Here is a 53,992-nt window from a genome sequence, read left to right as displayed (position 1 = left end):
ATATATATATATATATATATATTTCATTTAGTTCTGCCCTTCGGAAGCTACAGAAGATACTTACATGTTTCTCAGAAGACAAAATAAGTTAAATTTACCCTGATCCTCAAATTCAAAAGGTTTTCACCTCTCGGCTCTTAATTTATTGTGTTTCCTTCTGGAGCATCAGTGAGCGTTTGAACCTTCTGTAATAGTTGCATATGAGTCCCTCAGTTGTCCTCAGTGTGAAAAGATTGATCTCAAAATCAAACAGTCATGGTTGGAAAGGTTCAAATAAACAAAAAATGCTGAAAAAACAAAGAATCTGTGGGACCAGAAGAATTTTTCTGAAGAACAGCAGGCAGTTGAACTGTTCAGGACAAACAAGGGACTCATGAACAACTATCACTAAACAAAAAAAAAAAAACACAACTGTGGATCATTCAGGTAACAACACAGTATTAAGAATCAAGTGTATGTAAACTTTTGAACAGGCTCGGTTTATAAATTCAACTATTATTTTCTCTTGTTTACTATATGTAAACATCTTTATGTGAAATATCCTATTCAGATCAGTACTAAATAAAAAAAAACACATGCATTTTGTATGATCCCTCTTATTCTGGTAAAATAATTAACATTTTGCAGATTCTGCAAGGTGTATGTAAACTTTTGACTTAAACTGTAAATTATATACTCAACTGAACAGTCCAGATGCAACTTTCCAGTAGGCAGGCAGTACTTTTATCACAGTGACAGATAATGTATGTACACAGTTACCAAATGCACAAAGGTCCTTTATTTACAACCTGCTTTACTGGAGCTGCCATTCTTTTTCCTTTTTTCTTCAACAGCCCACACTCAAAAATAACTTTTAACATCCATGAAACATTTCCAGTCCACAATAGGTTATTCATAGTTGAAAACATTTTTTCCCATCACACACCACAAGTAAAAATGATCATTTAAGGAACTTTTCGCTGAAAGGTTCTTTGGGAATTGTTCTTTTGTGGCATTAATGTTAAAACTCTCTTTTTAATAGAGGCCAAACGGGTCAAAGGAATGGAATTTATGTTAATAGTGTCATACAGGATATGTAGGTCAATAAAATCACCAAATGAAATGCAAATATCCTCACTACTAATTGTACAGTTAAGTCTATAATGTATTTCCTTCCCGCATCAGAATAATTTACTGTACTTAGGCCTATATTAATTTCTGTTGAGATGATGACTTGAGTAAAGTGGAGTAAGGTATAGGATTGTATGGTCTTAATGAAGTGTTTGAAGAATGTAAACTTTTTTAACTTAAAGCAACTGAGCTGGAATTTTTAACCAGGTCCTTCCGGCTGAACTTTTTTCATAATGAATATCACCCTAGTGTCACTCTCATGGTAATGTCTACCATTAGTCATTACACTTTGCGTGGCAAAACTCAGAAAACTTGTTTAACAGTTTCTTTATGAATGGATGTGATCATCAGAAATGCCTGACCTGTTAACTGTCAGTCCCACCTTTTGAGCACTGACCTGAAGAAAAAAAAAAAAAAAAGAATGCTTTGTTTTGTTTTTACAGCTGAAGTCAAAAGTTTACATACACCTTGCAGAATCTGCAAAATGTTAGTTATTTTACCTAAATAAGAGGGATCATACAAAATGCATGTGAATGTTATCTGAATAAGATATTTCACATAAAAGGTGAATGATTTTGAGATCCATCTTTTTACACTAAGGACAGCTGAGGGACTCATATGCAATTATTACATAAGGTTCAAATGCTTATTGATGCTTCAGAAGGAAAAAAAGCTTTCAGAGCTGGGAGGTGAAAACTTAAAATTGACTTATTTTGTCTTCTAGGAAACATGTATGTTTCTTCTGTAGTTTATGAATGGCAGTGCTAAATGAAAAAATATGATACTTAAGCAAGATAAGAAAGATATGCACATTTTCATTCTGTTCAAAAGTTTTCACCCTCCGACTCAATTTACTTTAAAAGCATCAGTGAGCATCTTAACCTTCTGTAATAGTTGCATATGAGTCTCTCAGTTGTCCTCAGTGTGAAGAGATGGATCTCAAAATCATATAGTTATTGTTGGAAAGGATTCAAATAGACAAAAATGCTAAAAAACCAAAACAGTTGGGACGTGAAGGATTTTTCTGAAGAACAGCGTACAGTTTAACTGTTCAGGACAAACAAGGGACTCATGAACCACTATCACTAAACAAACAAACCAAAAAAAAAAAAACACTGTTGTGGATCATTCGGGTAAACTATTTTAAGCATTTATTTTAATCTGTAGTTATATGAACCAACTCATGCTCTATTCTTTTTCATCCTGCAGTAGGCGACAAAGAGTACCTTGTACAACCAGTCCTCCAGTAACCTTGCAAACATATAATTAGTTTATTCATGAACCACAACGCCCTACTCCAGATTTCATATGGTTCGTATAGCGATTTAAAAGATAATGTGATCTTGTGATTTCAAACAAAACATTTCTTTTTACAAAAAAGGGTTAGTGTTCTTTTGAGCCATTTTCTTTTTAACTATTGTGCCATACCCTTATTGTTAAGAGACCGAAACCATGCTGTTTGCATTCATTCAGCTTCCTTTGCTATTACATTACAGTACAACTTTTTAAATATCAAGCTTTCTAAAGACATTCCTACAATCTAAAGGAATTAAAAGATTTGTTCACACCATAGAATTTAGGGCACCGAATGTAATAGGCTAGGCATAACAAACAGCCCTGTGTGTGGGAGCATAAAAGATTTCAGGTGTGTCCCAGACAGAACGGCATGAACACACAATGTTTAAATTTCTTTTGTCTTTCAAATAATGGAGACATATGTGAAACATAAACATAAGTACTTTCTCAATAAAGCCATTTGTCATTCACACATTATGCTGGTGTGTATGATGTTTCAGCTAAACTCCCTGCTGAAAAAACCAGCATATGCTGGTTAGGTATGTTTTGGTGCTGGGATGCTGGTTTTAGCTGGTTAATGCTGGTCCTTTGCTGGTTTATGCTGGTCCCTTGCTGGTTTATGCTGGTCATGTTGCTGGTCAAGGACCAGCATTAACCAGCAACATGACCAGCATAAACCAGCAAGGGACCAGCATAAACCAGCAAAGGACCAGCTAAAACCAGCATCCCAGCACCAAAACATACCTAACCAGCATATGCTGGTTTTTTCAGCAGATATGACGGAACAAATGAAGAATATGAGCCCTGTGATTAATAGGTACAAGTATGATTTAAGGCTTACCACAGATACGCTTTACTAATTTCTGTCATTGAAATCAGAGATGTTGTCTCTCAAGTTACCACCAAAGCTGTTTGAAATGAGTTGGAAAATGGCTGATTTAAATAGGCTATTTGACTAGTGATAAATATTTATGTAATAAATATGTATTAAATTAAATTTCAGCTGCTACATCTAAGCCATGTAATATGTGTACACTGTTTATTGGCACCTATGGTTAAATAAATAACCTTTAACATGCATGCAACCTAAATATTACACAAAAGGTTCTTTATAGTGAGAAGTTGACACAATAAGAGTGGAGAGTAGTGTAAAAATCAGGAAAATAGAGTTTCGAACTAAGTCAAGTTGTAATATAATAGAGAAGTAGAGAAGATTGCCAAAGCCATTTTTACCTTCTCGATTTTTGTCAAAGTTTTTTAAAAGCTTCTTCTCTAAACATTTTATAAGAACAGGATTCACTTTATTAGAAAACCTTTGACCATAGTTTAGTGCTATCTGAGTTTGGGTTTCAACCCATTTCCGCTTTCACTTCGCAAAGAAACGGTTGACAAGCTTTAAGTGCAGGGCTATAGGAATTTTTTAATACATTGCTTTGGTTGATGTGACAGGTATTTGTGGTTTGCGCTTGTTTTGCACTCAGGTCTATGCTGGACTGACATCAAAACATTTTTGGAATATGAGTTATTGTTTTGATCAAAAGACACTTTTCAGGACTTTGGGCTGTGGATTGGGACAATTTAGTAAATAAAGTAGCTTCAACTCTGTTAAACTTAACTAATCTAGTTAAAGGGATAGTTCTCCTAAAAATTCTGTCCTTGTATACTCACTTTCATGTCGTTCCAAACCCGTAAGACCTTCGTTCATCTTCGAAACACAAATTAAGATTTTTTGGATGAAATCCGAGAGCTTTCTGACCCTGCATAGACAGTAATGCAACTGAAACATTGCGTCAAGGACCAGACATTGTTAAAATAGTCCATGTGATATCTTATGAAGCTACGAGAATACTTTTCTGCATCAGCAGCACTACACACATGCATCATGCAAGTTTACATACACCTTGCAAAATCTGCAAAATGTTAATTATTTTACCTAAATAAGTGGGATCATACAAAATGCATGCTATTTTTTATTTAGTACTGACCTGAATAAGATATTTCACATAAAAGGTGTATGATATGAGATCCATCTTTTCACACTGAGGACAGCTGAGGGACTCATTTGCAACTGTTACATAAGGTTCAAACGCTTAATGATGCTCCAGAAGGAAACAAGGCTTTCAGAGTTGGGAGATGAAAACTTAAATTTGACTTATTTTGTCTTCTAGGAAACATGTATGTGTCTTCTGTAGCTTACGAATGGCACTATTAAATGAAAAATCTGATATTCAAGCAAGATAAGAAAAATGTACACATTTTCATTCTGTTCGAAATTTTTCACCCTCCGGCTCAATTTACTTCTGGAGCATCAGTGAGCATTTGAACCTTCTATAATAGTTGCATATGAGTCTCTCAGTTGTCCTCAGTGTGAAGAGATGGATCTCAAAATCATATAGTCATTGTTGGAAAGAATTCAAATACACAAAAATGCTGAAAAACCAAAACATTTGTGAGACCTAAAGGATTTTTCATTGTGGGTCTCTTATGAACGTGCGTCAGAGACTGTCATGCAAGAGAAGAAATTTAATAAAGTAATTATTTTTGTTTTCTTTGTGCACAAAAATTATCCTCGACGCTTTATGAAATTACGGTTGAAGCACTGATGTCACATGAAGTTGCTGTCTATGCAGGGTCAGAAAGCTCTCGGATTTCATCAAAAAATATCTTAACTTGTGTTCCGAAGATGAACAAAGGTGTTATAGGTTTGGAACGACATGAAGGTGAGTACACAAGGACAGAATTTTAATTTTTGGGTGGACTTTAACTAGATTAGTAAACTAGATTAGGCTAATAAATTCAATAAACATAACACAATACCCAAAATCAAAACAAATATTAAGGTATAGTTACATAAATATATATATATATACAGCATCATAGTTTGTGGCAGATTTGGCTATTCATTGGGATGTACCCACTGGCACTCCTTTGTAGTCATGTCTGCTTTTATTATATTTGAAGGGATGGTGGAATCATTCTTATCTTGTAGTCATACTTATGGAATGTGGCCATTCCCACCTCTTTATTTTTTTTTACTTGAGTTAGATCTGTTTGATCAGATAGAAGAGAGGTGCGGCATAACATGTTGAACGGCATAAAACATGAGAAACTTGTTTAACAGCAACTTTCTGAATAAATGTTTCTGTGTAGGTAAATCCTGACTTGCTGATTTATTTGTGAGGAATTGTAGAATGTCTTGATTGGCTGATTTACTTTGAGGCAGGAAAAGAAACAAGTTTGATGGCCACTGTGTTGTTCTTGAAAAGCTTGAAAAGTCACTAAATGTCAAAAGATGATGTTAAACGCTATTTGTAAAAAAGTAGCTAAAGAAGTTCCATGGTACATCTTTTAAAAGGATATTTTCAAAGGGCTCAGTAGCGCACACCACTTCAGCTACAGTCACCAAAACTCATGCACACATAGATCTCATCAGGCTGAACAACTTTCACAGGAAGTCAACTATTCAGGGTTTTGGGTTTTGTTGCATTACATTTTGCTGTGGAATGTAATGCATTCCCTTCTAGGGTTTTCACTCGTTGGTAACAAACTCAGTAAACATGATCTCAAGACATTCAGGATGCAAAATTACAATGATTTCTGAACGGTTTGGCTGTGGCGAGGCGATAAACTTGTGAAAAATGAGAAACAGGAAGTGTGTGATAACTTTTGCATGCAGTGACTGATTTTAATCAAACTTCAGTGGTTTGTTTGATGAAGGAGTCTGATCACATAGAAGTCGCTATTACGAGTCAAAGTTGCTGGCAGCAGGAAGTGTGTCATTTTAAAATGATTTAAAATCCCCCTTTTATGTTTACTCAATTTGCTTCATACTTCATCTGAATAATCAAGACATGGGTAAAGTAAAACTGCGAAAAGATTCTTGATATCTTAAAGGGATAGTTCACCCAAAAATGAAAATTTGATATACAGCAATGTCCAACAACTGTCCCGAGTGCGTGCTCATCATCCGGCGCGTTACATGTGTACATGCTCTGGCGTAGTATACGCAAACGTCGGAAGCGATGTGTCGCGTGTGTACGACACTCATTGTTTACACAGTGCACAGAGATTAAGGGTATAGCGGCTATTCAAAATGGTAATTACTTGCGCTTATCCTGATTGTTCAAACCGATTTAAAGCTAAAAGATTACGTTTACTTGCGCGAACTGATCCGGGACTGTTGACTTTTCACCGTTTTCCCCTTCTGCCGTTTGCGTATACTACGCAAGAGCGTGTACACAGGTTCGAGCTGAGTTGGACATTGGTGTATATCAAAGGTAAAAAATGATATAAATACTGTTCAGTTTCTTGCACAAACCGATCGTTTCGTGTCTTAGGACATCAGTGTATTGTCACGAGCCACAGGGTGTAATTTGGATTTGTCTGTGCATGTTTTTCTTTACTTTCAAAGGTTTGGTGCCCATCCACTGCCATTAGATCACTAACAGACTGCAGCGGTTTGAGTTAAAAATCTTGGCCTGGGGGTAAGCAGATAAACATCAAATTTTCATTTTTGGGTGAACTATCCCTTTAAATAGTGTTGCCATAACAATGTGTTCAATTTTAAGATTCTTTTTAGGTGTTTTGAGGCACTTAACATGCTTTGAATTTCGACACACATCAGTATTAATGATGACACTGGCAAAAGCTCCCAAATGGGTGTGGAGGAGGGGCTCTAAAGTACCATTTTTTGACAAAAGTTGGGGGGTTAGTTTTAGCTACAGTCACCAAACTCGGGACATATATTCTTCTCATGAAGCCAGACAACTTTCTAATTTACAGTCATTAGCTACAACCAACAGGAAGTCTGCTATTTTGGTTTGATTTTTTGAAAAATTGCATTCTCCTCCTTAGGGATTCATGCAATTCACCAAATTTTGTCAATGTAATTTTAAGACACTGAGAATGCTAAATTGCAAACGGATGTTGGATATGCCATGGCAAATTGTTAAAGTAACAAAGAACAAGTCATTCTGAGGAAACATGCTTAATTTCATGCATTTCTGATGCTTTTAGCTGACAGATAAAGACTGTAATACTAATTATAAGTTTAAGTCTGTCCACTATAACATATCATAAGAAATCTATTAAGACTAATACTTTACTACTCAGTTTTCATCAGTTAGCATGACAAATAAATAGGTAGGATCAGTTAATACGCACCATATATAGGTTTATATAATTATTTCACAATTTCTTAAAGATCATTAAACGTTTTGGTAAGAATTTACAATATGATCTCCTTATACATCAGTTAATGCATTAATTAACATGAACTAACAATCAACTATATTATTTACAGTATTTATTAATCTTTATTAACGTTACACATTACATTAACTAATATTAACACAAACAACTTTAAATTTGAACGTGTTAGTAAATTTGAAACTTAATATTAACTAACAATAATAAATGCTATATAAACACTCTTATAAATAATGTTAACAAATTAAACTGTAATGTTACCAAAGTGTGTTTCCTTTGTGTGTGTGTGTATCTGTTTTACACTCTTCATGTTCTTGAAAAACTCTTTCATTGATGTTACCGTAAACCAGACTACCAGAGGGTTAAATGCATGAGCCATCTGTGCACTGTTTTCCTGAAGCAGCAATAGAAAGAACAATAAAGGAGAAGTACGAAAAAGGAACTGAAGCCTCAGCAAGTCTCAAGTGCTATTCCCAAACTTGAAACACAATAAATACATTTGATTTAGACACAGACTACACATGACTGGGTGCTTTATGTGCATGGTTTAACAAGTGGGTCACAACCTCAAAAATGAGTTGCATGTAGGTTCCTGGACATCCGGTAAAAACAATCCTAACTGCAAATAATACAAATAAGAAATGGCACTGCATTGCTTGTGTTGATATTGCTAAAGATTTTGCATCTGATAATGCACTTCATTTTGGTACACATTCAAGTAAGCAAATGCCTACACGGACAAGTTGACTCACATGGTAAAAGAAGAATAATGTTCATTTGTATATGTTGGTCATAAATGTGGAATCACTCTGGAATCCTATTGCTCTAAATATTCTGTGTAATCACACCATATCTTCCCTCTTTAATCTTGAGTCTTATTAGGATCTAGAATACGGGTGTAACAGGTTTAACAGTTAAACAATACATATATTTATTCAGTGCATGTCTTTTCTCCAAAGCCAGACTAAAGAACTAAACAGCTACTGCATTTCAGTTACTACTCAAAAACACACATTGCATGTAACAAACAAAGCATGACATATGACAAAAAATGTAATAATGGTTAATGCACGGTGAAAAGTGATTACCATTAAATTAAAAAAAGACAGTATGAAATATGGAATTAAATTAATACATCAATAAACCACAGATGATTATTAAATGGATTAAAAATAATAAAAACTTGTGAACTGTAAACCCACGCTTCACTTTGTGTGCAAAAATTAGGTATAAAATGTATAAAAATACACATTTTAGGAAGCAAAGTGAGAATAAAGAATACATTATTTTACTCTACGAGAGGAAATTCTTCAGTATTTACATTCTGATACAATCATCATAAACCGTTTCACACTCAGGGGCAAGTTCCCAAGAGTTTGCATATGGTTTTACAGGTTTTTCAACAAAACCTGGAACTTACTCACTAACCCCAGTAGAGTAAATCATGGGACGTCGTCTGCATTCTTACAATCCTTCAAAACTGGCCTGCAAGATGAGAAACTGCAACATGCAAATAGTGTCTAGCTCCTTTTGGGGTTGTGTTTACTTGATTTGCATGTTTCCTTTTGTGAATCTGGACCAGTGGCAACCACATGTAAATTAATTCTCAGTAAATTATTACGTTTCTCTGAGTCATTGCTCTGAGCCAATATAAAGTCTTCTTCATTTGAGAAGAACATGAGGCTTAAAAAATATACAGATTTTTCCCCCTGCCATTCTAGAATATTTTTAAAAGGAAATGTTCACGTAAAAATTAACTTTTGCTGAAAATTTGTCGCTTCATCAGAACAAATTACCAAAGAATCCTCTGTGGTGAATGGGTGCCATCAGAATAAGAATTCAAATAGCTGATCAAAATCTATCCATCATTAAGACGTTTTTAACTTCAAACTGTTGTTTCCAGTTAAAATTTCTCCACTTTTCAGTTAAAATAAAAAGTCCCCTATCCAAAATATTGCTTTCTCCAGTAAAAAAGCAATCTCATCTGAATCAAAAGAGAAATATACACAAATCAAGCAAGTGAAAATGTATAACAGAAAAATATAACAGTGGTTTTTAATGTGGGAAGACAACATTGGACAAACTTTTTCACTGGAGGAAATGTTATTATGGATAATAGAAGCAATGGTTTCAAGTTAAAATGCCTTAATGATGGATTTGTTTCTCAAAAACACTTAGCTTTTCATTTCTTTATGTGAATTATATGTGGATTATTGTGATGTTTTTATCAGCTGTTTGGAGGGCACCCATTCACTGAAGTGGATCCACTGAAGTGATGTAATGCTCTTTTTTTTCCAAATCTGTTCAGAGTAAAAATCAAGCTCATCTACATCTTGGATGGCCTAAGGGTGAGTACAAATGTACTATTCCTTCAAAACTTTTGCTTAGAGAGATAAAAAAAATAGTTTTTTAGTCACGTTATTCTTATAAACCGGGCAAATATATTTGTGATTCTTCACTTTGCTCTAATAAAATTCACATTTTGTCTCACATTATGTTACTGCATGTCTCATAAACAATAGAAACAAGTGTTCACTTACGAGATTTAGAAGACTGGCATGTCAGCTATAAAAACTATTAAAACTATTGCCAAAGGATTTAACTTCATTCTAGATCACATACATTTAAAAAAAAAGTGCATTTTCAAAGTATAAAATTTTTACTAGAAACCCCAAATAAATTACTTAATATTGATTTCCCTTTTAAAAACAGCACAGTATTTTTTAAAACACCTTTACACTACAGTTTTGGCCTCAGTTGTTTTTCTGAAAGTATCTCTTCTAAACACTCCATAAGAATAGGATCCACTTTTGGATCCACTTTATTAGCAAACCAGTGGCCGTAGTTTAGGAGCCATCTGAGCTCAGCAGCACCATAAATACACACAGCTCGTATACTGACTCCAGTGCATGGTGGGTAAAGATACCCTTCTAAATATGACCACTTCACCAGGTGGGTTTTACTTTTTAGCTCTGTGATCTCAGGATCAGATCTTGGCACTTCCCCTGGCACTCCAGGCACACGAACCAGAGTCGCCCAGAAATGTTCATCAGGTGAGTATGTATCCTCGGACCAAGCCAGGAAATCTCTGGCTAGGGAACTTTGGTTAACAAAAACCACAAATTCTCTTGAGAGTGTAAAGTATGCGCTGCCCACAAACATTTCTATGTCATGAGGAGGTGGAGATTTCACCTCAGAAGTGCTTACAGGAGCCTCATAGTAAACTGAATTACTATCTTTGAGTAAATGCTGATAAGTCCAGCGTTCATTCTTTCCTCCAGGCCACTTGCTCTCCACCATGTTCCCGCCTTTCAGATCTTTTAGTTCCGAAACCAGCTCAGCGTTTGTCCTCAGTGGAAAGTCCTGACCACACAGGTTGATAACATACTTCCATTTGACCTCAGAATCTAGGAGGTCAGACAGGCAATTGAGATCCGCTTTAAGTCGTGAGATGCCTGCGTACTGCACCCTCTCCAGTTTTGAGGCAATGAAGACGTTGGGGATGCAGCGGGCCAGACCTTTCATTGCTGAAATAAATTCATCCGAGGACTTCAGATCATAATGTATGCAGTATATGTTGTGCGGCATATAAACGGCCCTTAGCATCCTCTCCACAAGAGCCGCATCCTGGTGAACAACTAAAGAATAAGCAAGGGGAAATTCACGCTCAAACTCAGAGCCTTGTATCGCAGCATAACCTTGTGACACAAATTGCTCACAATCAGAGGTGGCATTCACAACAGCCTCATCGGTTGGCCCTACGTAGGTTTTTTCCTTGCGAATGACTAAAGTTTTGCCCAGTTCCACTGGTTCCATTTCATATATTGCTTTGCAATTAATGCCATATCTCTCTGTCAGCCGCGGACTCTCAGAGAGTCCTATTTCATTTACTATTAAAAGTGTGATCAGGAAGCAACATGCCAGAAGGACCAGTGCTAAAAAGAGAAATATCACATTTCTTAGTTTGAGGTGGAGCCGCAAGCGTTTCATTCTGTAAAGAGAAATGATAGCTCATGTTAGTATTTCATGCAACTGCGATGTATCTAAAAATTTGATGGTGAATGCGCCATACAGAAAGTGCAGCCATACCTTCACAATGCTTTGAGGTATTAAGATGAACCTTTTTCAGCAGCATAGACATTATCCTCTGAACAAACATGAGTTTGTCAGCTATCTGCATAAAAAATAGACAAAAATGTTAATACTTTGGTCAATATTCAAGTTTTCAAATATTCCAAAATGCATAATGAATATTGTTTTGTTCTGTGTAAAAATATACGAAGTGAACCTGCATATTTTTGTGTAATCAGATTCAACACAAACATTGAAACTAATATTTAGACACTGTTGTTTTCCTCAAAAGGAAGTGAATGCGTTAAGAACAAAAACAAGAGATTAACAATCGCAATTTATTCTTATAAACTACAAGAACCCTAATTTAGGCTTTTATAACAAGTATTTTATGATTTAATCTTAATGTAAGTCTTTTTAAATGTTAGTCACAAGACATCCTTTTATTATTGAGTCACTAGTTAAGTGAATGCGTTAAAAACAAAAACAAGAGATTAACAATCGGAATTTACTATTGTAAACTATTAGCGCCCTAATTTATCATAACAAGTATTTTATGATTAAAAAATGTAAGTTACCACACATTCTTTTGCCACTGAGTCAGAGTCTGTGAGAATCCATGCAGTTTATGCGAATCCGGTTTTATAATTTGACAGTATATAATCCAGATTGATTTGGCTTGGTCATGTTGCATAGTTCGTTCGGAAATGAAACTTCTGTCGTCGTTCTTCAAACCCCGTCTGACTTTCCTTCTTCCATCATTCATTCATATCGTATGTAAAACAGGTAAAGCTTCTCTCAGAACGGCTGTCATTCCTTAAAATCCTGCCTTTTGTCTCGGAGAACGAAAGTCGTACGGGCAGGGAACCACACGAGGGTGTGAACATGCTGACAAGATTTCTCGTTCATGGTTAATTATTTCTGTAATGTTCGTGCATAACTATTGAGAAAACGTTTTACAGCTCGCACACCCACATCAGAAGTTCACACTAATCATAAGTGACTCAGTTATCTCTATTGCCTAATTTAACAGTTTCATGTGGTTTTAATTTCATCATTGACGTAATATCGATCTGTTCTCCCATGACAACCCCAATGCTCCTTTAGGAAAAGTGCTTCATTAAAAAGAAACCGGAAACTCTATATCAGTATATAGGCTACATTTGATCGAATTCGCACACTTAAAATGTAGTCGGAGGAAAAGTATGAAAACTTTTACTTGACTTTAGTGTCACAATCACACATTTCTTTACATGAAACGTTATTACTAGCGTACTTCTAGTTTCAAACGTGTAAACAAATGGATATATAACTAAACTACAGTACTTACCTAGTTATGCTGTTACATGGATGTCATCCGCGAGGAAGATAAATCTGGAGATTTGATGCTGATGAAAGAAAGGATTGACATAAATCCCAAAAAAACACAGTGCAGCCCAAGAAAAAGCTATTCAAGTGGACCTAGTCTACTCGGTGAGCTGACATCTCACACAAGGCTTCCCCTTTCCAAATCTATTTAAAACACAACGCTAAATGCAGACACAAATTCCCCAACGATGCCACGAACTTAGTTCAGAATGGCTTTGCTATTATGGAAAATTATCGCTGTAAAACATCAGCAATTATTTTAGTTTCATTTAGACACTATGTTTGTGATCTATAACCAAGTTTCAGCAAGCTGGAAGAAAATCTCTGGCCTTGCAACTCACCTCTTTGGCAAAAGCTATAGCAAGAACGCAAGCTAAATGACAACTGTTCAACATCTGTTTGATGGTGTAATAGCATGTAGAACAATAAATGAGAGGTTAGTTCTTCTGTCATTGCTTTTTGGTCCCTCCCACTTATTCCACTTGATTAACCACATGTGGTGTTTGACATAAGTCTTACACACAAGAATAGTATCTAGCTAAACAGCTTTAGCTTGACTGTTTTGATTGTTCTGGTAGCTATGGGTAAATGTATTTGGATTTGATAAACCTGGAGGATGAATTAAACCATACAAATTTGAGTTATGGTTCAGGAGGTGAAGCTTATATAAATAAATGTGACCCTGGACCACAAAACCAGTCATAAGGGTGAGTTTTGAAAATTGAGAATTTTACATTATCTGAAAACTGAATAAGCTTTCCATTGATGCAGGACAATATTTGGCTGAAATATAACTATTTGAAAATCTAAAATCTGAGGGTGCCAACAAAATCTAAATTATTGAGAAAATCGGCTTTAAAGTTATCCAAATGAACTTAGCGATGCATCTTACTAATCAAAAATTAAGTTTTGATAAATTTACATTAGGAAATTTACTAAATATCTTCATGGAACACGATTTTTACTTAATATTCTAATGTTTTTTGTCAAAAATCGATCATTTTGTTGGCTATTTCTACTATGCTACTTACGACTGGTTTTGAGGTCCAGCGTCACAAATAAAAAAGAAATACTATGACTTAGGATGTTTAACGAAATAGTTAAACCAAAAATGAAAATTTGCTAAAAAATTTACTCACACTCAGGCTATCCAAGATGTAGATTAGTTTGTTTCTTCATCAGAACAGATTTGGAGAAATTTTGCACTATCACTTGCTCACCAGTAAGTGAGAATGAGAGTCTGAACAGCTGATAAAAACAGCCATAAGTAATACGTTTTTTAAACTTCAAACCATTAAATCTTTAATTGTGAAATAGTTAAACCCCAAATCCCTAAATATAATATGTTATGACACACCAATTTGCAAAATGAAAATAGCTGGAGGCAGATGTGATCGAAAGCCACACCCGAACATTAACAGACAGCTGCACCCATTTTTTTTGAGAAAAAATGTATATATATATATACACACACACACACACACACACACACACACACACACACACATACAACACAAGAAAAAATAGAAACATCATATGTGTTACTGCAATAATAATTCTAGTTACCAGCAGTGAACAAAACGCTCTTTCATTTTTCAAGGTCTGTGCCTGCAGCCAGCAGAAATGAAAGCTGAGTGCTTGCCACGTCTAAAGTGACTAATTCCTGCTTATTTCATTTTTCATTCTGTCATACAGAGTTACACTTGTATTACAAAAATAATGACTGATTGTACAGTTATTAGATGAATAAGAAAATATGCACATTTTGTCTTGTGCTGCATGATCTTTATTCCTTTAGGGAATGTCATCAGTTGCTTGAATCATTGATTGGAGAACCGCCTAAACAGACAAAAACATTTATGTAAACTTAATATGCCTTTGTCCAAGTTGTGTTCAGTGCTGTTTTCTAGATTAGAAGAGAACATACATTATATTCTATGTGAATGTGGGCCCTGTAGGCCGTCACAAATTACTGTGTGTATGTGTGCTCAAGAGAGAGAGAGAGAGAACATGATGGCGAATAACAGCTTCATTGTGCTTTCACGCTCAGAATAACTTGAGGAATTGACTGAGGTCTCAGCCGTCTCTTTCTCTGAGAGGAACTTGTCTGGATTAGTGGATATTTTTTCCTCCAAACCATTACACGACATCCTTGATCTCCTAATAGCAACATCCTCAGTACCAGGGTCATTTGAGAATTAAGGCTGAGGCTGTAAAGGTGCTTCAACTATGTACTGAGTTAAGGGTATGAATACTTATGCAATGTACTTATTTCAGTGTTTTATTTTTAATAAATTTGTAAAATTTTTATTATGGTGTATGGAGTGTGAATTGATGTGGGGAAAAACTAATTTAAAGCAGTTTAACATAATGCTGCAACAAAAATGAAGGGGTATGAATACTTTTGCAAGGCACTGTATAGGCTATATTTGTAGCAATAACCAAAAATACATTGCATGGGTCAACATTATCGATTTTTCTTTTACGCCAAAAATTATTAGGATATTAAGATCATGTTCCATGAAAATATTTTGTAAATCTCCTACCATAAATACATTAAAACTACATTTTTGATTAGTAATATGCATTGCCAAGAACTTAATTTGGACAACTTTAAAGGCGATTTTCTCGATATTATGATTTCTTTGCACCCACAAATTCCAGATTTTCAAATAGTTGTGTATCAGGCAAATATTGTCCTATCTAACAAACCATACATCGATGGAAAGCTTATTTATTCTCGGTTTCAAAGTGACCCGACTGGTTTTGTGGTCCAAGTTCACATTTGCTTCAGCGTTAAAAACGTATGTCTTGCACTCTTTAGTTTTTACAATACTGTTACAATACAATTAACTTTCCTCCTGGGCTTAATGAATTTTGATAAGCATATACATTTGCGCCATCTCGTGGCTAAATAAAAATACGGCCGAATCGAACAAAAAGTTTAATTTTTAATGTGTAAACGTAGTTTAGAAACAGTTTCTCCCTTGTCTTATGCGAAACGAATGAATATACCTATAACTAATTAAAAAAGACACTGAACAATTAAAACAAAATACTAAAATAAAGCCTTTATTGTATGAACTGCTGCAAATGGTTACATAGTGTTGGCAGTACAGTCACAATGAGTATGAGAACAGAACAAAATCCAGAACATTTAAAAAAAAAAAATCACAGAATAACAAAAATAGATATAATTTGGAAGGATATGCAGGCCTAATGTGTTTGCTGGAAAGGATGTTTCTTTGGACACAGGCTGTTGTTGCGTCATCTTGGTGTCACTTTCTCTTCTGGAAATCCCGTATGATGGCATCCAGCTGTTGAAGCCATTAAGTTAGTTAAGTAAGTCAAGTTTCAGAGAAATATTCACAATATATCGTCATGACTAGCTTATGTAACGACTGACGGGAAAATCGAGCCAAAACAACACCTGTACTCACCAGTATTGTCTTCAGAATGTTTCTCCCCTGCGGTCTCAGGTAACTGCATTTTCCTGCCTCACAAAGTTTAATTTCCTCTGAAACCTGATTTTAAAGTAAAATAGAAAGTAACATGATGGCTTGAAGCACATAAAAATAGACCTTTTCGTAAACAAATGCTAATAAACACGTAAAGACAGTACGGTGCTTATACGCAAACACAATAATAAACGAAACACGACGCTAAAATAAAGCAATTCACATTTGTGACCCTGGACCACAAACCAGTTATAAGGTTTTTTTTTTAAATTGAGGTTTATACATACTGAAAGCTGAATAAATAAGCTTGCCATTGATGTATGGTTTGTTAGGATAGGACAATATATTGGCCGAGATAGGCTACGACTGTTTGAAAATCTGGAATCTGAGGGTGCTAAAAAAAACTAAATATTGATAATCGCCTTTAAAGTTGTCCAAATGAAGGTCTTAGCAATGCATATTACTAATCAAAAAATAAGTTTTGATATATTTACGATAGGAAATTTACAAAATATCTTATTGGAACATGATTTTTATTTAATGTCCATATGATTTTTGGCCTAAAAGAAAAATTGATCATTTTGACCCATACAATGTATTGTTGGCTAATCTATTGCTACAAATATAACGTTACCCGTGCTACTTACGACTGGTTTTGTTGTCAAGGGTCAAATTTAAACAGCATAACCTAAGCGACCATAAATACATTTATAATGTTGCATACACTTTTTACTTCAAATAAATGCTGTTGTTTCTTTTTTCTTAAATCCATTGTGCATCACATTGCAAAAAGACAGTTCTTCACTGGGAGTATTGTTCTTTCTGACAGACTTATTTTTTTTAGTAGCTAATATTCACACACCTCTGAGGTATCGTAAACGTCTATTTCTCTCTTTCCTCCAGGGTACCAGCCATGAGACCAGTGCTGAGAGCTGGCAAAGTGGGCACTTAGACACAGCAACATCCCCATCACCACAAACAGCCTGCAGATGTGCACCATAACTGAGGGAACAGGACAAAGACTGATAAGACAAACAAAGAGCAAGTAGGTACATTGACACGTCTAAAAGTCAGTCAGGTCTTAGGTTTACCAGCCTAACGATTTCAGGACAGATGTCTGACTGAAAAGCATGATGGCGATGACGTTTAGGAGACAATCAAGCACAATGGACACCATGAAGTTTAAAGAGTTATCTCAGAATTATCGATACAAAACTAAACAAATCAAAGCTTTATTTTTACCTTGTATCAACTGGCACGTCTTTTCTCGAAGGATCTTCTGAAGTAGTTCCTCTACTGTGAAGTCTTGCTCTCGTTAATCCTGATATGGTCTCCTTTCCCTCAAGTGAATGGTTCAGTGAGCTTCTGTGATACGTCTGCCACTCATTCTCTGAAATCTTCCTCCTCCTCTTCCTCACAATTTATGTCTCACACCAGATCTCCCCTCCCTGCCTAAATACACACGCACACACTGACCTCCCCAGTTCTCAAACACTTCGCCTGGTCATTGCGGTTCCACTGGGAGCAGAGCATGTAGAAGATGTGCTCAATTCCAATTATCATCTCCAAACACTGTTGACCCCCACGAGATAATGTCCTTTTTTCCAAAAAAACATGTAGATGTACACATCACAGGTTACACCCAGACACATTTGGCAACTACGTCACATGTGCGTAAATTTGACGCTATTCGGATTTTCAGCTTCAAAACAATGGACAAACATGTGCCGAAGTGCTAATTAAAAAAAGAGATGAAAATAAGCACCAAATATGTGATATTATTTATTTATTTTACAAAAAGCTATTTATATATGTGACCCTGGACCACAAAACCAGTCATAAGGTAAAATTTTACAAAACTGAGATTTATACATCATATGAAAGCTCAATAAATAAGCTTTCTATTGATGCATAGTTTGTTATGATAGAACAATATTTGACCGAGATACATCTATTTGAAAATCAGGAATCTGAGGGTGCAAAAAAATCAAAATGCTGAGAAAATCACCTTTAAAGTTGTCCAAATTAGGTTCTTAACAATGCATTTTACAAATCAAAAATTACATTTTGATATATTTACAGTAGGAATTTTACAAAAAATCTTCATGGAACATGATCTTTACTTAATTTCCTAATGATTTTTGGCATAAAAGAAAAATCTAAAATTTTGACCCATGCAATGTATTTTTGGCTATTGCTACAAATATACCCCAGCGACTTAAGACTGGTTTTGTGGTCCAGGGTCACATATCATGTTTAACCACTATAGAAACATTAGAGCCAGCTGTAAATTACAGAAGATCTGGCCGAGGTGAGGCTGATATAGGCAGGTTCATGAGTGCTGAACGGCAGCTTGAGCTCACATCTCAGAAAACATTGAAGCAAATTCTCAAATTTGCGTTATTTTTATTAACAAACCACATATTTAAAGTGTAAACAAGTACATTCTCAACCAAAAACCTACATGTCGTGACACAAAAACAGTATTATTTATAAAATTATAATGGATTTGGGCATCTCCCATGACGCTCGCTGTGAGAGTGATACAAACTGTGAAACGGTTCTGATATCACTAGCATATCACACTCCTCTCATTCAATCAGATTCGAGGACCAGAAAGAACTGCTGTAAATACTAAAATAATGTATATCTATTTGTATTTTCAAGGAATAATACATTTTTCTACATCTAAATTGGATCATTGTCGATATTTATTGAACATGTATATAATTCTGTAATTTTTCTTTTTTTTTTGCAAACATGTCAACTCCAGTGACCCCAATATCTCCTATTCTTGATGAGCATGTTTTATTAAAAAAGCAAATGTCTAGCTCATTTCCTCTAAGCTGTAAAAAGTGGCCAGCGTGACCTCACATTTGTTGTTTGTGACCCCCTGACCCACACAAAATGCACGCTGCCCCAGAGAGGAAAGCACTGTGCAAACACTCCAGCCTGACTGTGGTCTTAATTACAAAGAAGTTCTCCCTCGGGGTGATCGGAGCAGAGAATGTGACGGACGACGTACGACTGACTCATCGCAGAGTTTCAAGTTCTGATTGAGTTCCTGTCAAATGGTGTTTAAACACGCACAGGGGTCTCCGGCGATAATCCATCCACATCTCAGGTCTGACACCGGGTCTAAAGGGCCAGGAAGGATGGGAGACAAGGTGACACATTGTGACGCGAGTCTCTCCCTGAATGTCTTACCAAGACAGAAGTCTTACTAAATTTGCATTTGTTTAAAATGCAGTCAAAATAGTAATATTGTAAAACATCATTACAGTTTAAAATTACTGTTTACTGTTTTAATATATTTTAAAATGTAATTTATTACTGTAATGAATTTTCAGTCTTTAGTGTCACATAATCCTTCAGAAATCATTCGGGTATGCTGATAAAAAGCAATGCATTAAAAGCCGGGGGGTGAAAACTTTTCGAATTTGAAAATCGGGGTAAATGTAACTTATTTTGTCTTCTGGGGAACATGTAAGTATCTTCTGTAGCTTCTGAAGGGCAGTATTAAATGAAAAAATATATATTTAGGCAAAATATGTAAAATGTACATATCCTCATTTCCATTCAAAGGTTTACGCTTACTCTTAATGCATAGTTTTTCCTTCTGAAGCATAAGTGAGTGTTTGAACCTACTGCAATAGTTGCATATGAGACCCTAAGTTGTCCTCAGTGTGAAAAGATGGATCTCAAAATCATACAGTCATTGTTGGAAAGGGTTCAGATACACAAAAATGCTGAAAAACTAAAGAATCTGTGGGACCTGAAGGATTTTTCTGAAGAACAGCGGGCAATTAAATCATTCAGGACAAACATGGGACTCATTAAACAACCATCATTAAAAAAAATTGAGAATCAAGTGTATGTAAACTTTTGAACAGGGTAATTTTTATAAATTTAACCAAAATTTTCTCTTGTGGACTATATGTAAACATCTTTTATGTCAAATATCTTGTTCAGGTCAGTACTAAATAAAAAAAAATAACATGCATTTTGTATGATCCCTCTAATTATGGTAAAATACTTAACACTTTGCAGATTCTGCAAGGTGTATGTAAACTTTTGACTTCAACTGTAACAAGTAAATAACCATAGATAAAATCTTAAGCACTTTTATTAGGTTTGAACAGTATCTTGTTTAGAAAGGCCGTTTGGCATTATATAATTATATATAATTTGCATCATATATATAATTATATATACATATATACTCAAATTTGAATAACAAAACACTAGAAAAAACAAAAAACAGATGTAAATTAAAAAATAAGATTTTAAGACAATAATACCGAATTAAAAACAGAAAAAAAATCTAATACATTTCAAAATGGTCCCAGTACAGTTTAATATACAAGTATTAAAAAAAGCGAGAGAAGGATGAAAATAAAATATAAGCAAGGCAACAGATAGGAATGAAATATAAATAACCTTACATTATGTACAGAAGGGTGCATAAACAGAAGAAAAATCAGAAAGGGGAACATTTTTTGGATTTATAGAGCAGAAAACAAGATGGTCTGAAATTTAGAAACAATTTAGGGTTTTTTGGAGAGCAGAGTCTTTACTTTTCAGTCTTTGTCCTTTCGACATTCAACAGAAGAATGAAGTGAGCCTCCAGACATGTGGCTTTCCTTCCTGACCAGAAGAACTAGACTGCTCTCCGTACATTAAGAGCTTGGGTTTTGAGGGTCTTGACCTGAAGTCTGGTGCTTCCTCCAGTATGCTTTTATATGGTATGTGAGCAAAAAAAAAAAAAAAAACAGCTTAAAAACACACCAAAAAAAGAAGAGCAACCAACCAGTAACCATTTGGGTTCCGTTATAGATTATCATACGCCATACAGGCCACAACATCCCATTGACTTGGAGAACATGGGCTACAAAAGAGCAGGCGGGAATATGCTTGAAGCTACAGGAACGTAATGAGGCACTTTCCCACCTCTGAAGAAGGATCCTGCCCCTGAGAGGCTGCTATTGGCACAGTGTCTCACGTGGAAAGGGTTAGTGTGACTTTAAGCAAATCACAAGAGTCGACTCACACAATATTCAAGCAAATCCGACAGCATTTCATGGAATATTTTAAGATGAAGCTGTAATCCGTAATTCATCATTCGGAACATCGTGGATTTGAAATAATATATATAAAAACAGTTTCCATCGAGAACCCTGTTAACATGGAATGACAGATGGGTGAGCGATTTTAAACGACACCTATTGAGTTTACATACAGTTCATAAAACTTACATTTCCTAACACAAGGCAGTATGGAATGAGGGCTTGACCTACATGAAACATTCGCTTACCACTGACAATAAGCTTTAGATGTTTTCACCACTTAAAATGTCCTTATTTATACCATCTACCTTTTCTTTTTTTGCTTTGAGAAGTCAAAAGTACTCACCACTAAGGGCTGAAAGCGTTACATATCGATCTGGCTCAGTGGAGCTGGAAAGGGCTCGTTGACTTCGGCACATCGGCTGAAGTCCTTTACATGGGCAGGAACAGATGATTGGATGATCATGTGTCATTTCTACTAGAACTTTCTGGATCAAGTTTGCACCAGTACCTTGCAAGCAAACGGACTGGCGAGATAACTATACTTCGAATGAAAGAAAAGTAACTGCCTGTACCTTATGAAACCTTTTTGTCAAGCACAGTTTTAAGGCCAATTATCCGACATCCGGGAAAGTAAACATCACTTACAATCGCAAATAGAGAAGGTGCTTTTAGAGCGATCTTGAAAAGATGTTTGGGGAAAAAAGCATGGAATGAAACTACATGGGATTCAAAAAGGGGACAAAACACAAAAGAAAAAGTGAAGAATCTGCTGCACTGAATTTCTCCAGTCTTAACTCTCTTTTTAAAGGGATAGTTCATCTAGAAATGAAAATTCTGTCATTAATTGCTCACTTTTATGTAATTTCAAACCTGTTAAACTTTCATTCATCTTTGGAACACAAATTAAGATATTTTTAAAGAAATCTGACAGCTTTCAGACCCTGCATAGACAGCAACGCTGACTTGTTTAAGGCTCAGAAAGGTAGTAAGGAATTCGATAAAATGGCTCATGTGACAATATTATGAAGCTACAAGAATACTTTTTGTGCACAAAGAAAACAAAAATAACTTTATTCAAAAACATCTTCTCTTCGTTGTCAGTCCATGCCTCCTATTGACGAGAATATCACAATGCATGCATGAATTGTTAAATAAAGTTATTTTAGTTTTTTTTGCGCACAAACAGCTTCATAAAATTAGGCTTGAACCACTGACGCCACATGAACTATTTTAACGATGTAGTTACTACCTTTCTGGCCCTTGAACACAGTTGTTACATTGCTATGGAGAGTCAGAAAGCTCTCAGATAGCATCAAAATATCTTCATTTGTGTTCTGAGGATTAACAAAGATCTTATGGGTTTGGATGGACATGAGGATGAGTAATTAATGACAGAATTTTTTCATTTTAGGGCGAACTATCTCTTTAAGTTGTCTCTTCCTCTACCATTGTCTAGTTTGGACCAAGTTGGGCCTGGAACACTATAACAAAACTGACACCAAAGACATACTTAACATCTAAGGAATTCTAAAGAACGCCTTAGTCGCACCCCGAAACCTGGACTCAATGAGAGTGTCAAAACACTCAAAATTAAATCTGTCACTCCAGTAAACACAATCGAAAAGCACAGTGAAGTGTTTTCTGCGAACGCACGCGTTTTCAGACGTTGATGCGCCACGATTGGTTGATTTTGCCACGTTGTGCGTTATGTAGCTACAGGCAACAGCATAGTAGGATTGAGCTGCCATTCAAAAAGGTTTCAGTCATTCAACTGCAGAGAAAGAAGGAAGTTCTTGTTAAAACACCCAGTAAAAAGCACCCTCATCTTGCTACCGCTCTTTCACATCTGTCTCTATAGCGCCATTCATGTATGCGTTTATATACCAGTAAACTATATTAAGGTCACTCTAAAAACCGCAACAGAATGGCTTCTAAAACCAAACTAATGAAACAAAACGGAAACACATTTAAGAGCATATTTACACTGAGAAAAATGGGTAAGGGCCTTATTAACAAGAGCAATATTACAAAATATTCAAGAAGGCATCTCTAATGGTGTTTTCTTTGCTTGTTTTCTTTCCATCTTCAGCACCGTGTTCTCGTGCTTGCCGGCCAAAGGATTTTCATTCCCTTTTGCTTTGCGCTGGCAGTCCATTTCGTTCGGCTGTGTTTTTGTGAAAGTGTGGACGTGAGTGCATGACTGGGAAAGTTTGTCTGATCTTCTGCAGGTGGGCGTGGCTTTACTTGAAGTTGGCGTAGTCAGAGAAGGCATCGATGTATTCCTGGACCACTTTGTAGCAGAACTCATACTGCTCCTGTGAGAAAAGCAAGATGTAATGAGTTGAGATGGACTTGAGATGTTTGGATTAAAGTATCAAAGGAGACATCGGATGCGTAATTCACTTTTACATGTGTGTGATAAAATAATAAAAATCCTCACTCCATTTTTTAATCCCCAAAAAACCTAAACAGTCTCAATTGTCAAGGCGTTTTGATTCTTTAAGCAGTATGATGCCATACTGCTTAGACCCCACCCATGACCTCCATATTAGCATATTTCTCCCCTCAGCCAGTTGTCCACTGTCCGCCTTTTTCCCCATGCTCGAGTAGCTGTAGCGACAACAACGTCCCGTAAGCAATGTAGGTGTTTTGTAGTTGGATGTAAAAGTGAACTTAAGAGTCTTAATTTTCTCCCGACATCAGAGCCACTGAGGACGCAGTGGATTAGTTTTGTTTTTAATGGTGCACCACCAAATACACAAAAAAATGAAGAGAGAGGCAGGGTGAGCAGAGCTCATTATCATTTAAAGAGCTATGCACCGAAATGGGTCGCTGTGAACAGAGTTGTTTTTGACAAAGGTAAAAAGGGTGTTGTTGTTTTTTTATACGACCACTGAGGAATTTTAACCAAAGTATTCTGCTGACATTTTATGAAGACAATAGATCCTAGAAGAATCATACCAACTTGTGGAAAATGGCCATTCGATGTCCACTTTAAAACCAAAACAAGACCAAAACAGTTTTAAAAGTAATGCATTACAATATTGCGTTACTCCCTAAAAAGTAACCAGAAAAAAAGGTACTAAATTACTTTTTATGAAAAGTAATTGTTAAATTACTTTTGTGTTACTTTTCAAATCTCGGTAGGGCTTGTTTGTTTGTTTTTAATATAAAAAGTTATATTTTTGGTAAATGTAAAAACCCTTTTACACCAAAAAGTGAAATTAATGAGAACATAGATTTCTCTCAACATGGCGACAGCTGTCAGTGAATAATATTTATAATATTTGAAAAAGTAACTCAGATATTTTCTTGTAAATTAAAAAGTAATGCATTACTTTGCTAATTACTTGAAAAAAGTAATCTGATTATGTAACTTGCGTTACTTGACATGTAGTAACACTGCATCGTAAGCCACTTGTTTTCTCACCAGTGTCTGCACCATGTGCGGTCTCTGTAGTCTTAGACTCTTCACCGTCTGAAAAACGTCCAGAATGCCCTCCGCCTTCACCCGCTCCAGGACCGTGCTCAGAGCACAGAATGTCCCTGTGCGGCCTGCTCCGGCACTGTTAACACACAAACATCAATTACCCACCGCTCTGTGGACATTAATGAGTCTGTTTCTACTTTTTTTAATTGGCTGACCCTGAAATCCCAATGGACACAGCAACTCTATCTCTGTTTGATCATTACCGAGTGCTTTGGAGATGCAATTATGGACAGGTTCTGGTCATACCAAGCACTCGTGGATTCCTTCCAGCATTACAAAACCACTAAACCTTACTTGAGCTGCCAAACCAGTGAAACCCATTAAAGTTGGCATTCCTGACTAACCAATATGTCCTGTATCCACACTAGAAGATTTATGGTAAGGTTGAATAACTTATGTAATAAGCTGCTGTAACAACCACAAAAGCATTAAATAACTTATTTCCTGTTTTTGTTTTATAGGTTCCCTTTGGAGCAAAAGAGGACAAGCCTAAAGACTTTCAAGTTAAAAATACACTACCTTTCAAAGGGGTCATTAAGATTTAAATGCATTTAAATGCATTAAAAAGTATTCTCTTAGCATTATAACATTACAGTTGAAACAGATGTCACATGGACATTTTTTTAATGATGTCCTTACTAGCTTTCTGGGCCTTGAACATGTCAATTGTGCTGCTGTCTATGCAGGGTCAGAAAGCTCTCGGATTTCATCAAAAGTATCTTAGGGTGTGTTCACACTATGGTTAGGAAAATGATACATTTGATCCTGGTCCGCTTAGCGTCCACACTTGAATTTTTGACAGCGAACCTAAAGGACTAGTAATACATTCACAACCTGATTAATCAGGCTGAATGACGTATATTTTGTGACGAACTCACCGAACACTCCAAACAAAAGGTGTGTTCGACTTAAAGCGGCATTGCAGGTGTATGACATTCAATGATCGGTTTGCTGATCGTCGCTTTAAGTCGAATACCCACAATGCCGTTTGCAGGACTAAGCACGCTCACTTGTTGCGTGCATATCATTTTATTTTCACCACCTGCTAGGGATGCACCGATCCGTATCGGCCGATCACTTGCGCGTTTTGTCAGTAAAGCCGGTTCTGTAAGCAGCGGTAAATGCCATCAGGTGCGTGATTTCACGTTGAGCCGTATATACTACACACAGCCGTTGTTCACTGACGAGCTGCGCACATTCACACTGATAATGAACATTGATTTGCGCAGCTCGTCGGTAAACAACGGCTGTGTGTAGTATATACGGCTCAACGTGAAATCACGCACCTGATGGCATTTACCGCTGATTACAGAACCGGCTTTACTGACAAAACGCGCAAGCATGATCGGCCGATTCGTATCGGTGCATCCCTACCACTTGCAAACTCACAAAGAGCTCATAAAAGGCACTTTACCTCCTCGTTGCTCCATGTTTGCCCTCTGCTTGTTTTGTTTTGGATACACCGCTTGTTCCCTTTGTGAAATCATGTTGCACAGAATCACATCTTGTCATTACATCCCATTTTTGGTTCATTTAGAAGTATTTGGTCCATGTTGCATTCATATTTCATTCGAACCGCACCAGCGTTCACTTGGAAGCAGACCGAGGCCACTAAAAAGATGGGTCTCAGTCCACTTCCATGCGAACTCTGGTGCGGTTTGAACGAAATATGAATGCAACATTGACCAAATACTTGCTTGGTGCACCCCAGGGTTCAGATGGCAGCGTTCACACCGACTCAAATGAACTGCACTAACAGAGTTCGTTTTAATCAAAGCAAACATGACAATTGTGAACACACCCTAAATTTGAGTTCTTAGATGTTTGAAACGACATAAGGATGAGTAATTAATGACAGAATTTTCATTTTTGGCCGAACTATCCCTTTAATGTACAAATATATATTAATATGTTTCAAGTTCCTGGTTCGCTGGAAGAGTAGGAGTGGCTTACCTGCAGTGCACAGTGATCGGGTGATTTCCAGACTGCTGTTGCTGTTTCTGAACTGCAGCGATGATGTTAATCATACCCTTCCCATCAGATGGGATGCCCACCTCTGGCCAGCCGTGGAAATGAAACAGCCTCACAGCACGAGACTTATTTTCCTGCAGAGACAAAGAGAAAGGTAAATGTCAATTACATCGATGGCAAACATGAAAATACAGGGCTAAAACAGATAGAAATCACATTTCTGAAGTAGACATACTCTGTTATTGGTGACGAGAAGGTCCCTAACAGTATAGCTTTCATTTTCCTCCTCCCTCTTCAACTCAATGGACATGTCCCCACAAACCATCACACCATCACTAGGCCAATATTGAGCACACTTCTCCTGCAGATAGATGGAAAAGAGGTTTTTATATTGCCCCAGCAGGCGGGGTTGAATATGCTTTTTATTAACAATATGTTTCTGTAACTAGCACATATCTTAACTTCAAGGCTATACCACAAAATTGTCAAGACAACACTTAAATTAGATTTAGCAAGTTCACAGATGCTACAAACAAAGAGAACAGAAAGCAGGTGAACTTACCTGTCCTCTCTCCTCCAGCTCAGTCAGCATAACAATAGAGCAGCTTCTCCACTCCCAGATCATTCTCCAGAAGTCTTCAATGGTGTGCTGCAGTGGCCCCTGACATGCCATGTACGAGTCCTTTTGCCTATAACCCTGCACAAACACACAAAGTATGTCTACATTTCAGTGGTGTGCGGTGGTGTTCTGAAATGAGGAGGCAAAGTTTTTGAATCAAAAGTAAATTTATATCCCAGTCACATTTTATTGGTTAAACATTACTTACACTATCAGAAAAAGAAGAAAAAAAAAATATTCTATTTATTAAAGCCAAGTATGAATCCCATCAAGTCTTACCAACTTATCAAGTTAGGAGGAAACAAACCTGCTACAGGTGTATACACCAGGCATTTTTCCAGCTGCAACTAAGTACTAAGCTGTACTAAGTGGATTTACTTTTGCTGGTGGGCAAGTACACCGAGAAGGCACAAAACGTACAACAAAACAGGCTTTTGTTCATCAGTACAGTTATCTCCCAGAGTGCAAAGCGACTTTCCATTATAGCAGCCCTGAAGAAGTTTGATTTCCTTTTGATTAAGTGCTTTAGCCACACAAAAAGAAGAGGAAGTGAAAGGGCATTTAGCCAAAACAAAGCTGCCCCCACTCTCACTGATCTGCGACTGGGGGGAATGAACACATGAGGTCTGTTCCAAAACCTAGTGAGCTGCCTCACTGCCTACTGCTTACTTATGCAGCTTTCTTCTAAGGCGACATCCTAATCGTTATGCAATCTCATAAGTGACAGATCTAAACTTAGTACAGAATAAAAAGAAATATATTTATAATCTTCATTTAGTATATTTTTTTTTCCAGTGAGCTTGTCGCTAGGTTTTGGAACAGAGAAATGGTTACCGTCCCAGGCTCCTAATCTCAGTATGGGCGTCCCTATAACTTCATGACAGAAAAATGTGTTTACACCACTCCCGAAAGAAAAGAAAAGCATGCTGTGTGGTCTTTCAGCAGAGCGTGGAATATCGTAGCATTACCTCCAGGCTTCACTAAACAATATCTCGGCTAGTTGGGAGTAAATGTTGGCTGAGGTCAAGACAGATTTTACTCACATCTATAAAAGAGGCGTTGATGTAGTCTGTGTTCTCCTCCCCTCGTTTTACAGGGATGATCACTCTGTTAAACTCATCTGGAAGACACAGGGAACATACACCTTAAATTTAAAGCAGCTGCCAAATAACAAAAGTATAACGTATTATATAATAGCAAAAGTATAAACTAGATAAATGTTTTTTTCCAGCAGAGAACATGTTAGCAATTATTATACTACCGTTTAAAAGCTTGGGGTCAGTAAGATTTTCAAAATGCCTAAAATTCTGCTCATCAAGGCTGCATTTATTTTAGAAAACTACAGTAATAAAACAGTAATGTTGTGAAATATTTTTACAATTTTAAAATAACGGTTTTCTATTTTAATATATTTTAAAATGTAATTTATTCCTGAATTTTTAGAATCATTACTCCAGTCTTCAATGTCAAATGATCCTTTAGAAATCATTTTAATATACTGATTTGATGCTCAAATATTTATCATCAATGTTTAAATTAAAATAAATATTCAAAAGATATTCTCACAATTCAGTCTGATTATTAAACACTGATACACAACTCACATGGAATGATTTGCAAAACACGGTTTTTCTTCATGTTGGCAGGCAGGTTCCCTGTTCTCATCTTGTCATTCTGGATTTTAATGGAGGTTAGTTTCTAAAAGAGAGAAAAGGATAATAAATAAACAGAACATTTATTACACTTTAAGATAGTTCTAGAACAACATACTTTCCAAAAACCCCACAAATAAGAAAAAAAGACATCAAAAAAGCTGTTTGTGCTACCTTAAACTCAGCCTCCAGGCCTCCACAGCCGGCTCCAGGTAAAGGAGCGTACAGCTTATTCAGGTGAGACTCCAGAGACGTCACTTCTAACTCTGTGTCCCCGTACAGGTAGTGCTCTAGCAAAGCTTGGAATATAAACACATACTGCATCTGTAGGGAGAAGGGGATGGTCGGAGATGAGTATTTTGAGACAAAATACTTAATACAGCTGTATTATGACTTTAATGAGACGTTTTGTATGAGCTCACATCGGTCTGGACCATCTGACAGCGCTGGGCTCTGATCCGTGTGACAAATCCGAAGACGTCAACCTTTCTCTCTGCCCCCATCATGTCCAGCATAGCATCGATCACGATGAAGGTCCCTGTCCTGCCAACACCCGCACTGAGACAAACAGATGAGAATCAGTTACTGGAAATCTTAGACCTTCAGAAAAACTGCTCATTTATGCTACATATACATTTGAATCCCCCTTTTAGAATCTGCTAAATGTTAAAAGGGTCATACAAAATGCGTGTTATTGTTTATTAAGTACTGACCTGAATAATATATTTTACAAAAAAGATATGGTCCACAAGAGAAAATAATAGTTTTGTAATTTAATTTATAAAAAAAAAAACGACCTGGTTCAAAAGTTTACATCCCCTTGATTCTTAATATTGTGTTGTTACCTGAATGATCCACAGCTTTTCATTTAGTAATAGTTTTTCCATGAGTCCCTTGTTTGTTCTGAACATTTAAACTGCCTCCTGATCTTCAGATAAATCCTTTGGGTCCCACAAATTCTTTGGTTTACAGCATTTTTTGTGTATTTCAACCCTTTCCAACAATGACACTATGTTTTTAAAACCCACTTTTTCACACTGAGGACAACTAAGGGACTCATATGTAACTATTACAGAAGGTTCAAACGCTCACTGATGCTTCAGAAGGAAAAACAATGCATTAAGAGCCGGGGGGTGAAAAGTTTTGAACAGAATGGAGATGTGTAATTTTTTCTTATTTTGCCTAAATATCATATATTTTCATTTAGTAGTGCCCTACAGAGGCTATAGAAGATAGCTACATGTTTCCCAGAAGACAAAAATAAGTTAAATTTAACATGATCTTCACATTCAAAAAGTTTTCACCCCCAGCTCCTAATGCATCGTCTTTCCTTCTGGAGCATCAGTGAGCTTTTGAACCTTCTGTGATAGTTCCCTCAGTGTGACAAAATGGATCTCAAAATCATACAGTCGTTGGAAAGGGTTCAAATACACAAAAATGCTGAAAAACCAAAGAATTTATGAGACCTAAAGGATTTTTCTGAAGAACAGCAGGCAGTTTAACTGTTCAGGACAAGTTCAAGAACAACTATCACAAAAAACCCCCCACAAAGCTGTGGATCATTCACGTAACAACAGTATTAGGAATCAAGAGTATGTAAACTTTTGAACGGGGTCATTTTTTATAAATTCAACTACTATTTTCTCTTGTGGACTATATGTAAACATGATCACATGATCCTTTCAGAAATCATTCTGATATGTTAATTTGGTGCTCAAGAATGCTTCTTGTTATCATCAATATTTAGAACAGTTGTGCTGCTTGATATTTTTATGGAAATCATAGAAATAGAAATCTTTTGGAGCATTATAAATGTCTTTACTGTAACTTTTTGTCTTAATTCAATGCATCTTTGCTAAACAAACATAAAACCCCAAACTTCTTTACTCTGTCATGCACATACACATTAGATAATAAAGCCCGTTACCTGCAGTGAACCACTATGGCTCCAGCATACTGTGGGTTGCAGGTCTTGACCTTTTTAAGGAACTTCAGCATGCCAATAGGAGTAAAAGGAACCCCGAAATCAGGCCAGCTGGTGAAGTGAAACTGTGTGACCAGCCTCTGGGGCTTCTTTCCAGACACATCACCCACCTAAATACAGAAACACACACAAAAAAGTCTGTCATGAACAAAATTTCAACAATAATCTTTGAAATAACAGCGCTCTCTTCGGTTACAAGAAAAGGCCTTTTTAAATGTTATAATCTGATATCTAATGTGGCTCATGCTATGTTAATCTAAGCCTCCTAAAATGAACAAAGGTCTTATGTGTTTGGAACAACATGAGTGTGAGTAATTATTGACAGAAATTTCATTTTTGTGGGAACTATTCCTTTAAGACTGTTGGTATATTTTGACACAAGAGGGAGCTAACACTTCTTTTAATTGGCCAAATAAGCACATTTATCACTGAAGTTCCAATTATTTAAAAAAAAATCTGATAACTTATTAATCAACCTGTCTAATATTGGTCAACCACTAACGATTGTCATTTTTTCTTCTGCCTACCTGCTGAATGCAGAACTTGCGGATGGTATAGTCCACCAGAACCATCGTGTCCTCCACTGACACGCGGATATTTCCATAGGTCCAGCATCCCTGATCAGGCCAGTACTGAGCGCATTTACACTGCGGATATGAAGCACAATTTATCATAATCATCATCGCCGCAGTGATCATACATCTTTATTAATGGCCATCCTCCTCAAAGTTGCACTCTAAATCCATTATGCGAGACCACGATAAGAGCTGAGGCTGTAAAATCAAAGATCAGCTTACTTCTCCTTTGACACTAGACTACATCTAATAGATTTCTTGTGGCATTTACCTCTTTCCTCTCTTTCAGATTGGTTACCATGACGATGGTGGCAGTGTTCTGTTCCCAGATCATCCTCCAGAAGTCATTGACCGTTTCCTCTTTTGGTCCTGCAATGAAAAACCTTGAGTTTAGCTTATATGTGGATTAATAAAGTTGCATAAAGTATTTAAGTCAATAATTAAAGACATTTTTACCTTGTGCGGCAATAAATTTGTTTTTCTCCTGGTATCCCTGAAAGATTAAAAAAAGCTGAAAAAGTTGTAAAAAAAAGTCCTATTTATTAGAGAATTAACGCTTCTTACAAGGGATTCTTGTTAGAAATTTAAGCATACAGTACCAGTCAAAAGTAATTTATTCCTGTGACCAAAGCTACATTTTCAGCATCTTTACTCCAGTCTTCATTGTCACGATACTTCAGAAATCATTCTAATATGCTGAATTGCTGTTCAAGAAACATTTATTATTATTATTATCATTATCATCAATATTTAAAACAGTTGAGTATTTTTTTCAGGATTCCTTGGTGAATAAAAATATTCAAAGATCAGAATTTATCTTTTTTTTGGGAGTGAAATTATAGAAATTCTTACTTTTTTTGGCAAAGATTCTTTAAAAGATGACAAAGACATTTATAATGCTACAAAAGATTTCTATTTCAGATAAATGCTGTTCTTCTGAACTTTCTATTCATCAAAGAAACCTGAAAAAATTCTACTCAGCTGTTTTCAACATAATAAAAACAACTTTTTTGAGCACAAATCAGAATATTAGAATGATTTCTGAAGGATCATGTGACTGGATTAACAATGCTAAAAATTCAGCTTTTAAATCACAGGAATAAATTACATTTTAAAATATATTCAAATAGAAATAAAAGTAAGCTCAAATTTTACTGTTTTGCTTTACTTTGGATCAAATAAATGCAGGCTTGGTGAGCAAAAGATACTTCTTTAAAAAAAATCTTACTGTTCAAAAACTTTTGACTTGTAGTGTACATTCTCATATCAACTTTTTTACATTTTGATGACTTTTCATCTAATGCTAACTTAAAATAATCTTTAAAAACACTAAAACTAGTAATAAAAAGTTAATTGCAATTTTAACAAATCTAAAAATATATTTTTTTCTTTTCCTTTACATTATAATGTTGTGATGCCCACATTCAATGCTGTTATTATTAACTAAACTAAAAGCTAAAATAATAAAAATGATTTGTGTCAATTGAAATAAAGCTGAAAATAAAATAAAATAAAAACTTTAGTTTAATTTAAATGAAAACTAAAAAGGCTGCTTTGGCAATGAACTGATTTAAGTTTAAGTAGTAACGTTTCTAAAACTAAAACTCAAATAAAAATAAATGAAAGAAAACTAGAAAACAAAAACTAAGGAATTGTAATGAGAACATTACAAAATTATTTAGATTTAAAATTAAATAAAAATTTAAAACTAAATATATAAAACAAAAATTCAATTCAAAGCCTTAATAGTACTGTAATAGTATATATATTAAAAACAAAGTAAATAAAGTTCTAAAATGTATTAGTTTATGTATTTATTTTTCTTAACAAAATTGTATCAAATTTTAATATTGACAATAAAATGAAAATAATCAACTAGAAATTGTTTAACTGTACACTCCTACAATTACTAGCATTTGGGGTCTTACATTTATGTAGGACGCATTGATGTAGTCCGAGTCAGGAACACCCTCCAGAGATGTCAAGTGCACCCTAGAATGATCATCTGAGAAAAGGTATGAAAAACAAAACACAGGTGAAAAAAGAAAAAAGACAAATAAACTAAAACAAGATTATAACGCTCAGCACTATCGTTACTTTTATTACAGCCATTTTCACATAATAAACTTCTTTGTAGGCCTTGTAGCTCTGGTAAAAGCATGCTTTATCAGCTCAGGTTTGGAGATAAGTTGTGGGAAAGTCTTACAGGGCAGGATGTTGACATATCTGTTCTTCTCCTTATTCTCCTCCTTCGAGGCAGCATCACATGAGGCCTGAATGGGACATACAGGCAACGCCTGCAGAGCAAAGAAACAGTCAATCCTACAAGTTCACATGGGCCGAGAATATGACGGTGAGAAACACACCAACACCACAAAGGTATTTGCCTGAATGTGGTCTTTTTGAGAAATTTTATGCATTTTAGATGCCATATTTTAGTTTTTGTGCCATATAGCTCTGTGTTTGTTTGTGCACCTACGTTGAATTCTTCCCGGAAGAGTTTATTGTCATCAGCCATTCGACGGTTCATTTCCTCTTCCAGCTTGTCGACAGGAAGGGGCGGGTACTTCCTGTTGGTACTAGGCGAGCGGGCCAATAGCGGCACACTTTGAAGTTCTTTGAGATGGTGCAAGGAAGGGAGGCGTGTGTAAATAGAAAAAAATTAAAGATATATGTTAAACATAAAAAACTTAAAAAATACATATATTTAAGGAATGACTTGCAATCTGTCCTTCATCAATGTTGTGTTCGGGACAACCAGTAGGGGGCAACACAGTACAATTCACAAATCACTCAGTCAAAATATTAAATAAAAAGCTGATGCTAGTATTGCATCCACCACTGTCTTTTAATGTTAACTTTGCTACTTTCAAAAGGACAAAAATTCCCAAGAACGGTCATAGAGAGACACACACTGTCTCTTATTCCTCCTACCTGTGTCGTCAGCTCTGCCATTGGTCAGGCGGAAGGAATTGGAGTGGCTCCCTGCCTGCTTGTACTTCTTAAACCTGCCACAACGGAGCGGAACAAAAAGCCAATCATTACCATGGTAACTGGACAATTCAGGCCCGTGGCCCCCTGCTGCCGTTGTAGGTTTCCTGATGAATGGAGCTTTCTGAACGCTTTTTCTCATCTGTTCTATTATGAGTGTTCTCGTGTTTGCAGGTTCTTCTATGCTTTGCTTGTAACTTATAACTTTGTCTTTATGTAGTTTTTTGAGCTGGAGTCTATGTTGTGACCACTTGTACTTAATGAACAGCTGAAATGTCTGAATACTGGGACTCACCTGAGCATGTACAGGACGATGATGATAAAGACAATGACTAGCAGAGAGGACAGGGCAACCATCACCGCCATGATCGCAGTGTCATCTGCATTGAGGACAAAACGAGTTGTTAAAGTGTAGTTAAAACTTACGACTGCCTTAATATATTGGCAATGGCCATTTCAATTTAAAAAAAAAAATTGAGGTATAAACTCGCAACTGCGAGTTCCAAAGTCAGAATAAAGATTAAAGATAAAGACTTACAACTGTGAGTTGTAAAATCAGAATTGCGAGATAGAAACTCAATTACGAGTTCTAAAGTCAGAATTGTGAGATATAAATTGACAATTTTGACTTTTTCTTGCAACTGCGAGTTATAAGGTCAAAATTGTGTGATATAAAGGCACAACTGAGAGTTATAGTCAATTGTGTGATATAAACTCACAATTGTGAGTTCTAAAGTCAAAATTGTGATATAAACTTACAACTGCGAGTTATAAAGGCAAAATTGTGTGATATAAACTCACAATTGCGAGTTATAGTCAAAATTGCATGATATAAACAGTTGAAATTTATAAAGTCAGAATTGCGTGATTCAAACTCAAAATTGTGAGTTATAAAGTCAGAATTGCGTAATATAAACTTACAATTTTGACTATTTTCTCAGAATTTAGAAATAAACAATTGTGATTTATAAAGTCAGAACTGCGAGATAAATGACAATTTTGACTATTTTCTCAGGATTGTGAGATATAAACTCACAAGTGCAAGTTATAAAGTCTATAAACTCACAATTGTGAATTATAAAGTCAGAATTGCGAGATATAAACTCACAATTGTGAGTTATAGTCAAAATTGCGTGATATAAACTCAAAATTGTGAGTTATAGTCAAAATTGCGTGATATAAACTCAAAATTGTGAGTTATAAAGTCAGAATTGCGTAACAAACTTACAATTTTGATTTTTTCTCAGAATTGAGATATAAACAGTTGTGAGTTATAAAGTCAGAACAGCGAGATAAACTGACAATTTTGACTATTTTTTCAGAATTGTGAGATATAAACTCACGATTGTGAGTTATAAAGTCTATAAACTCAGTTGCAATTTATAGTCATAATTGCGTGATACAAACTCAAAATTGTGAATTATAGTCAGAATTGCATAAAACTTACAATTTTGACTATTTTTTGACTAATGAGTTAAAAAGTTCTCAGAATTGTGAGATATAAACTCACAATTGGGTGTTATAAAGTCTATAAAGTTATAAAGTAAGAATTGCATGATATAAACTCACAATTGCGAGTTTTAAAGTCAGAATTGTGAGATATAATCGTGCAGTTCTGAGAACATATCAGTCTTTTTTTCCTACTCAAAACTGAACTTTAAAATTGTTCAAAATTGTTTATTTTTCACAATTCTGAGAATATCTTGCAAATTCTGAGAATATTGAATTGTGAATTATGAGATACAAAACATTATAGTCCAAATTTGAGGGGGAAAATACATATGTTCTCAGAATTGTGAGTTTATATCTCCCAATTCTGACTTAATAACTCACAATTGTGACTTTATATCATGCAATTCTGACTTTATAACAACTGACTTAATAATAATCAAAAATTGATTTTATAACTCACAATTGCGACTTTATTTCTCAGAATTGCGAGTTTATATCAAACAGTTCTGAGTTACAAGATGTAACTTACAATTGCAAGAAAAAAAAGTCAGAACTGTGAAATATAGTTGCAAGTGCACTTTTTTTGTATTCAGTACTGGAAACAGGCTTCCATATGTAATAGATGGCTACTAGTAAACTGTTAAAAAAAAAAAAAAAAAAAGCTTTATTCCGCATGGAAAGTTGAAGAGGGTGATGAGGGTAACGGAAACTTACCTTGCCCACCATCATCTTCATTACATGAAATAAAGACAACAGCAATCGATTAGAATGAAAAACTGGAAAGTGTAAACAACTCTTTTACGACTAGGATAAAAGAACAGTTCTATCTACTTCGAAATGAACTCAAATGGTACCTGGAGGCTTGCTGATATCAGCTATGGTGGTATCTGTAGGGACAGACGGAGTGTCCGTCTCAGGCTCTACAGTGGACTGAGTGGGTGTTGGATCAGGTGTAGGGGGCTCTGCTGTAGCCGAAACTGTAGTCTCGCCATCTCCAGCTTTGTGTGTGGTGAGGGACGGGGACGCGACAGATGGGGTTGGGGGCACAGGCGGTGCCTCGGTAAGGACCACCACAGTAGGAGGGGTGACGACAGGAGGGGCTATAGGAACCTCTGGGGTCACCACGCCCACAGTGTCATTGAGTCCTGTTGTGACAACAAGTTCAGGGGACGGTGCCGTAGATGGGGTGGATGACGGGGGTGCCTGGGTGACTATAGAGGGTGGTGTGGGAGGAGGGTGTGTAGGTTTGGCGGTCAGGACTGCACCTGAGAGAGAGATTTTAAAGCAGCAACTATGAGAAAATATGAGAATGATTTCTGAAGGATCATGTGACACTGAAGACTGGAGTAATGGCTGCTGAAAGTTCATCTTTGCATTACATAAATTACTTTTTAAATATACTAAAATATTTTAAAATATTACTGCTTTTACTGCATTTATGATCAAATAAATGCAGCCTAGGTGAGCATAAGAGACTTCTTTCAACATTTTAAAATTCCTACCAACCTCAGACTTTCAAATAGTAGTCTATGTTTAAAGGAAGTTTGGGACGCTAACAGGTGAACGTTGAGTATCCCACAAAACAAAATTAGGCGTGTGAGGAAATGCCATTTCCTCCAGGCAATTCCTGGGTAATTTTCTGGGCCTCTAAATGTTTTACATTTTTCAGTGGGAGTAGATGGACTGCAACGGTACAACTTTACTTTTACATACTTTCAAAGTAGGCTTGTCTTTTTCCTCCTGTATAGGTATATTCCAGGTTATAAACAATTTACCTACGTTTAAAGGAGTTTACAGATAATGTACTCACCCCCTTGTCATCCAAGATGTTCATGTCTTTCTTTCTTCAGTCGTAAGGAAACTAGGTTCAGGATTTCTCTCCATATAATGGACTTCTATGGTGCCCCCGAGTTTGAACTTCCAAAATGCAGCTTCAAAGGGCTCTAAACGATCACAGCCGAGGAAAGAAGGGTCTTATCTAGAAAAACGACTGATTATTTTCTAAAAAAAAAAAAAAAAAAATAGAATTTATAAACTATTTAACCTCAAATGCTTGTCTTGTCTAGCTCTGTGTGTACTCTGTTTAGAGATTAAAAAGTATATAAATTGTAAATGTTTTTAGAAAATAACCAATCGTTTCGCTAGAGAAGACCCTTCTTCCTCAGCTGGGATCATTTAGAGCACTTTGTAGCTGCATTTAAACTGCAAACTCTGGGGCACCATCGAAGTCCATTATATGGAGAGAAATCCTGAAATGGTTTCCTCAAAAAACATCATTTCTTTATGACTGAAGAAAGAAGGGGTGAGTACAATATCTGTAAATTTTTGTTCTCAAAGTGAACTACTCCTTTAAGAAGCTGACATAACAGGTTACTGAAAGTATCACCAGCCAAGGCCAGTCTGGGGTAAAAGTGACTCTGCAGGAAATGCATCACTGCCAAAGAATAACTAGACCTTGTAAGAGTAATTAGTTTGTTTTTTCTAATGGAGGCAAGGCGACTGCATTAACCAAGGCTTTTGTGTTCCATAACGGTGCCTTACCTGAAGGGTCAGGGAGTGTCTGGGCCGTGCTGAGGGCCACAAAGGCCACGTGGAGCAGCAGGAGCAGGGGATACACACCCATACTGCCCTGAAACAGAGTAAACAAAACATGAGCCAAAACAATCTATGCCATGTTTCAGTCTTATAAACGAGCACTATTTAAATTTGAAGTTTGAAGTTTCTCTTAACCCAGTTTATTGTCCATTGACTACAACAAGTACACCATTCATGGCTGTATCTCCCCTAAAAGTGTAAATTGAGCTTCAAAACATTTAGCAATCCAAATTCCAATCTCTGTCCAACTCAACCTATCCACCTTATAAGTAATCCTATGGGCAAGCCTTTCATTTCATTAGCTGTGGTAAGAAATAAATGAGAAGAATAACAACATGCAGTAAACTGGAAACTGTTTGCACTACATACCAGTGTGTTCATAGTTAAGAGAATACATTAAAATAATATGATAAAACACACCAATTTGCAATAACAAGCAGCAAAATAAAAATATCTGGATGCGGATGAGACCAGATGCCAGACCCATAAAATGTACAAATGGCCGTGTCCGCTCTTACGGGTAAAATAAAGTGGATATCGAGAGTTTGGGGCATAACTACTGTAGCAGGATGAGCCAGAAAGTGTTTAACCAGTGTGGGATCATGGCTGATGCGATACATGGGAAAAGAAATTCAGATTCGGTTACAGAAGCACAAAATAGGAATCTGATGAAATGTTTGGGTTTTAGTTGAACTTGCGTAATGTTAAACTTAGTGATTCATTAAATGCAAGTCAACAGCTACCATCACTTAAGGGCAGGGCCTTAAAGTAACGTTTTGCCACACCTGCCAATGGCCGGTGGCGTGACAAAATTTACCGGCCAAAATTTTGAAAACAGGCAGTTATTACTACTACAATGACTAAACAAATTTACAATGTTTTTAATTTGTAAAATAATATTTTTAATTTGTCCTGCTACTGGTGTCTATTAAATGCATTTTTCCTCAATTTTACTTATTAATTATAGCCATTCAACATTCCAGTATAATTGAAAGCTATTATTTCTAATATTTAGGCACTGACATATACAGTATAACAAGATTTAAGTGATTTTAAAACAATCTTCACCTAAACTATAAATTGTATATGTATAAACTATACAGATTAATCTTTATTTAAGACACAAAATTAGACTAGACTAAAGCAGTCGAGTGACAACTTCTCTCGCTTTTTTTTTTTATTTACATCTATGACAGACTTCAGCAAGTTTCCCTTTAAAAGCAGCACGGTCTCTTTAAAACCTGATACACATGACGCGGATCTGACACACATCCGATTTTCTCCCAACTCTTTACGGTCATTTAAGACTATGTTTACAAGGTAACTCGCCAAAACTGCGCATTTTGACCATAGACTGTAAAAAATATGGACGTAGTGTCTGTGACGTCACCCGTAGGTTTTGCAGTGTGATTTTGAAGCCTATAGTGGGCGGGATTCCCCGTCGCCATCTTGGAATCGCGTCATCGCGTGTCACTCCCGGATAATCGAAAATGGGCAAAGAGGCGGGGCATGGGTGAAGCTGGGTGCTGAAACCACGGCCACTTAGCGCACCAGTGGTGACACCACCCCCCTCACAGTTGACATGAAGGGCGAAATTAGCTATATAGTCTAAAACCACTTTTTGAACCAGGCTGTAAACATGTTTTTTTCTGCTGTAAAGTTGGGCATTTTAACATGGGGAGTCAATGGGACTGACTCTCTTCTGCAGCCAGTCTCTAGCGGCCAGTTCATGAATTGCAGTTTAAGTCACTTCCGTGTTGGTTTCAATAGAGAGAGCAGGAGGTCGCCGCTTGATTTTGACATAATTGTGTTTTCGTCTGTAGAAGCGCTACTGGTGCACTGTCTCAAGTGGCTCAGCCTATGTGTACAGCCGAACGCGCAACCTTTCAAACTATACTTTACTGCACTGTTTAGGTGGCGTAATCCCAGGTATGTGTCGCCACATTCTCGGGTTATAAAGAATAAAGAAAGGAAAAGTTCAATATTTCATCTTCTGGAACGAAGCAGCAATATCTACTCCGTTAAAAGTTATTAGAACCTTAGGAACAAGCTGGCCATCACACTGCTCTGACCTTATCAGCCCATTTGTATTCCATCATTTGATTCGCTCTTGACGCTTATGACAGACAGAACAGCTAATCACAATGATCTTATGTTCGGAAAAGGTTCTTTTATTCGCTTACATCAGAAACAGCTAATTTTACTTGCATTTGGCGATTGTTAATTTTAGGCCCTGCTTGAGGGTCAAAAAACAATATACAGAGAATCTGTATTTATCCTGACAATATATTAAGCTCTTATAAAGTGAAACAATCAGTCTGTGCAAGTGATGGGTGCTTTCTAAGCACTGCTTCGTGAAGCTTCGAAACTTTTGTGAATCAACTGTTTCGAAACAGTGGTTCAGAGCACGTATTAAACTCCCAAAGTCATGTGATTTCAGTAAAATGAGGCTACATTATGTCCTAACTGTTTAGAAATTTCAATGGTTTGCCTTTGGGGGGCGATCTCTGTAAACCTGTGAATTATGGGAGTTCATTGAGATTGCCCCCCACCTGCGAACCACTAAACCAGCGTCTATGGTTTTTACCTGTTCTCGGATCACTTTCATCATTTTATAGACATTTTTTACCAGGCATTTGTGTAATTAAAAGGATGAGAGTTAGTTAATTGTCTCTTACTGGACTCTAAATACAAGCTCACCATAAAACAAGTTCTGCAAATTAATTAAATTAAAATCACACATTACCTACATTTGATATATAATGGTATTTTATTATATTTAATGCATATAATGTATTATACTTTCAATAAAACATTTGCATTTACACACTTTTGACCAGCAGGCATCACTAGCGTGTGATGTTTTGAGAGCTTCGAAACAGTGAATCATTTTGCGAAGCAATTGTTTTAATTGATTCGAAGCTTCAAAAAGGTTTGTTTCTCCCTGAGTGTTTTCTGGTTTACGAACGAATCATTCTTTTCTTTTTTTTTAGTGAACTGGATGAACCAGTTCACCAAATCAGACTTTAATAATGTTGTAAATAATGTTTAATTTCTTGCAGTGAATGTTTATTTCACAAGTGCCTCAATATATCGTCAGGAGCCATGGGCATTTTACTAATCGCTAAGGACCTACATTTTGAATGGCTTAAGGGTGCAAAAGCAATTTTTCATTTTCGGGTTAATCATCCAGTGCTTCCAAAATCCAAAAAGTATTTTTAAGAAAGGTTTGTCTCCATAAGACTAATGCGCTTGTCAAGGATCAAATTAATACACTTACCTGGAGAAACGAAACCTGCATCACTCACTCATTCGCACAATGATCTCCTGTAGATGAAAAAAGAAAAAGAGAATTTGTTGTTAAAACTCAGCAACAACATTAACATTTACACATATATTTAGGATATTGTTCACATAGGAATGTAAAAGAAAAAAAAGTCTTTACTACTAATTGTTTACCTAAAAATAATATCGCAACTGTTTGTTTTTTAATATTTAAATTACAGTGGTGTGATATGGTTTTCTGAAATTGAGTTTTTATTTTTCATCAAATGTAAATTAATGTCCCAATTCATGTCAGTAACAATTTAAACAATATATTTTATTTGTGAATTTATGTTCAGCTACTCATTTTAGTAGTTAACTAGTTTTGATGCTTGGTAAACACTGGTCACAGAGATAGAGATTTACTTTAAATTTCACCAAGCTTATTACTTACTAAACACTCACACAGATCATTCCCTCATCCCAAAATCTCATTTTGATGTAACAAAGTAGTTATATCTGCGGTTGACTTTCCCCTATTTATTCTTAATTACCCCCCACCAAACCCACCGCATGCTTTAGGGGGTCTGTTAAAAATCAACGGGCTCAGGGGAGACAAGAGAGACGTGGACTCTCCAACTATAACTTTATCTGCCGGTGTCGCTGTTGGAGAAGTTTTTTTTATATATAGAATAACTACTGGCACTGCCTCTCATGCCTCCTCAGAGGAAACACCCCTGTTACATTAATTTTTAATCTGGGAAATATTATAATATAACAGGATAATAATAATGAATCACCTTTTAATTCTTTTTTTAGCAGTGGTATCAACAAGTGATTTTTAGTATCGTTACAACCCTACCCTACTGTTCGGCCATTCATAAATGAACACATTCCGGGCCATTCATAATTGTGCGCACAACCTCTAAATTGAGACAGAAAATGAGTCACTGCTCTCAGACTAACACATCAAGCAGAGATGTGAAGCACATGCTGTCAATGTGATACATTCTGATTAGACTGGGTTTTAGATTCATGAAAACAAACACCCTCTTTTTAAAACAACAACAAAAATCTGACAAAGATTAGACGATTTGGAAAAGATATACATTATATCTGTCATTATATCAACGCGAGCCAAACATGGCCACATAGACGTGAGCAACAGATACTAGACAGGCAACGTCCAAGTGTCTTTATTCATCCAGCAGATTGCCTGCAGATTTGGTCCGAAGGGATTAAGCTCTTAGCTGTGAGATGGTTTGATGTGAGGAGTGAAAATATAATCACAGCATCTGAAGCCAAGATCCAGAGGGTGGCAGTTTGACCACTAACCCGTGCTGTAATCTCAACGCTGTCTCCATGACTAAACCATGATAATCCTCGTGCCACTCTAAAGGGTCAGGCCTTGAAATAATCCAGCCCGTCTGTCACTCATCAAACAAGAGCATCCGTGGTACCACTGGTGTTTAGTCGAGCCAATCAGCTTCCAATGAGCATCCAAACATCATCAGCAGGCTCCGCCCAATAATCCGCCAAGAGCTTTTAGTGGATGATCAAGAGTCAGTCTGAGCTGCTTACAAGAGAATTTTTATAATTGCATTGCAATTCAAAAAATGACATTGCGCCGACTTGTATAAAGAAACCTTTCATATGGGGAATAGCTCATCCAAAATATGAAAATTGTGTTATTTGCTCACCCTCATGTTGTTCGAAAGTCTTACAGGGCTCAACAATGAGAGTTTTGTCTGCCGGCCCAGACGAGTCAGTAGTTCAGATTTATACATACCCTGCCAACATTGTCATTGGCCCTGGTACGAAAAATGATTCATTATGTTTATAGTATGTATTTTAAATTACCATGATATTTTTACCATATTATATGTATCTGAAAATGTTTATAATTAAAGAGATAGTTCACCCAAAAATGAACATTTTGTCATTATTTACTCACAACTCATGTCGTTACAAACCAGAATTGTTGAATAAAGTCATTATTTTTGCACCCAAAATGTATTCTCGTAGCTTCATGGAATATTTGTCGCTCTCGGATTTCATCAAAAGTATCTTAATTTGTGTTCTGAAGATGAACAAAGGTCTTATGGGTTTGGAACGACATGAGGGTGAGTAATCAATGACAGAATTGTCATTTTTGGGCGAACTAACCCTTTAATATTTATAAGTTTCAATAAATATTTCGATATACCTAAAGCTTTCCTTTATCAAAAATGATAGTAATAAAAATACTTATTTTAGAATTTTTGTTTGAAGTAACTAAAACTGTGAATTTATAAAAAATATGGTTCTCGCTTCTGTTTTTCCGTACATCTACATAGCATCCATATAATCACTGGTGTCAAGATGTCCACAATCACAACCCAGTTTTCTGGGGAACAAGCCATGTAAACCGACCAACTTAATTGGTTGTCATAGTTAATTGTGTGATGGCAAATTTTTAAACCATGTTTGATCCTTCCAATGATATTTTTCCTACTCATTTGTGGTTCTTGCTAAAAACTATTAGTATCGTTCTTACTTGGGGTTAAGGATTTGAACAAATGTCAAATAAGGGGCAAAAAAGTGACTATTTTTATGTTTTGAAGAAAGTCACAGTACTGTAAAATTGTGAAATAATTCTACAATTTAAAATAACGGATTTCTATTTGAATACATTTGCACAAGAAACTTTCTAGTTATCAAAATTGAAAGCAGTTGTGCTGCTTAAAGGCATAGTTCACCCAAAAATTACTCACCCTCATGTCATTCCAAATCTGTAAGACGTTCAAGGCCCAGAAAAGTAGTAACGACATTGTTAAAATAGTCCAGGTGACATCAGTGGTTCAACCGTAATTTTAAGAAGCAACGAGAATACTTTTTGTGCATAAAGAAAACAGCTTTATTCAACAATTTTTTTTTCAATCACTCTTAAGTTCATTGTAACGTTGTCAAAAGTACCAACAGTCGGAATTGAAATTTAAAAACGTCATGATACCAGCATTTCCCGCTGATAGACATGGCTTTGTGTATCTTTGTGAGTGCTCTAGGGCTGTCAAATGGCTGAAAAACTAAATTCGAATTTTGTACTTAAATAGTATCAATATTTGAATTATATTCAAATTTAAAAGGCAGAATTTCAGTTAGGGTGAAAAAAGCTTTTGTCTTCTCTCCTGAGGCTACAAGAGGACGCATCAAGCAAAATATTAATAATGCGCAATAATTCAAAGCAATACAATAACATGACTAACTGTGAAAAAGAAAAGTGCATGTATAAATGTTTATAAACCAAACATAAGTTGCTTAAACAACTATAAACAAGCCAAACACACGAGTACTTTTTTCATGTAAAAACATGGGTTAAGAAACAAACCCGCCATAAAGCCTCAAGATGTTTTTTTTTTTCCAAAGTTGAACTTTCATTAATTTTACATGGCTTTCTAAACAGCAACGGTGATAGATGTCCCTGTAGGAAATGTGCAAAAAATGTGTTCTGCATGAACAGCTTGGTTTCAGGTTTGACGTAAACAAGATCTTCTTCGCATCGATGCTCTCTTTTTCTGCAATATTTCAAATGAACAACGCAGTAACACCATGTCTAGCGGCTTTAACTCGATAGACTAACAAAAACATTATAATGCAACAACACTTAAATCGTCATCGCGCACCACTGATGAGGCTGCCTTAACGCACACCTAAAATTCGTATGCAACATTTTTGCATTCTTATTTTAGTTTTTGACTTTTATTTTAAATTTGATGAATATATTCAAAATTCAAATTTTTATTTGACAGCCCTAAAGTGCTCGGTGAAGAGCGTGAAGCAATAATCTTTGTAGCCAATCACAGACATTTCTGCTGAGCGTTTGACAACAACAGCCAATCAGAAGTAGGGATGAGCGATATATTATCGTTTGCGATATACCGGTAAAACTTCACCCCACGATAAGAATTATTCTTTCTGTGATAATATGATTGCTTGAAGAACCCAGACAAACCATATATTGTAGCAATCGTATGTTTATTGTCTTCAAGTTTCCTCAGTCAAAATTTCTCTATCTGCATTTTATTCAGCAACAGTGATAAATAGATTTGAGATTTTCAGGAGCGTCGTCAGTGCAATTACTTCTGCTATGCACATGTGGAGTTCAAGTATGAATTAAACAGTCATTACATAACCTGTGTACTCAGTAATGTTCAACACCCTATTTTGGGTAAAAATAGGAAAGATAATACTTTTCTTTAAAGAAACAGAATTCTCTGAATTATCGTAATTGATATAGTTATCGCAATAAATACCATAAAATTATTGTGATAAATTTTTTAGCCTATACCTAACCTATTCAGAGGTGCCTAAAAATCTGTGCAACAGCACTTAAAATGCTTGTGGGAAATGGTGGTATTGTTACATTTTTTACATTTCAGTACCAACAACACTAGTTCATCTTCTGTAGCTTTCAAATAAGAAAGCTTAGGAAAAAATTGCAAGTCATCCTCTCTGTCGAAATCTTCAGACATGTTTACGAACACTGTTTTATGTACAGCGTGTGTCTTCTTCTGCTTGTAAACAAGGTGCAGCGCATCTGAGTTCTACGTCAGAACGCCGGATTTTAATTACATTTTCATAATCCAGTCATAAAAATGGAATTTACTGTACAACACTGAATGTTACAGAATTTTGGATAAAAAAAAATCAAAAGTAGGTCAGTACGCTTAAATCAAAATGCGATATGGACTAGTGTCTGTGAATATTAAGCATCAAAAATACTATACAAATACTACACTTCTGTGTGAATGAGCGGCACAGAAGCGCGGTTTCATTTACTACGGTGTTTTCAGAATCTGCCGCCTCAAAATATGAGTACATGAACATGATATCTAGAACTGTTCTGTATGGAAGCCCGTTTTCGCCACTGAATAAAAATTTTAAAAGTAATTGTGACTTTTTATATGACAATTCTGAGTTTTTTTCTTGCAATTTCAAGTTTACATATCGCAATTCTGACTTTTTTCTCAGAACTGTGAGATATAAACGCACAATTGCAAGAAATAAAGTCAGAACTGCGAGATATAAACTCACGATTCTTTTTTTTCTCACAGCTGCAACTTTGTATCTTGCAATTCTGACTGATATGAGACTGATATGTTCAAAGAATTGCAAGTTTATATCTCAGAATTCTGACTTAACTCGCAATTGTAAGTTTATATCACTCAATTCTGACTTAAGTTCTCAGGATTGCATATCCCACAATTCTGATTTATAACTCTCAATTGCAAGTTTATATCATGCAATTGCGACTTTATATCTCACAATTGTGAGTTATGATTTTATAACTCGCAATTGTGAGTTTATATCTCACAATTCTGAGAAAAAAAGTCTGAATTGTGAGGTAAGTTGCATTAAGTTTTTATTTTTTATTCAGTGGCGGAAACGGGCTTCCACTTCATGAGCATTTTACTGTTTCTTTTGAGGAAAAAACATTGTCATATCACAAACAGAAATTTAAAGTTCTCCACAGCAACCCGTCAAAATAAAAGTTTGAAATATATTACTTAAAGATAAGTTGTAAACAAGGCGCAGCGCATCTGAGTTCTACGTCAAACGCCTTTTAATTAAATTGTGGAATAAAGTCATTATTTTAGTTTTCTTTGCTCACAAAAGTATTCTCACAGTATTCTAACATTACGGTTGGTCACATGGACTATTTTAACAATGTCCTTACAACCTTTCTGGGCCTTGAACATAGATGCGTTGCTGTCTATCCAGGGTCAGAAAGCTCTCAGATTTCATCAAAAACATCTTAATTTATGTTCTGAAGATGAACAGATTTGGAATGACATGATTAATGACAGAATTTTCATTTTTGGGTGAACTATTACTTTATATTATATCATACTTTTCGAAAAATGTGATACAATTTCTGTTTTAAGAGTAAATAAAAGTAATACTTTGACTTTGAACATTAGTGTATACTGAAGGAGGAACCTGAGGCTGGTAGAAGTAACCTAGAAACAACTCAGAACACCTGAGCATCAATGCCCTGGCAACCACAAATAGCGTGATAGCATCACGTCAGTGATTTTTCCCAAACAGTGTCTTTGTTTGTCAGCTATCATTTCATTTCGTCATGCTGCCTTAGCTCATTTTGAGCTATGAATGGCTACATGTAAATCTGTGTCCCTCCCGTGTTAATTGGGATGGAAGTCTGCAGTTAGGTAATGCAAACAGCTGACCATTTCCATACAAAGAAGTTACACTCACAGTCACATCCATCTCTGACAATTTAATCAAATCAGCCTCACCACAGCGCCTGTTCACAGGCCCGTTATTCTACTGCCAACCGCACGAATTCTAGAAGCTCGTTGTCAAATATAATTTGTTTAAAGGCTGAGCATGCACATGGCTGAGCATTCTTCAGGTGGAGGGCAAATCTGTAACGATTTGAGCTGTTTTTGGCTGAGCCTGCAGAAATCCTTCAGATGGGAGGGACAGATGGTCTGGTCTCTCCTTTCCCGCTCTCTATACATTCATCGTCGGCCTCTATCTGTTCCCATCTCCCTTTCTGGAGTTGGCAGGAAAGCCGTAAACCCAAGAGAGCACATTGCTTCCTTCCTTCCTTCGCCGCCTGTCTGATTGCCTGCCAGATCCGTCATTCAGCGCAAACGCCGCCACACCCTCACCTAACTAACACATCACTGAAAGCAAAACGGTATTTTGGGAAAAGTGCCAGGCTGTTGCATAATTTTCGTTTTTTTGTTGAATCAGTCAAATATGCATATGCAAACTGGCCCGGCTACTTGTTTTAAGACCGATGAGTCAGGCCTAGCTATTATCTTGCATTACAGAGGAAATGGCGCACCTCTAATAGATGACACCCATAATAGGGGTTTTCCTCTGAGATCTGACATCATTTATTTTTAAGTGCACAAATGGCCCGTCTCCAGCTCCACCAAGAGGCTTGTTCCTTAAGGACGAGCCTGCAAGGAGTCTCACGTTCTCCAGGCAAATCAAAACACAGAGTTGGGCGTGTGCAGAATATCTGCATCCTATAGGGAGAGTTACATCTCAACTGCATTAGATCGCACCTCGCAGTCAAAGAGGGTTTTCATAACACGAAAACATAATACCGCAGAGGCTGCACGTTCCTCTCTTGCACAAACGGTTCCTGTTAAACGTTGCAGCAGATTTGAGTCCAGATAACGTTTCTTGACCTTTACAGGTTATCTTGCTGTTAAAGAAACAGTTCACCCAAAAATTAAAAATGGATGGAATCATGGAATTCAGTCATAAAAATGGAATTTACTGTACAAACGGAATGTTACGGAATTTTGGATGAATAAATCAAAAGTAGGTCAGTACACTTAAATCAAAATGCGATATGGACTAGTACCTATGAATATTAAGCATCAAAAATACTATAATAATACTACACTTCTGTGTGAATGAGCGGCACAGAAGCGCGGTTTCGTTTACTACTGTGTTTTCAGCATCTGCCGCCTCAAAATATGAGTACATGAACATATCTAGAACTGTTCTGTATGGAAGCCTCTTTATATCACTAAATAAAGGTAAAAAAGGTAATTGTGACTTTTTTTCTTGCAATTTCAAGTTTACATATCGCAATTCTGACTTTTTTCTCAGAACTGTGAGATATAAACGCACAATTGCAAGAAATAAAGTCAGAACTGCGAGATACAAAAAGATTTTTCTCGCAACTGTGACTTAGTATCTCGCAATTCTGATTTTTTTCTCACAATCGTGAATTGCGAGTTTATATCACATAATTCTGACTTTATTTGTCAAAATGTGAGTTTATATCACACAATTCTGACTTCATTTCTCAGAATTGCGAGTTTATATCACACAATTCTGACTTTGTCAAAATTATGAGTTCATCTCACGCAATTGTGACTTTATTTCTCAAAATTGTGAGTTTATATCATGCAGTTGCGACTTTATTTCTCACAATTGCGGGATTTTAATATGCAATTACGACTTTATTTCTCACAATTGCGAGTTTATATCACACAATTGCGAGTTTTTATCATGCAATTGCAACTTTATTTCTCACAATTGCGAGTTTATATCTCACAATTCTGAGAAAAAAGTCAGAATTGTGAGGTAAGTTGCAATAAGTTTTTATTTTTTATTCAGTGGCGGAAACGGGCTTCCATTTTTTTGAGTCACTTAATGAGCTTTTTACCATTTCTTTTGAGAAAAAAACAGTCATATCATACAAACAGAAATTTTAAGTTCTTCATAGCAACCTGTCAAAATAAAAGTTTGATTTATCTTGAAGAATCTGTGACAAAAATATATTAATTAAAGATAGTAGTACTACTAATAATAAAATCAAGGCTTATTGAAATTTTCACAGAATATTTACCAGAAAATGTATTTACTAGGATTTATTTACCAAAAAATGTAAATACACATTTTTTTGTAATAAAAAAAAATTATTTATAGATGATTTAGATTAATTACATAAAAATAAAGTTTGACTTTGAGAAAAAATAAAACACATTTCATAGGACCTTAAAAATGTTTTTAATTTTTGCTAAACTATAAATACATTTCTGTTAAACTGTGTAAATATCATCATTTCAATTAATTAGACATGCGTTTTGATTAATAAAATGTTATGTAACCATCAAAACGGAGTCTAGAAGAAAAAAAACAGAATTCAGAAAAATTAAAACGGGGAAAAATAAATACAACAAATTTCATAGGACCCTGTGTATCACATTATCCTTCAGAAATCATTCTATTAAGCGGATTTGGAACTCAAAAATATATTTTTATCAATGTTGGAAAAAGTTGTTAAGCTTACTATTTTTGTGAAAACCATAAAACAATGTTTTAGGATTCTTTGATAAACAGAAGGTGTAATAGAATGCCTTTACTGTCACTAAATAAATTTAACGCATCCTTGGTGAATAAAAGTTTTAATTTCATTCATAAAAGAAAGGAAAGGAAAGGAAAGGAAAGGAAAGGAAAGGAAAGGAAAGGAAAGGAAAGAAGGTGACATGAGGCCAAGTATGGTGACCCATACTAGGAATTCGTGCTCTGCATTTAACCCATCCAAGTGCACACACACAGTAGTGAACACACACACACCGTGAACACACACCTGGAGCAGTGGGCAGCCATTGCTGCGGCGCCCTGGGAGCAGTTGGGGGTTCGGTGCCTTGCTCAAGGGACTCACCTCAGCTGTGGTATTTTATTAAAAATACTACATTTAAACAGTTATGCATTACCTTGGAATCAAACCCATGATCTTGGCATTGCCAGTGCAAAAGTTGACTGTTTGAGCAACAAGAATGCATCCTACGGTTGAAATGAGGAAGGAAAAAACACTGCAAAGTCATTTTAGCTCAATTAGATCTGAATGTAGATGGACAATTTTGTTGAAAGTTTTGTTCAGATCCCTTTAGTGCACTACTCTCCCTGTTTTCTACTATAGGAATTATAAAAACATGCAATAAAGTGGATACAATGAGAAACCAGAGGAACATCTTGAGGCAAGAAAGAACACTTTGAGGTTCTTCGAACCAGGTGTTCTTACCAGAAAACCTTAACCACACAGCAACATGCTAACACCACAGTGACAATCCATGTGCACTTCCTCTATCTTGCAATGGCCAAAACTGATGACTGTGATTGTACAGTCCTAAACACATACCAGAGGAGTCAGACTTTAAATACAGCCACACTAACACACACTTCTGCTCTCTTTATCTGTCTAACTCTCAAGCCTAAGGGCATCTCAAAAGAAAATAAACCAGCCATTTTCCTCTTTACTATATCCTCTACAGTGCAGCAAAACCATCACAATAAACAGTACAGCTATTTATGAACTACCAACCTGTTAGGCCTTAAACAGGTGTAGTGTTCTTTCTGTATGCCTTTAGAAACCACAACTTTTTAGAAAATAAAGAGTTGCAAACTAAATCAATACAAGGATTATTGGAGTACATTTTACAAGAAAATCTGTCTTTATACTTCTATTTCACATTGAATACAATGTGTTACTTGCAAGTTCTTTTGTTAAACTTCCCAGCAATTTTTAAGTGAAAACTGTTTCTACACTAATTTGTTTTTCAGTGTACACTGCAGTTGAGTTCGGGTCAGGGAAACTGGTCCTACATCAATGCAATGGAGGTCCTTTCTGTAGCCGGAGGGCATTTCCTAAGGAGAGATAATGGGTATCTGTCTGTCCCCATTCACAGTTTATTAATACGCTGCTCTGCACCCTGGAGGAGTGTGCAGTGTGACAGGAATAATCTCAATGCCCCTCTTCATCTCCCTCAAACTGGGACAGCCCAGCGGACAGGCAAGATGACACTGCATCTGCCGCCGTCACAAGAAGAACCCTGATGGTGTTTCACAACACACACATAACCCACCATTCCTGCATAACATCCTGTGCACCGCTTCCAGCAACTCATTCAGAAGAGGGATCGAATGATTACTCAAGTTACTTGATTATAAAATAGCTAATGGCGAATTTCCATTCTCTGGTAAACCAAAACCAAAAAATGCTGATCTCATAAAACACAGAATCAACTTTCAGCTTTGATTTAATGCTATATTTACCATGTTTACTTCTAATTTACATACGCCCTGCCAATATCAGAATAGAAAATGCAAAAAAAGTTACTTTTGTTGACCAGTTGACAAAAATTCGACCTATGCGAGATGTTTGCAGGGCTGTCACTAACAATTATTTTGGTAATCAAGTAATCGGTCAAGTATTCTGACGATTAATCGAGTAGTCTGATGCATTTTTTTTTTTTTTAGATGCTGACATGAGATGTCAGTATGATGGTTTAACATGATGTTTGCAGGGATGCCACTGATGATTATTTTGGTAATCGAGTAATCGGTCAATTATTCTGACAATTAATTGAGTAGCTGGATTACTTTTTTTCTGACATGGTATGTCAGTATGACAGTTTAGCATGATGTCTGTAGGGCTGTCAATGACAATTATTTTGGTAATCGAGTAATTAGTAGATTATTTTGATGATTAATCGAGTAGTTGGATGCAATTTTTTGAGATGCTGATATAAGATTGATATGTTATGTCAGCATCTTAAAAAAATTGCATCCAACTACTGCATGATGTCTGTAGGGCTGTCACTAATGATTATTTTGGTAATCGAGTAATCGGTCGATTATTCTGACGATTAATTTAAGTAGTTGGATGCATTTTTTTGTTGAGATGGTGACATGAGATGTCAGCATGATGGTATAGCATGATGTTTGTAGGGCTGTCACTAACGATTATTTTGGTAATCAAGACGGTTATGTTGACGATTAATCGAGTAGTCTGATTAATTTTTGGGGGGTAATAAAAACTACGGTGGCCGAGAGTACATTATATATGTATTTTAAATCATTTTAAAGGCTATTGTTCAGGTCTGTTTTTTACGTTGGCCGACAGAGGCCAAACGCGCTGCAATCAAGAAAACACATGCAAACAGAAAAAAACGACAACAAATTAAGAAAACATCTTCATCAGTTTGACAACACAGACGCTGCAAATCCTCGCAACGCAAACACAAATACGGAAACGTGCTGCAAATTCTCACAACACAACCAAACTCAGAAACGCGCTGCGAACACACGAGGGCGCTGCAAACTAACAAACGCGCTGCACATAGCTCGGTCCACAACGGAAATGTTTCAGGGGGACCTCAAAAAGTGACGAACTCATCTGGGACCTGATTATTTATATCACTATATTACCTGATTATTTATATCACTATCACATTTAAGTGATACTATCACTAAAAGGTGATAGTTCACCGATAACACCTCTG

General features: G+C 36.1%; 3 protein-coding genes across 4 annotated transcripts; all 3 read right to left on the bottom strand.

Annotated features, from left to right (window-relative positions):
- Positions 1-8,020: 8,020 nt before the first annotated feature.
- Positions 8,021-13,146, bottom strand: LOC141292652 (beta-1,3-galactosyl-O-glycosyl-glycoprotein beta-1,6-N-acetylglucosaminyltransferase 4-like). 2 transcript variants are annotated; one of them, XM_073824686.1, is made up of 3 exons: positions 13,016-13,146; positions 11,704-11,788; positions 8,021-11,605 (listed from the first exon to the last, which is right to left on the bottom strand). In XM_073824686.1, the coding sequence occupies exon 3, from the start codon at positions 11,602-11,604 to the stop codon at positions 10,354-10,356; it is 1,251 nt and encodes a 416-aa protein (XP_073680787.1). In that variant the 5' UTR covers position 11,605; positions 11,704-11,788; positions 13,016-13,146; the 3' UTR covers positions 8,021-10,353. The 2 variants fall into 2 exon arrangements, with proteins under 2 accessions (XP_073680787.1, XP_073680788.1); XM_073824687.1 differs by lacking the exon at positions 13,016-13,146 and adding an exon at positions 12,264-12,533.
- Positions 13,147-16,205: 3,059 nt separating this feature from the next.
- Positions 16,206-17,883, bottom strand: LOC141292368 (progonadoliberin IIA). Its single transcript, XM_073824381.1, has 4 exons — positions 17,754-17,883; positions 17,374-17,513; positions 16,494-16,577; positions 16,206-16,370 (listed from the first exon to the last, which is right to left on the bottom strand). Exons 2-4 carry the CDS (start codon positions 17,509-17,511, stop codon positions 16,332-16,334), a joined length of 261 nt encoding a protein of 86 aa, XP_073680482.1. The 5' UTR covers positions 17,512-17,513; positions 17,754-17,883; the 3' UTR covers positions 16,206-16,331.
- A 5,257-nt stretch (positions 17,884-23,140) lies between these two features.
- Positions 23,141-42,238, bottom strand: LOC141291898 (receptor-type tyrosine-protein phosphatase alpha-like). The gene is made up of 22 exons (XM_073823903.1): positions 42,190-42,238; positions 38,856-38,943; positions 37,169-37,579; positions 37,029-37,043; positions 35,158-35,242; positions 34,806-34,879; positions 34,351-34,487; positions 34,078-34,168; positions 33,800-33,876; positions 32,328-32,364; positions 32,143-32,240; positions 31,824-31,943; positions 31,240-31,406; positions 29,735-29,870; positions 29,487-29,636; positions 29,265-29,358; positions 28,704-28,780; positions 27,604-27,738; positions 27,277-27,402; positions 27,024-27,175; positions 25,011-25,146; positions 23,141-23,895 (listed from the first exon to the last, which is right to left on the bottom strand). Exons 1-22 carry the CDS (start codon positions 42,208-42,210, stop codon positions 23,821-23,823), a joined length of 2,502 nt encoding a protein of 833 aa, XP_073680004.1. The 5' UTR covers positions 42,211-42,238; the 3' UTR covers positions 23,141-23,820.
- Between the last annotated feature and the right edge of the window lie 11,754 nt (positions 42,239-53,992).

This window comes from Garra rufa, chromosome 19, assembly GCF_049309525.1.
Source record: "Garra rufa chromosome 19, GarRuf1.0, whole genome shotgun sequence".
In the NCBI taxonomy this organism is placed as follows: Eukaryota; Metazoa; Chordata; class Actinopteri; order Cypriniformes; family Cyprinidae; genus Garra; species Garra rufa.
Note: the sequence above shows the minus strand (reverse complement) of the source record. Positions and strands in the feature narration are given on the sequence as shown.

Bases quoted from the DNA above. Each gene is read 5' to 3' on its own strand.
- LOC141292652 (XM_073824686.1), bottom strand. From the start codon at position 11,604: ATGAAACGCTTGCGGCTCCACCTCAAACTAAGAAATGTGATATTTCTC.
- LOC141292368 (XM_073824381.1), bottom strand. From the start codon at position 17,511: ATGGTGCACATCTGCAGGCTGTTTGTGGTGATGGGGATGTTGCTGTGT. The intron at 16,578-17,373 runs GTGTGTGAATAT...CTTTAAAATCAG, and splicing joins ACGTTTACGATACCTCAGAG to GTTTCAGAGGAAATTAAACT. The intron at 16,371-16,493 runs GTGAGTACAGGT...TGGCTTCAACAG, and splicing joins ACATTCTGAAGACAATACTG to CTGGATGCCATCATACGGGA.
- LOC141291898 (XM_073823903.1), bottom strand. From the start codon at position 42,210: ATGCAGGTTTCGTTTCTCCAG. The intron at 32,241-32,327 runs GTAAAAATGTCT...TTTTCATTGCAG, and splicing joins CAAATTTATTGCCGCACAAG to GACCAAAAGAGGAAACGGTC. The intron at 27,739-28,703 runs GTGAGTAAAATC...GTGTTTGTGCAG, and splicing joins TCAACGCCTCTTTTATAGAT to GGTTATAGGCAAAAGGACTC.